Below are 70813 nucleotides of genomic sequence, written 5' to 3' on the forward strand. Positions count from 1 at the left end.
ACACTTATGAGCTGATGAAGCTACCAAAAGGAAAGAGAGCCTTGAAGAACAAATGGGTGTACAGGTTGAAGTATGAAGAGAAAAGCTCAAATCCAAGATATAAAGCTCGATTGGTTGTGAAAGGATTCAACCAAAAGAAAGGTATAGATTTTGAAGAAATATTCTCTCCAGTGGTGAAGATGTCCTCTATCCGAGTGGTTCTTGGTCTAGCAGCGGTTCTAGACTTGGAGATTGAACAACTCGATGTCAAGACGGCCTTTCTACATGGTGAACTCGAGGAGGAGATCTATATGGAGCAACCTGAAGGATTCAAGGTTCCAGGAAAAGAAGACTTGATGTGCCGATTAAAGAAGAGTCTTTACGGTCTCAAGGAAGCTCCAAGACAATGGTACAAGAAGTTTGACTCCTTCATGGTGGATCATAACTTCAAGAAAACCAAGAATGATCATTTCGTTTTCATAAAGAGGTACGAAAGCGGCGACTTTCTCATATTATTGGTCTATGTTGATGATATGTTAATTGTGGGTCAAGATCGCAACAAGATAGCCGCATTAAAGAAAGATTTGGGAAGGTGTTTTGCGATGAAAGATCTGGGGCAAGCGAGACAGATTCTTGGAATGAAGATTACTCGGGATAGGCCAAAGAAGCTTTTATGGTTGTCCCAAGAACGATATGTTGAAAGGGTGTTGGAGAGATTCAACATGCATAAAGCAAAGCCGGTGAGCACTCCACTTGGTGGACATTTCAAGCTAAGTTCGAAGCAAAGTCCAACAAGTGAGAAGGAGAAAGAGGAAATGAAGACTACCCCATATGCATCAGCAGTGGGCAGTCTCATGTATGCTATGGTGTGCACCAGACCCGACATTGCCTATGCTGTAGGAGTTGTGAGTCGCTTTCTAGCGAATCCAGGAAAGGAGCATTGGAAAGCAGTTAAGTGGATCCTACGCTATCTACGAGGCACAACGAAGAAGTGTCTATGTTTTGGCAATGAAAAATTAGAGCTGAACGGTTACACCGATGCAGATTGGGCTGGTGATAAAGATTCAAGGAAATCAATATCAGGCTTTGTTACTACCTTTGCAGGGGGAGCTGTTTCCTGGCAATCGAAACTACAAAAGTGTGTTGCCTTATCCACCACGGAAGCAGAATACATCGCAGCAACGGAAGCATGCAAGGAGATGCTATGGATGAAGAATTTCTTGCTTGAGTTAGGAGTAAAACAAGAAAAGTACAACATGCTATGTGACAACCAAAGTGCTATTCACCTAGCAAAGAATCCAACATTTCACTCTCGCTCGAAGCACATCGACATTCGGCATCATTGGATTCGAGAAGTTCTTGAAGAGAAGCTTCTACATCTCAACAAGGTACACACCGATGAAAACTGGTCAGACTTTATGACCAAGGTATTACCGATCAAGAAGTTTGAAGATTGCTGCAAAGGCACGGAGATGACAATGGTTTCGGGCTAAATCGGGAAGGGGGAGATTTGTTGGGTTTTCCCTCATTAGCCCAAGAATAATAACTAATCAAGTTATAACCCAAGAGCCCAAGAAGAAGAGATATGTAGAGAAAAATGGAGAAGGATGAAGAAGTGTGTAGAAGAAGAATTGTGTAGAAGAAGAGAGAAAGTTATGGAGTTAGATATTTTGAAATAAATAATAATTTAGAGAAATCTAGAGCTTGTTGGAGTGTGCTCCTCCACTTGTATAAATAGGGGTGTTTAGCACCATTTGTAATCATCCACATCAAGAAAACAAAAAGAGAAAACATTTGTAAGAGAGAGTTCTCAAAACAAAATCTTTGTAAACCCTTTCCAAAATTATAAAGAGTCTTCTTCTTAAATTTTTTAGTTGTCTAATCTCATATTCATCTCATCGATATTGGGTAATTTTCCCAACAATTATGATGTCGATTCGTCAGTGGATAAAGGTTTATTTAACTCTGAAAGTCAGGTAAGTGTAAACATGCATGAACGTGATTTTAAAGATGGATCAGGGATATTTCTGTAATAAATGAGGAACTTACTAAATGATGCCCATAAAAAAAGGTATTGTGTTTCTGTTTCTTTGTCAAGAAAGAAACATTAATGGTTCGGTATAGGTGGTATAAAACACTACCTCTCTACAGAGTCACATGATGCAGCTGGCGACACAAACTACACCACAATAAAAGTAGTAAGTAAATAACCATACAAAATAGTAATTATTATCCCTTTCATACTATAAACTGTTTTAGTTTAAAAATGAATATTTTTCTTCAAAAACTATTGCTAAATACATAAATAAATATAGTTAAACATGTTATAAAATTACAAAATAATAATTAGTTATACAATATTCAATAAATATAAAATTGTATAGAATACGAAAGCAATTTATATTTTAAATAAAATATATTTTCTAAACAATTTATATTGTCTGTAACTGGTTACTTCTAAAAATAATAGGATAAACAAATGAATAATTATTTATGTAATGAAAATAGAATAATGAATGATATCATAATAAAAAATTATTAATGGAATATTAGTTTCCAATCATTTGATTAGCTTTATAAGTTTAGGATGTGGAACAAAATGTTAAATTTTGTAAGAGATTTATTTTTATTTCATTTAGAAAAAGGAAAATGGTGAAACTGTTTATTAAAAAATCATTATTGTAACTGGTAAACATTTTATGAAATTCTAGGGAATAACACATTTCAAATAAATTTATCGCACTAAAAATCATTGATGAGTTGTAGCCATTATGAAACAGAGAATATATTGTGCTGTTACTAGTAAAATGTAGTAACCCATAAGGTGAGTGTAGACTGATATTTCAATAATTTATGTAATATCTGATTCAGAGATTAAATATCTAAGTTGTTTTTGGGTTTAAATATCTCACTTATTATGGAGATATTTGAATATCCATGATCTGATTCTTGGATTATTTGAGTATTTACCACACTGTCCTAGTTATTCCAACACACCCAATGATATACGTGATAAGAATAATATTCACATTATTTAACAAGCTAGCGGCCTTGCACACACTTGTGTCATAAAAAATATGCAGCTAAATTAAATAGTTTCTTCAAACACACATTAATAATCAAAGATCCAAGATCCAAACCTCATGCAAAAGAATCATCTCAAGAATTTCAAAATATCACAAAGATCCAACAAACAATGTATTATCTATCTCATCCATGACCCTGAAGGAGAAATCAAGAAACAGAACTTGTTTCTTGGGTTTTCAATTGTGTCTTACATCAAAAGTACATCGCTTGATGAAGATCGTCCAAAGATTCCAAAACCACTAAACGTTTTCTAACTTTAAAAGAATAAACGATCTTGAAGAAAACCAAATCAAGAAGATGCTTTGATATCCAGTAATCTCTGAAACCTCCAACTGTTATTATATGGCTGAAACTACGGTGACAATGTCGCTTTCTTGCGGCGGAGGAAGATTCAGATCTATCACACAACGACGGAGCTCCGGGAAATGTATCTTCTCCGGCTTCGTTTCTTCCGCTGCAAGAACATGTTTCTTCAGTTCAATCTCCCTCGTATCTCTCGATAGCATCATCAAACACATGGCCAAATCCTGTTCCGGAGAACCGTCGGAGACAGAACTCGCCGGTTCTTGAGACTCGTTCGAGTTAACATGACTCGTCTTCTGCTTCTTCCCCGACTCAAACACTCTCTTCTTACTCCTTTTCTTCGTCTTCTTCTTCTTGGAAACCTCTGCTCTGCTCCGTTTCCGAACTGGGTCCACAGACTCAGGTTCGGTCTCGGTCTCGCTGTTGTAAGCGGTGGAAGACTCAGGATCCGGGTTGAAGACCCGGAAACTCTTCCTCGGGTTCTCTCGCAACCGGTAGACTAGAGTTTTACCGTCTGAGGAGGAAGAAGAAGAGGAGTAAACCGAGTCACTGAGTTTCTTCCGAGTGGGCGTGTGTGATGAGACCAAGTGGGACTTCATGTGACCACCGAGTGCTCTGCCATTACAGAAACTCTTGGAACAGAGCTTGCATTTGTGCTTCTGCATCTTCCAAAGAAGCAAGAACAGAACAAAAAGAAACCTTAAGAAGACTTTTTAAGTTTTATTTGTCCCAGTTTTGCTTGAAGAGACTGTTGTAGAGAAGAGAGAGATTGAGAGATAGACGGAGAAGTTAATAAAGAGTAGGTAACAAGCATTCCTTTCTTTTTCACAAAACCCCAAAATTAACAATAATGACGCTTTGGTCCATACGATAACTACTATTAATGATAGGCAAATATAACTTTTTTTAGTTAGTTTTAGTAAAACATTTAAGAGAAAACCATACTACTTTTAATTCGACTGACAACGATAACCACTGAGTATAGAATCTTGAATTAATCCGAAATATTGAAATTTTAATACGAAGTTTGTATGTATCGTGACTGGAATTATTCATGTTCTTACAAAAAAACAACTAAAATGATTATTTGTTTTAGTAAAAAATTGTTGGGAAATCTGTTTTTTTAGAGCAAAAAAATGGTAACTATGTCCCTTTAGACTAAATTATACTATTTTATGTCCTATTAGACTAATTTTTTTTCAAAATGGCAGTAATGCCCTTAAAATTGTAATTTAAAAAAAAAAGATATATATTGAGTTCGACAAGGGGGATCGATCGATCCCACTTTACAAGTTATAGTGGATCGATCGATCCCGATCATTATTCAAAACAAAAAAAAATGCGAAATATATACTGATCGACCTGGTCTATTTCACTCGATCGGCGAAGGTCGATTTACACAGATCGACCGATCTGTAAGAATAGATCGATCGATCCCGTGCCGAGGAAAAAATCCCAAATCGATTTTTTTGGTTTTGTATGATTATATCCGGATTGATTCCCACTTGATTTGAACCGACCAAGCATGATTTCAACTCTTTAAACTCGATTTCTCTGGGATGAAAGTGAATATTCTCAAATATTCTCAAATATTTGAATTTCTAAAAATGGGAATTTGAATTTCTAAAAATAGGACACGCCTCTTCAAGAATGTTCCATCGACAACAACCAGTAGCACCCCTTTGAATTTGAATTTCTAAAAATAGGATATTTTTCTCTGGGATGAAAGTGAATATTCTCAAATCGATTTGTCGCTTTTTTTGTTCCTTTTTCGTTTTTTTTTTTAAATCGATTTTTTTAAAAAAATATAAGAGTGAATATTCTCAAATATTTTGTTTCCATATTTTTAGGAACTGATTTCTTATCCGTATAATATAACTAATATGTAGAAATCAGTTTCTACAGTTTTTTAGAATTATAGTAATGTTTAGAATTTGATTTCTACATGTTTTAGATTTATAGTAAATCTGTAGAAGTCGGTTTCTACATGTTTTAGAATTAGATTAATGTGTAGATTTTGATTTCTAAGAATTTTAGAATGGTAGGTTAAGCGCGGAATGTGTATTCTACATATTTGTAGAATACTCCTATTTACGTAGATCACGTATTCTAAACATTGTAGATTCAATGAAAAAAGTAGATTTCGTTTTCTACTTCGTAGAATGTCATTTCTACTTTTTAGAACATAATCTGAAATTTATAATTTTAACTTTTTTATAACTGGAAAATATACCATTAAGTTCATATAGGTATTTTAACAAATGTTACTATTTTTCCAAATTTTTTTTGTTTGTAAAACTATTTATTAAAATTATTTTCATAAATATTAAAGGGTATTATAGGAAAATATGACACAAAATATAGATTAGTCTAAAAGGACATAGTTACTATTTTTTTTGCTAAAAAAACAGTTTTCCCAAAATTGTTTAAAAGATAGAAGAAAGGTGACAAGAAAGCACAAAAAGAAAGTTGTTGCTTTGCCTTTTATTGACTAGACACTTCTGAATGCATAGACAAGTTTAGAACCTTAATAAAGGATTTGCAAAAATAAACAAAAAATTAAGATTAAAAAAACTTAACAAAGTATGTGTGATGTGAATCATGTTTGTTGGGTTAGTTGAAAGATTTGACGATTTGTAATGGCAGAGTCGGTTGAAGCGTCGAGGTTGATATGATACAAACGGTTGTATTATTTAACGTTGATTTAATTGGACTTTGAGATTTAAATGCTGACTGTTTAAACATTTAAATAGCTTGATCGCGATGAGCCGATGACTAATGAGTTTTAATACTAGTCAGAATCATTTAAACGAAACAAGCTAAATAAGCATCACGTCTATATAATTGTGAATAGATTGGTACCATCTAACATACGATGTTCGACCCAACGGTAAATGACTACACAATGATGATTGGAAAGGTCCACGTCTATTCTGAGCAATTCCACCTTAGTTTTTTTTTTTGTTGGTTTTCTGTATTGTTTTATTCTATGCTTTATTCTGATTTTTTTTCCAAAGGAAAATTAATACAAAACTTTTAGTTCAGATTCAGAGAAATATATGTTATAATAGATTTCGTATTATCGAATTGCGAAGCCTAATTGAAGTTTGTTTCTGAATCCGATTTCATTAGTTTTTTTTTTTTGAACGACAAACTTTCATTAGTTTATTTGACATGTTTTACATTTTTTTAAAAGATATGACATGTTTTGCATTCAATTCCAATTAGTCTAGCTGAAATGAGAATTACTGGCTGTCATTCTTTTGTTTGAGGCAGAGATTATTGATTATACTCATTACTCTCATTTCGAATGAAAGAATTAAGAGTATAAGACAAAACAACTTTGTCATGGGTTCAAGTATAATTAGTGGTGTCTTAATATTTTGAATTTTCGAACCGGGGATAGATATTGTTTTGTGACTGCAGTTTTAACTGATACCTCTTTTTCACTTTTTTAAGTAAATGGTTCATGTCTTCATGATAGATAGGCATTGTATTAGCATTGAATACTATAACAGAAAAGATGATTACCATTGGTTCGATGCTATAGTTTGGTTGGTTTCTTGGTTTTGTTTGGTTCTTAAAATCACAATTCTTATAACAAATGTGAGCGAATTTTTAATATACATCATCATGTTAGATTATAATGACAAAATGCTATCTGGTAACGATAGCTGCATCGGTGTATACGCTCGACCCTTCAAAATCACAATATAAATGACACTAGTTAATTTCGCTTCTCGTGTGTTCTCCAATTTATATAATTTGCGGATTCAAAATAGATGGTTTATAATTGTAACTTGTACTCGACTAGAAGATAACTATTTGTCGTAATGACTATAGTCACAGATTGTTTGTTCCATACACATCATTTGGATAAAAAGTAGTACTAAACAACATTAAGAGATCACAGACATCATGTACTTAAAAATTGAATACTGCATAGTCATCATACACTACACATACGCGCACAGGTATAGCAGGTAGACAAGAATGGACAAAATTGTTTACTATACGCATTGTAATCATGGTTTTATTAAAAAAATAAAGCTGATCAAAGAACATATATATCACATTACCAAGAATAGAAAAGGCAAAGATATTCTGTTGTTGGAACTTTATAAATAGTTGAGTAAAGAAAAGGCTTACACAATGGAATATATAGTGTGAACTACTTAGCTTTTGCTTCAATCTCAATTTTCACCCAATACATAACTCTTCAGTGCGGGAAAAGAAAAGAAAAACTCTGTGTGCTGTAATAAAAATAATATGTTAATCTCGTCCAAATTAATCTACCGGAAGAAAATGCTTACCAATATTTAGAGCACGATCGGCAGTATATTAACACAGGTTTCAAAAATGAAAAAGCTTAACATAATGAAAAGTTAAGAGAGAAGAAAGAGAAAGGTTCTAAACTAACAACTTTTGGATACGGTTTTCTGATTCATATACGCATGTGTTAGTACTTTTTTTTTTTCCCGAATTGAAATTCATTCATAATCGAAATACCAATATTCATACAAATGCTGGCAGCACAAACAAATAGCCCCAGAACCAAGAGCCCATAGGAAGCGGCTACTAGAACCCACACCGGAGTGACTTAAACCCACACCGGGGTGACTTGAGAAAATACACATGAAATCTAAAAGACAATAGAGACACATAACAAATTCATCTATGCATGAGCCAAAATAGAAAACCTACCAGGCTTTAGAACTAAGAAATGACCAATGATCGAGAATTACCGCTGCTGCCTATAGCCTGCCACCCGGTAATCTCCACTTCTGCATACCAGACTTATCGTTGCTGCCTCGCACGCCAACCGATAAGACCACACACCGGAGGCTTCATAACTCGACAAGGGGAACCGTTGCTCAGTCCACACATCTTGGATACATATACTTCTGAAAACCAAAGAAAGAAGCTCACCCAAACACCACAAATCTGAAGTCTTGCCAAACGAACTTCTCCAGAACCACTCACGAGAGAAGAACCAAATTGCAAGCAACCACTGGAAACCTTACCCTAGAAAAAAGACTGCTAAGTCACACTCACCAAGCACTTACTCCCTTGGCACAAAACGATCAAGACTCTCAAGCCCAAAGATACAAGAGCTCGACAACAATTTATATGACATAGACAAAGACACTGATAAGAAGTCAAACTGATACAGCAACATCAGGGAACATGACTGGGAAGCAACTAAGCGATTCGACTTGACATATAACCACATATCTGAACCCGCAAGCACATCCACTGCGAACCAAATCAAAGATCCGAGCCTGCATCAGTTACCCCAATCGAAACCCAACTCACCAGAGACTCAGATAAACCACATCCTAGACTAAACCTCGAACAAAGAAACCATCCAGAGACATTAGCTGCTACACTGAGGCTACGAAAAACAGAGATTCAACCCGGATCTTACCATCGAGCCTTAGCAACACTGAACGCCAAGGAGAACGCCTTTGAGCACCGAGAATGACGACAAGATCGGATCCAATTATAGAATCCCCCACTCAGATCTGACGATACCAAGCCGAAACCTTCAGAGGAGACATGAAAACGAGATACAACGCCGAAGACATAAATGAAACGGAGGGGCTGCTCCCGACGGCTGCGGCAGAGCCAACCGCCGGAGAGAAAGGGAACTAGGGTTTTGACTCTTTGTGATCACTTTGAGGTCATGTGTTAGTACTTTATTGGTCCTAATTTTTACAGAAAAATAAAAAGTAAATAAATTATTAAAATAATAATATTTTTTTTCTTTTTGCAACTTCTATCAGTTGTAACCGATGGAGATGCTCTTAAAGGAACCGACGGGAACAACAAAACCCTCATGTTTCCACTAACACAGAAAGCATGATCCAAGAAAAATGTTTACACACTATATAAATCTCGCTTTTAATCACAAACGAAAATATTGCTTTTATAAAAAAACTTTAGATTATGTATTCAAACATTTTATTTAAATGTTTTCAAATAAAGCAGCTTGTTTTATAATATATTTTAGACCTAAAGAAAGTTGTGACAACTATTCAAAATGATAGATTTTTAAACAAAACAATCGTTATCCCTAAGATAAATCATGATAAAGTGCATTCTATTCTAAATATGTATTTGGGAGTGAATTTCGTTCAGTAGGTATCCACGACTTAGTTCAGGACACTGAACCAATTATCCAAGTAGAGTTATTTCATGACAATCTTCTCGTTTACTATTATTGTCCATGAGCTGCATGTGCATTACCATTTACCTAACGTAGTATGGCGCTGTTTACGTGTCGCGCGACCTGTGACCTGCGACTAAGATTACATTTGTTTATGTGTCGCGCGACCTGCGACTAAACTTGCGACCTGCGACTAAAACTATGTTTGTTTACGTGTCGCGCGACCTGCAATCTGCGACCAGTCGCGCGATCAAAATTTTCTTAATTTTTAGTCGCTGTTTTTTCGGGCGACTTGAATGGAAACCCGTGACTGGTCGTGCGATCAGTCGCGCGACATCAAAACGAACAACAATCTGCGACTTGCGACATGCGACCAATCGCAGGTCGCATGTTACACGACAGCAGATCTGCGATCAATCGTAGGTCGCATGTTGTGCGATAGATAAACGAACAGGGCTTATAGCATAATGTGTATGCATCTAAAACCGTGTGGAAAACATCATTGTTCTGATTTGCTGAACTTGGCAGGCGCACTTATTTACGCCTACAACGAGTAGGAACGATGTCGTTAGGTGGCAATTGGATATGAAATTTAAAAACTTGAACCTGTAAAAAATAGACCATAATCAACAAATGTTCAAGAAAAAAAGACCATAAATAATTTTAATCAAGAAGAGGAGGGGAGAAGATAAATCAGCATACTTAGTTAAGAAAAATAGTATGCAAACTTTGGCTGTTCAACCCATATTACATGACAAATATATAAGTAAAGTGATAGTTCTGTTGTATATCTAAAATAAAATACATAATTCTATTCTATAAAGTAAAACTGATCTTACTTCTTCAAACATAACCAAACTAACATGAACATTAAGAAAACAAGACTTTAACGCAAGAGAGGCTTCTCAAGGTCAAACTCTGTTCTAACACTTTCTTCTTCATCTTCTTTTACTTCATCTCCTTCTCCACACTCCTCTTTCCCTTTAGCCCAGAGAACGAAGTAGAGTCCTCCAAACATCAAGGCCATTCCCGCAAAGCTAATTTCACAAAGACAATTACAAGATAGAAGAAAATGACTTCTTTTAAAGGAGAAAAGGTGCAAAAAAATACCTTCCGAGGTTGAAACTATCATCCATGGAGAAAGCAGAGACAATAACACACACCACAGTTGCAATTGGACTAAAGAGAGACACAACCACTGGTCCTTTTCTCTTAATCACCCATGCATTGAAACTTAAACCTCCTCCACTCACCAACCCTCCCTACAAAACAAATTCTTAAACATTTTTCGACACGTTCATATGGTGCACATCATAATTGAGGATAAAGGGATAATGATAATAATGTACAATTCCCATATCTTAGGGATTTAGGCTAATCTAAAGTTTCCTATTCCTAGCTAGGTTATGCCATTCCTATTTGTATATATACCCATCGTGTTTGATCAATACAAAGGGGGCTTTACATTATATTTTATGGTATCAGAGCTGAAGATCTCTAAGACCTAATTTCTCTACTATCTTTCACCGTCAACCATCAAAACGATGGCTACGGATCATTCTACTTCTACTTCTACTAATATCCCTAACCCTACTCCTACTTCTACGCTCACGGACCTGTCACCCTACTACCTTCATCCATCTGATAACCCTGGAGCGTTGATTACTTCGGTTCTACTTACTCATGAGAACTACACAGAATGGTCGACTGAACTTCAGAATTCCTTACAGGCAAAGCGAAAAACGGGGTTCATAGGTGGAATAATTGTCAAACCAGAAACAGAACCAGACCTGTCTCGATGGCTAGCTGCAAACTCCATGATTGTCGGATGGATCCGTACATCAATTGACCCGAAGGTACGATCAACGGTTACACATGTTCCTGAGGCATACAAGCTTTGGGAAACGTTACGCTTCAGATTCTCTGTCAAGAATGGTACTCGCTTGCATCAGCTACAAGATGAGATTACGAATTGCAAGCAAGATGGGAAATCGGTTCTTGATTACTACGGTCGTCTCACAAAGTTGTGGGAAGAACTACAGAACATAAAGACATCTCGTCCATGCACCTGTGATGCCGCTGCAGACATAGAGAATGAAAGAGAAGATGCAAGGGTGCACAAGTTTCTCTTTGGCCTAGATGACTCGAGATTTTCCTCGATATGATCTCGTATCACAGATGAGGAACCGCTACCAGACCTCAATATTGTCTACTCTCGGGTTATCCGTGAAGAGCAAAACATGGCGTCTACACGGGCCAAAGAACAACGCACCGACGCACTAGGTTTCTCGGTCAAAACGGAACCTCCAAAAGAATCTACTACAGTTGAGATTGTTCCACCTCGCTCTCGAGATCCAGCACGTACGTGCACACATTGTGGCCAAAGAGGGCATGACATCACCGAATGTTTTCTTGTTCACGGATATCTAGAGTGGTTTCATGAACAGCAGCGACAAAATGGCTCTTCATCAGGCTATAGAGGAGGTCATGGAGGACGCTCCAACAACAACCGAGGACGTGGTCGGGGACGAGCCAATGCTGCACAAAGCTCACAACCTATCAACTCCGATCAAATAGCCTCACTAATTTCACTGCTACAAAGTCAACAAATCAATCTATCTTCGGAAAGATTGTCTGGTAAAACTTCTCTTACTGATGTTATTATTGATACAGGAGCATCACACCATATGACGGGTGATCTCACTTTACTCCATGATGTCATCGACATCCCATTGTCCTCCGTAGTGTTTCCTAATGGACGTGACTCCCATGCAACGAAACAAGGGACTTTACGTCTCAACAAGGACTATTCATTACATGACGTTCTATTTGTTCCAGATTTTGATTGCACGCTCATATCAGTCTCAAAATTGTTGAAACAAACTGGATGTATTGCGATTTTTACTGATACATTGTGTGTTTTACAGGACCGTTTTTCGAAGACTCTGATTGGAGCAGGTGAAGAACGTGAGGGGGTGTACTACTTTACGGGTGTAAAAGTCGTGAGAGTTCATGGAGCATCAAAATCGACAACTTCTACTTCTACTCTATGGCATCGAAGACTTGGACATCCTTCCTACAAGACTTTATCTACATTACCGGTGTTTAAGAATTTTAAGATAGATTTTTCTGATTCTAGTCAATGCGATATATGTTTTCGTGCAAAGCAGACTCGCAAGGTGTTTCCTGGCAGTTTTAATAAAGCTACAATTCCTTTTGCTTTAATTCATTGTGATGTTTGGGGTCCTTATCGCACACCGTCGTCGTGTGGAGCAGTTTATTTTCTTACAATCGTTGATGACTACTCAAGAGCAGTCTGGACTTATTTGATGCTTGAGAAATCTGAAGTCTCCTCTTTACTACGAAATTTTTGCACAATGGCAGACATACAATTTGGAAAGAAAGTGCAAACAATACGTACAGACAATGGTACTGAATTCATGACATTGGCGACATATTTCCGTGAGCATGGTATTGCTCATCAGACTTCATGCACGTACACACCTCAACAAAACGGCAGAGTCGAACGTAAACATCGCCATATACTGAATGTTGCTTGCGCCTGTCTATTTCAGTCTCGGTTGCCGGTGGAATTCTGGGGAGAAAGCATACTAGCGGCAGCACATATGATTAACCGAACTCCTACACAAATCCTTGATGGGAAATCCCCATATGAGGTACTTCATGGGTCTCCTCCTCTATACGACCAGTTAAGAGTTTTTGGATGCCTTTGCTATGCACACACACGACCAAGAGATAGAGATAAATTCAGCACCCGCAGTCGCAAGTGTTTGTTTGTCGGTTACCCCTTTGGCAAGAAAGCTTGGAGACTGTACGATCTTGAGTCTAATGAGTTTATCACGAGTCGGGATGTTGTGTTTCTTGAAGATCAGTTTCCGGGGATTGAGAACTCAGTCTCTGTCTCACCGCCGATTGTACAGACCAATCTTCCCGTTGATGACTGGCTAATAACTCCAGAACAGCAAACGACACTACCGATAGTCCCCAATGATGTCACCGAGACTGATTCATCACCTATACCAAGTCCAGACACTACTACGATGGCAACAACTGATAATACCGCACCTAGTTCTTCTTCTACGCTACCTACTACGCCTCCAGTGACACCTCCATCGTCACCATCTCTGACAACTGCTCAATCTGAGACAGTATCTTCTCCGGGACTTCTAGAAGTTCTTGGTAGAGGCCATAGAACCAAGAAACCATCAGTTCTTCTCAAAAATTATTTGACTAATACTGCGACTACTACACACCCCCCTCACGCTTCTCACACTTCAACTGCACATAATCAGAGTTCTCCGATTACGGTCTCAGGTAAGACACTGTATCCCATCTCCGATTACTCATCTACGACTGCTTTTAGTGTCAAACATCAGGCATTCTTGGCGGCAATAACAACAGACTATGTTTCTAAAATGTATCAAGAAGCAGTCAAAGACCCGAGGTTTAACGGAGCAATGAAAGCAGAGGTCACGGCGCTGGAGGACAATCATACATGGGATGTGACATCTCTTCCACCTGGAAAATGGGCTATCACTTGCCAATGGATTTACTCGATGAAATATAAAGCTGACGGCACAGTCGAAAGACCTAAAGCTCGTCTTGTAGCTTGCGGCAATCGCCAAAAAGAAGGGCTCGATTACAAAGAAACTTTCTCCCCGGTGGCAAAAATGAATACGGTCCATTTTCTTCTTAAAGTTTCAGCAGCGCAGAGATGAGAAGTTCATCAAATGGACGTCCATAACGCGTTTCTACATGGGGATCTTGAGGAAGAAATTTACATGAAACTACCTCTTGGTTTTAACACAGCGGATCCTACAAAGGTGTGTAGACTTCGAAAATCGCTGTATGGCCTAAAGCAATCTCCTCGCTGCTGGTTTGCTAAGCTGAGCAAGGCTCTTCTCTCCTTCGGTTTTAAGCATAGCTATGAAGACTACTCTTTGTTTTCGTTTGTGCAAGATAACATATGCCTTCACATCTTGGTGTATGTTGATGACTTTATCATCGCAGGGAATGATATCTCTACTATCCAACGATTCAAGAACTATCTACATAATTAGTGTTTCAAGATGAAAGACTTGGGAAAACTAAAGTATTTTCTTGGTTTGGAGATTGCAAGAGGACCTGAAGGTATCTTTGTGTCTCAGAGAAAATATGCACTTGATATAATTGCTGAGTGTGGTCTACTTGGAGCTAAACCATCTCCGGTCCCTACAGAACTCAACCATAAGCTGGCCCTTGTCAAGGGAGGGCCACTCCTGGATCCAAGCAAATATCGTCGGCTTATAGGCAGACTTATCTATCTGACCTTTACTCGTCCGAAGCTCAGCTATATCGTCCATATCCTCTCGCAATTCATGCAAAAACCACAGGAGGATCATTGGATAACAGCATTGCGAGTGGTACGGTATCTGAAAGGGTGTCCTGATCAGGGCATTATGCTTACGTCCAATAGCAACTTGAGCTTGACGGCATATTCTGATTCTGATTGGCCTGCATGTCCAATCACTCGTCGATCTCTGAGTGCGTATGTTGTTCTGCTTGGTGACTCTATTGTCTCGTGGAAAACCAAGAAGCAACACACAGTTTCAAGATCATCCGCTGAAGCTGAATATAGGTCTATGGCAGACACGACCTGTGAATTGAAATGGCTCAAGCGACTCCTACTACAGCTCGGTTTTACTCACCATCATCCTATGCGCCTGTTTTGTGACAGTCAGGCAGCACTACATATAGCAAAGAATCATGTATTCCATGAACGTACGAAGCACGTTGAGAATGACTGTCACACGGTTCGTGATGCAGTTCAAGCTAAGCTTCTCACCACCGAGCACATTACTACAAAGAATCAACCTGCAGACCTACTTACTAAAGCTTTACCGGCTCCAGCATTTCAGTTCTTGTTATCCAAGTTGGGAATTCGTGATATGTCATTACCAACTTGAGGGGGGTAAAGGGATAATGATAATAATGTACAATTCCCATATCTTAGGGATTTAGGCTAATCTAAAGTTTCCTATTCCTAGCTAGGTTATGCCATTCCTATTTGTATATATACCCATCGTGTTTGATCAATACAAGGGGGGCTTTACATTATATTTTAGAGGAATATATGTACCAGCACTGCGTATCCCACAAGGTTCTTGAGACCGATTACTGATGCACTTCCCATATCCATACTCCCCTTAACAACATACTGCAAAGCTACCGTGGTGAACCCACCGATCAAAGTCACCACTGAAAACATAGAGACAGGCGCCGGGAACTCGACCAGTATGGATGCCTAATTAGGACGATCAAATAGATTAGAATCAACTGTGAATAATATATACAATGTGTCTTGTGCTAAGAAGGAGGCATGAGGCCAAACCTGGAGGACAAGACTTGAGGACAAACAGCAGATGGAAAGGAAGAGACAGAGGCAACCTAAGATCTTCTCTTTGTCCAAAGCGACGTCGTCAGGGACAATAGGCAGAGCCTTGAGCGAGCTAGAGGTGGCTTTAGTACTGTGCATTAAGCTCATAATGAGAGCTCCCATCACACATAACACGGTCCCTCCCATCTTAACTCTACTGTACATACAACTTAGCTTCACTTTCTCCATCCTTAACAATGTCAAATTCAAAACCCATAAATTAAAACTCTAATTTATATATATATATATATATATATATTATATATATTTAACAGAACAAATGAACAGAAAATTAAAAGGGTTTTACCCAGTAGCCCAAGCGATGACGAAAATGAAAGCAGGAGCGAGATTAGGCATAGCTGTAGCCATTGATGCAGAGGTGTGTTTCATTCCTTCAAAGAATAACCACTGGAACAGAGTTACTCTGTTTCAAACAGATATTCTCTCTTAATTAATCACATGTTATGATCATAAGTAAGCAATCAAAAACATGCAGGAATCAAAAGGACGCTACCCAACAAGAGAAACCAAAACCAGTTTTGTCTTCAACTTGAAACTTAGACTTCTGGGCCACACTTCCCTGCAGATACCAACCACCACAAAAAAAAACACTTTTAAAAATCCACAATTAAAAAAATGAAACAGAAATAAAATTTGAAACTTTTGTTTTAGTTGAATTAAAGAGTAGCGATAAAAAAGTTACCTTTCAAGGAGAAAAGAAAGAGGACTGATGAGAAGAAATGATGCAAAGGTGCAGAAGATAGCAACAAGAAGTGGATCAACTCCAAGAGACAAGACCTGGCTCAGTACCTCCGAGTTTCCAGCGTAAATCACCTGAGCTCCGACCAACCCTCCGACTATTCCAACTTCTTTTAACGTCTCTCTCTTCATCATTTGTCACCAAAAAAACACAGAAATTTTGAGAAAACAAAAGGAACAATACAGCGGAATCAGTTAGAACACAACACGAGTTTTCGATTTTCGTGGAGGAACTGAAAAAAGCAGAGAGACACTTTATCTCTTCGGTGCTTTTATTCCTTATGGGAATGCGTTTACTTGAAGTTGAAACTTGCTCTCTATAAAATCTCACTTCTTCCCTTTCGAAGACATGTGTACATGCACTGCATTGGTTTTATGTAGTATAACTCTTTGGGAAATGCATATTTTTATTTATCTATAGACTTTTAAGTTTTAACTCTTACTAGTAGTATTATTTTAATACAAGAGTCCTCAAATTTTGGTGTAACGGGATGAATATTTTTGTTTGACATGTGAAATAAGACGCTCAAAATCCGGTAGAGGGTTAATCTGTCAATAAATTTGACTTTTTGTTTTGAAAAAAATGAATTTTATCATGAAAATTCATCTCATATGATCAGACGTTGATTTGAGAGTTTTGAGAATATGTGGCCTATATTCTGTTATTTATCACGCCAGACATATATATATATAGTGTAGTGATTTGTATTTGTATTACTAACTAAATTCAAAATTTCATATTGCACGTTGATATTTATTGGATATTTCTCAAATATATAAGAAAAAGACTAAAAGTGCAATAAGCCAAACCGACTAAGATTCGGTAAATTCAAACTTTAACACGATTTTGTGTGTGTGTTTAAAATATGATAAACCAGTATAATCTAAATGAAACATCATTTTTTTTTGTAACTGGAAACATCATATTTTTGATGAACAATTATGCATAAAAATATTTAAATTTAATTTTGTTTACAATATGGATACGTGTAATTATTAATGTGCTGTAAGATTTTCACTAAAAAGTAAAGTCGTATTATGCTGGATCATGAATCTCCGTCACACATATTCATGTAATAGATGAAATTATTTCGTGACAAAAAAAGATGAAATTATTTTGCCATTACGTAATGAGTTATTTTTGGGTTCGTCCCCTAGGGTGAACCTTTAAGTTCACCAACCAATAGAAAATTGTCATTTTAAATCTAGTATTTTTTAATTAAGGAAACCAAATAACTTGGCAAATTATATTATATTTTCAAAATAAAATTTAAAAATAAATAAAAATAATATATAAAAAACGAATTAAAAAAAAATAATGTTGTCAACAAAACACTAAACCCTAAACTCTAATACTAAACCCTAAACTCAAATTCTAAACCCTAAATCCTTGGGTAAACCCTAAACCCTTGGAAAAACCCCTAAACCCTTGGAAAAATACTAAACATGTTGTCAACAAAACACTAAACCCTAAACTCTAATCCTAAACCCTAAACCCTTGGGAAAACCTTAAACCCTTGGGTAAACTTTAAACCCTTAGGTAAACCCTAAACCCTTGGAAAAACACTAAACATTTGGATAAACTCTAAATTATAAATCGTAAACACTAAACTCTAAATCTTAAAAATAAATATTTTTTTTAAAAATAATCTTTTTTTAGAACTATTGTTATTTTTATTTATTTAATTTTTAATTTTTTATTTTAAAAACATAATATAATTTGGCAAGTTATTTTGTTTCTTTAATTAAAAGATACTAGATCTAAAACTTTCTATTGGTTGGTGAACCTTTAGATTCACCTAGGGGGTGAACCCAAGAAAAGGTCTTATGTAATTGTACTATTTTCAAAGCAAAATTTAAAACATGGCGAACAAGAAAGGAAAGATACAGTTTACAAAAAAAAAAAAAAAAAAAGAAAGGAAAGATACAACCGGGAAAAGAAGTAAAAAGACATGCAATGAGCTCCGTCAGATACGGGGAACCTCAGGACTGTGTTAGGTAGTGTTGTTTGTATTGTTATTTTGGGATAAACCAAACGACAGCGTACCACCACCTATTCTATTTTTCGTTTTATGTCAACATCTGTTCACTATAATTTGTCTTTGTTTTGGTGTGGCATGCAACCTCTTTCTTTCTTCTTTTCCGTTTTGCTATAGGATCAATGGATGTACCTGTTTTTCTTGTGATAGTACTGTTGATCATAAAGTAAAGATGAGTAAACTTAATAATGTAAATTGTAGTAAATGTAAAATGAGGTTGTTTGGTGAGTGGAGTATTATGCCCACATATCATGCACTATCATTTCTTTATTTAGTTAGTGTATCGGAGCCTCTCTTTAGTGCAAGAGAGCCTCATTTAGTGCATGAGAGCCTCTTTGTTTTTGGCTCCCCATTTGATGTATATATAGGCACTCTTGATACATGAAACATTAATGCAATTCAATTTCTCCTTTCTCATTATCTTTCAAGAAAGTCTCTCATTATTTTTTATGTTCTTCATTTAATTTCTCTTATCTTTCTTAATTCTCATAAAATCTCATGGTATCAGAGCGACAAGCTCTTGAACCCTAAGTCTTCCGCAATCTTTCAATCTTTCACTCTGTTTCTATTTACTTAAAAAAAAAAAAATTGTTCTTCTCATTGTGCTTGAACTGTTCTTAATGGATTCTGGAGGAAATTCAAAGATGGTTGTGATTCCAGTTACTCTCAAGGGAGCTAACTACTTACTTTGGGCAAGGTTAACTAAGACAGCTCTTGGAGGCAGAGGTCTCTGGGAAATTGTTGAAGAAGGCAGAGGCCTTAAGAAGAAGACTATCCTAGGAGAGAATGGTAAGGAGATAGTGGTGGCTGAAGCTGGTGATAAGAAAAGAGTTCAAGAAGATCTCATGGTGTTATCTATCATCCACAACAGTCTTGAACCCTCAATCTTGGAAGCTTACTCCTACTGTGAAACTTCTAAAGATCTGTGGGATACACTTCAAAAGGTGTTTGGAAATGTCTCCAACATCAGTAGAGTGTTTGAAGTCAAGAGGGCTATCAACAACTTGTGTCAAGAGGATACTGAGTTTGATAGACACTTTGGAAAGTTTAGGTCTTTGTGGGCTGAACTAGAGATGTTGAGGCCAAGTACTTTGGATCCTGAAGTACTGAACCAGAGAAGAGAGCAAGATAAGGTCTTTGCGCTTCTCTTCACCCTCAACCCTGGGTATAATGACTTGATCAAACACATCCTAAGAGGACAGGAGCTCCCATCTCTAGATGAAGTGTGCTCTCAGATCCAAAAGGAGCAAGGATCAGTTGGGCTCTTTGGGAGAAAGGGAGAGCTCATCATGGTAAATCAAGCTGAAGGGGCAGAGACCAAACCAGAAGGCGTAGCTAACAAGGGGTACTACAAACCAGAAGATAAGAAGATTTGGGTGTGTGATCACTGTAAGAAGAAGGGTCATGGCAAAGACAAATGTTGGATCCTCCATCCACACCTTAAACCTCAGAAATTCCGGACTCCATATGCAGATGCAAGTGCAAACTTCTCTGGTGAAGTAGGAGAGCCATCTACTCCTAAGCGCACTAATGGTGCTAGTGAAGGAAAAACAATGTCTTTCAGCGGCTGCTCAGCTGTGAGAACTACACAAGATGAATCTATCAAGAAGTCAGACCTAGAGGCTCTCATCAAAGCTCTAAAAGAGTCTGGTAACACACTTGGTATTTCCCTTAGTGCATCATATAAACCGCCTAGAGTTCTGGTTACTTCTCTACATGCATCTCATTCATCTAGTGGTATTAAGCCTTTAGTCATAGACTCAGGAGCCTCTCACCACATGATTAGTGATGCTAGGTTGATTAGTAATGTAGAACCGGTATTAGGTAATGTAATGATTGCAAATGGAGACAAAATACCAATTAAAGGTGTAGGAACTCTTAAGCTATTTGAAAAAGATACAAAAGCATTTTACATGCCATCTTTTGCATCAAATTTATTATCTGTCAAAAGAGCTACCACTGATTTAAATTGTAATGTGATTTTCAGTCCTAATGAGGTTGTTTTTCAGGATATTGAGACTCTTAAGTTGATTGGAAAAGGTGTTACAAAGGATGACTTGTACCTACTTGAAGACACCAAGACTGTTTCAAATTTATCTTCAGCTTTTAGTTCAATTCCTGCTTTAGATAAAAGTGTTTTATGGCATGCTAGGCTAGGTCATCCCCATTCTCGTGCACTAAACCTGCTGCTTCCTGATATTTCCTTTAAAAATGATGACTGTGAAGCATGTATCCTAGGCAAACATTGCAAGACTGTGTTTCCTAAGTCATCTACTATCTATGAAAACTGCTGTGATCTTGTACACTCTGATGTTTGGACTGCACCATGCATATCTAGGGAGAATCATAGATATTTTGTCACTTTTATTGATCAAAAATCAAAATATACTTGGCTAACTATGATTCAAACTAAAGATAGAGTGCTAGATGCTTTTATTAATTTCCAGAACCACATAACTAACCAATTTAATGTTGAGATCAAAGTATTCAGGTCAGATAATGGGGGGGGAGTATACAAGCAATGCTTTCAAAAATTACCTAGCCAAGAATGGGATCATACACCAAACCAGTTGTCCATACACACCACAACAAAATAGTGTAGCGGAGAGGAAGAACAGACACCTCATGGAAGTGGCAAGATCTATGATGTTCCAGACTAATGTACCTAAGCAGTTCTGGAGTGATGCGGTCATGACAGCATTGTACCTCATCAACAGAACACCAACAAGGGTGCTAGATGATCTCACGCCATATGAGGTACTAAACAATAGAAAACCATCTATTGATCACTTTCGTGTGTTTGGTTGCTTGTGTTATGTTTTGCAGCCACTGGAGCAAAGAAATAAGCTTGAGGCTAGAAGTACTAAGGCTGTGTTCCTTGGTTACTCTTCAACCCAAAAAGGCTACAAGTGCTATGACCCAGACATGAGAAGGGTATTGGTCTCGAGAGATGTAAAGTTTGTGGAATCAAGGGGATATTATGAAGAGAAAAGTTGGGATAAGCTCAAGGACATCTCTCAATCATCTTATGATAGGGCAAACAATCTGAGGCGTATAATGGAGAGTCTTGGCATCAATATGGCTCAACCATCAGAGACTGGAACTGATCAAGAGGATACACAGGTTCCAAGGACTGTGATTGAAGTGGTTGATCACACTGGAGACAATCCCCATCCTGATCCTGATGGGGGGAGACAAGATGATACACATACTGGTCAGGATCATGATCAGGATGAGAGACAACAAGAAGAGACAGTGGAGGAGCCGCACACCGAGGTCACTGACGTACATTCAGGTGGAGATGAACATGAGCAGCATGTTACTGAAGAAGTCCAGTCACTTAGGAGAAGTACAAGGGAGAGAAATCCTGCCTCAAACTGGATCAACAAAAAATTTTACTTCAACAGCCAAGCAATAGCTCATCCTATACAAGCAGTATGTTCTCTTGCTCACTATCCCACAGAGCATCAAGCTTTCATCGCCAACATAGATCAAGAGTACATTCCAAGGTCTTATGAAGAAGCAATGGTAGATGATGAATGAAGAGCATCCGTCGAAGATGAGGTCAATGCCATGATCAGAAATGACACTTGGTATGAAACTGAACTCCCCAAAGGCAAGAGAGCAGTGACAAGCCGCATGATACACACTATCAAGTACTTAGCAAATGGAAAACCAGAAAGAAAGAAGACAAGGCTAGTAGCAAGGGGATATACTCAGGTGTATGGAGATGATTATTTGGATACTTTTGCACCAGTAGCCAAGCTTCACACCATAAGGATCATTCTCTCATTGGCTGTCAACCTAGAGTGAGACTTATGGCAGATGGATGTGAAGAATGCCTTTCTTCAAGGAGAATTGGAGGATGAAGTCTACATGAGACCACCACTAGGGCTTGAAAACCTTGTCAAACCAGGGAATGTGCTGAGGCTAAAGAAAGCAATCTATGGGTTAAAGCAATCACCAAGAGCATGGTACCACAAGCTGAGTACAACTCTTAATGGAAGAGGATTCATCAAGTCTGAAGCTGATCACACTCTATTCACCCTCACATCTCAGCGTGGGATTGTAGTCATATTGATCTATGTGGATGACATTATCATTACCGGAAGTGATAAGGAAGGTATCATCTTAACTAAAGCTTTTCTTAAATCCTCTTTTGATATTAAAGATTTGGGTGAGCTAAAGTACTTTCTAGGGATTGAGATATGCCGATCTAAAGAGGGGTTATTCCTATCTCAAGAAAGTACACACTTGATTTGTTGAGTGAGGCAGGTGATCTTGGAGAAAAGAAAGCAAAGATCCCATTGGAAGATGGTTACAAAGTGTTGCGACAGGGGGAGTTTGAAAATAAGCCCTTTGGAGATGAGAAGCAGTACAGAAGAATGGTGGGAAAGCTCATCTACCTCACAATTACAAGACCTGATATTTGCTTTGCTGTGAACCAAGTAAGCCAATAGATGCAGGCGCCAAAGATTCACCATTGGAACATGGTGGAAAGGATATTAGGGTACCTAAGAGAGGCACCAGGCCAAAGAGTTTGGATGAGATGCAACAAGAGTACTAAAATAGTGGGATATTGTGATGCTGATTGGACAGGAGATAGAGTTGATAGGAGATCAACCACTGGATATTGCACATTTATTGGTGGCAACCTTGTGACTTGGAAGAGCAAGAAGCAAAAAGTAGTGTCATGTTCAAGTGCTGAAGCAGAATATAGAGCTATGAGAAATCTCACAAGTGAACTGATATGGATCAAGGGGCTGCTTAAAGACCTGGGGATTGAGACTACAACACCAATCACTATGCACTGTGATAATCAGGCTGCCATACACATCGCTAGTAACTCAGTCTTTCATGAGAGGACTAAACACATTGAAGTAGATTGTCACAAGGTGAGACAAGCTGTGGAACAGAAAATCATCCTCCCTTGTTACACAAGAAGTGAAGATCAGCTGGCTGACATCTTTACCAAGGCTGCAAGCACTTGCCATGGTGGCGAAGGAAACATTCCGAGATCGAGCAAGGAACATGCCGGATCGATACTTGGGATGATTTCAAGAAAGAGTTGAAGCGGCAGTTCTACCCGGAGAACGTCGTATATGAGGCCCGCAAGAAGTTGAGGGAACTTCGACAGCGTGGCTCGATCCGGGACTATGTGAAGGAATTCACAACGCTCATGCTTCAGATTCTGAACATGACCGCGGAGGATCTTGTGTTCTACTTCACCGATGGACTGCAATCTTGGGTTAAGCAAGAGTTGCAGCGTCGGGGAGTCAAGACGGTGAGCCATCGCGGTGGCCGAGTCGCTGACTGACTTCCGTACCTCTGGTCTGTCTGAATCCTCGAAGAAGAAGGAGCAGGGCGTGGCCAAAGGTGGGGGAGCAAGACGGGATACTGCCCGACCATCCAACTCAAGGAGTTTTGAGAAGGGTGCTCGTCGGGAAGACTTCGAGGCAAGGAAAAAGTCCTTCGTTCCGAAGGGAGGATGCTTTGTGTGCAAGGGGCCACATGCAATGAAGGACTGCCCGAAGATAGGGTCTTTATCGGCTATCATGGAGAGTCGGGACACCGAGACTCCAGAAGAGGAACCAGGAAAGATGGGGTCGTTGCAACTTCTCAACGCCTTGAAGGCTAACCCGGTAGTGAAGCCGACAAGCAAAGGGCTCATGTACGTGGAAGCTCGGATCAACGATAAGCCGACCCGAGTGATGGTGGACACGGGCGCCACTCACAACTTCATGACGATAGACGAAGCTGTGAGACTTGGTGTCAAGTGGTCCAAGAAGGACGGTTGGATGAAGGCGGTGAACGCAAGGGCTCAACCCGTCAATGGTATAGCTCGAGGGGTCGGGATGAAGCTGGGAAGCTGGAGCGGTCTGGTGAACTTCTCAGTTATTCCCTTGGACGATTTCAAGGTAGTCTTGGGTATGAACTTCATGAGACAAGTCTCAACCATACCCATGCATGCGTTGAGCTCGGTATGCATTCTCGAGAAGGGATCACCGTGCATGATTCCGGCCTTGGAAGAAAAAACCGATGGGACGAGGCAACTATCGGCGATGCAGCTCACCAAGGGGGTGCAGAAGGGTTTTTGGCCCTGATGAAGGTGGAGGATGAGCCCAATAGCGTGGAGTACATCCCTCAAATCATCGAAATGGTCCTTGAGGAGAACAAGGACGTTATGCCGGCAAAGTTGCCCGAGAAGCTACCACAGAGGAGGGCAGTGGACCACCAGATCGAGTTTGAGCTAGGAGCCAAACCACCATCTATGGCACCTTATAGAATGGCTCCATCCGAGCTGGAGGAGTTACGAAAACAACTCGATGAGTTGTTATTGACGGGGAAGCTAAGGCCGTCGAAGGCACCTTACGGGGCCCCGGTTCTGTTCCAAAAGAAGCATGATGGCTCATTAAGGATGTGCGTGGACTACCGGGTCCTTAACAAGGTAACGATCAAGAACCGTTATCCCATTCCGCTGATTGCTGACCTATTCGATAGACTTGGTGGGGCAAAAGTCTATACGAAGATGGACTTGCAAAAGGGTTACTATCAAGTCCGGATAGCGGAAGGGGATGAACCGAAGACTGCGTGCATAACGCGGTATGGGTCGTTCGAGTGGCTGGTAATGCCATTCGGTCTTACGAACGCCCCAGCCACGTTTTTCACCCTGATGAACCAGATCCTACAGCCCTACTTGGATCGGTTCGTGGTGGCATACTTGAACGATATCGTTATCTACAGCAACTCGATGGAGGAGCATGTGGAGCACTTGCGGACCGTATTCCGGGTTCTCCGCGAGAATGAGTTGTTTGTGAAGTGAGAGAAGTGTACTTTTGCCACCGAGGAAGTTCAGTTCCTTGGCCATGTTATCAACCATGGAAAGCTGAAGATGGATGAACCGAAGGTTAAAGCAATTATGGAGTGGGAGGCCCCGACCAAGGTAACGGAGTTGCGATCTTTCCTTGGTCTGGTCAACTACTATCGTTAGTTCATCGAGGGATATTCAAGGAAGGCAGCGCCACTGATAGGCCTTCTCAAGAAAGGGAAGACATTGGACTGGTCCGGACATTGCGAAGAAGCCTTCGAGGAACTGAAGACTGTAGTAAGCCAGGAACCCGTCCTTGCCTTACCTGACTTCAGTCTCCCTTTCGAGTTACACACAGATGCCTCCGACTTTGCCATCGGGGGAGTGCTGATGCAAAATGGACATCCAATTGCCTTTAAAAGCCGCAAGCTCAATGAGACTGAACGGCGGTACACGGTTCAAGAGAAGGAGATGACCGCGATAGTCCATTGCTTGTGAGTTTGGAGACACTATCTTCTTGGGGCGTATTTCTCGGTCAAGACGGACAACGTGGCGACGAGTTACTTCCAGACCCAGAAGAAGCTGTCCCCGAAACAGGCAAGATGGCAAGACTTCCTGGCTGAGTTCGATTACACTTTGGAATACAAGCCAGGAAAGGTGAATGTGGTGGCCGATGCACTGTCGGAAGGCGGAGCTGGCAGCAATGAACCAAGTCGAGGGGACTATTATGGCTTGAATCCGAGAGGGGCTGGAATGTGATCCAGTCGCTAAGGAGCTGGTGAAGCTATCCAATGAGGGGAAGGTGCATCGATTTTGGGTAGAAGACGGGTTACTCTACACCAAAGGTCGAAGACTTTATGTGCCTAAGTGGGAAAGTCTTCGACAAGATATCATTCGGGAGTGCCACGATACGCGATGGGCGGACCATCCGGGACAGAAAAGAACGATGGCACTTGTCGAAGCTGGATACTATTGGCCACGGATGAGTGATACCGTGGAGCTTTATGTGAAAACTTGTCTAGTCTGCCAACAAGACAAGTCGGAAAACAAGCAGTCTGCGGGATTTTTACAGCCACTACCCATCCCGGATCGACCATGGGACTCGGTCTCGCTTGATTTCATCAGTGCGTTACCTAAGTCCGAAGGGTTTGGATCCATCCTGGTGATTGTGGATCGATTCTCTAAATATGGGACGTTTGTGGCTTGTGACCGGGACTGCACTGCGGAAGAGGCAGCAAGGGCGTTCTTCAAGAACGTGGTAAAGCTTTGGGGACTGCCTCAGAACATTGTAAGTGACTGGGATCCCCGGTTCACTGGGCGTTTATGGACAGAGTTGTTCAAAATGCTTGGGACAGAACCGAGTTTCTCAACAAGCTTTCACCCGCAATCTGATGGACAGACCGAGAGGGTGAATGCCTTGCTTGAAAGTTATCTCCGTCACTTTGTAAGCGCCAACCAATGGGACTGGGCGAAGTTGTTGGACATAGCCCAGTTCTCATACAATCTTCAACGCAGCGAGGCAACATGACGGAGTCCGTTCGAGCTCGCAACGGGACAACAACCATTGACTCCGCATACCTTGGCCACACCAAGGACTGAAGGGAAGAGTCCATGGGCGTTCATAATGGCTAAGCAGTGGGAAGAACATGCTGACCTTACCCGAGCATGTTTGGAAAAGTCTTGAAAGCGGATGAAGAAATGGGCAGATGAAAAGAGACGGCCTTCGGAGTACTCATTGGGCGACCTTGTACTTGTAAAATTACTTCCACAACAGTTCAAGGCATTCTGGAGCCTACACAAAGGCTTGATCCGGAGGTACGAAGGACCGTTCGAGATAGTTGGGAAGGTGGGAAAGGTTTCCTACCGACTTGACCTACCGGATACACTTAAGATCCATCCGGTCTTTCATGTGAGCATGTTGAAGCCGAACCATGCTGATGAGGACGACCAAACCCGAAGAGTTTCGACTCGAGCACCACCCGTGGTGACTAGGTCTTATGACAAAGAGATCGAAGAGGTGCTGGCGTCCAAGGAAGTGAGGAAGCGGGGAGTCCCGAGACAGACCCATTTTCTCATCAAGTGGAAGGGACTGCCGGAAGCAGAAGCAACATGCGAACCGGAAGAGGACTTGTGGCAATTCCGGGACGCACTGAAGGCATACACGGCGACGAGGGCGTCACCGGCTTAGGTGGGGGAGGATGTCACGGCCGTTTTGGAAGCCCAAAAACGTCCATGAAAACAGCCATAAATCGGATCGGGCCGAAACAAGACCCAAGCCCGCTTTACTTAGTATTTTCTTAAGCTTTAATTCTTTGTAAAATATCTAAGCATAAAATAATATAAGAAGTATGTAGAATACTTTGGAAGGAAGTAGCTTAAGGTGGAAGTACTTCATGGTGAAGTTACTTCATAGGATGGAAACAATCTGAGCCGTTAGATCGGTTTAATATGAGCCGTCCGTTGAGGAGGTGATTTTGTTTATAAGGGGGTAAAGCCTCATTGTAAAATTTATTCACCAAGTTTTAATAAGAAAACACTTCCATAAACTCTGACCTCTCTTTAGCAAACCACAAGGGTGAAAGTTTCTAAGGTCGCACGTCCAGATTGCTGTGACGAAATCAGTCGGTGACAGTGTGCTCGTCTTTCTTTTGGCCGGTTGTCTTGTCCCCCCCCCCCATCAAATGAAACTGATTAAGATTATCTGATCCACGGATTAGTATTCAAACTATATTGATAAGATGATCCGGAACCGATTGACTCTCTTAGAGAGAGACTGGGAAGGGAAAATATGCTAAAGCGACGGGTGTATGGTTCGCTATTAGATTATGGGTCTCAAAAACCTTAGTTTGATGTATCAAACTCAAATAGCCACATTCTTTGTAAAACTGTATTTTTATTCTAATAAATTTAACATTTATTCAAAAAAAAAAAACAAGTTTTGGGTTTATATACTAAACATATTTTCAGCGTTGACAAAAAAAAAAACATATTTTCAGCAAATTCTGTGGAAAATGTTTTGGGTTTATATATCACTAACATATTTTGAGCAAATTCTATGGTTTAGCAAGCTTAGTTCATAGTATTGATTTAAAAGATGGATGATAAGCAGAATCACGTTTGATAACTTAAAATACTTTCACTCCACAAAATCTTTGGCCCTTGTAGTTTAGTTGAGTCTAACGTCTATCAGAGCCACAAAATTCTTACACAAAAGGATTCGAAATGGAATGTTTTTTGAATGAATGTAAAATTTATACTCATCAAAAAAAAAAATTTTTACATCAAATGCAGCAGGTAGTCAAAATTTGATACCACTATACATACTCTACAAAATTATTTATCTACTACCAAACCAAAAGATCAAAATACTTAGTTTTTTAACTCCGTTCTTGGTCATGAAACTCATTTTATTTCTAACATTCTATTATGCAGTTCTCTGTAGAACTTAGCATGCATACGTGAATCACCGTACCTTCTCTTAGTTCTTTTTCTCCACACTGCATATATCGCTTTCTTGCAAAACATATCATATACAAAATACTTTCCCCACCCCATAACTATATAATGTTACTAAATCCTTAACTACATAGATATATATATAAATATATATAGAGAAAATGACTAGGATAGCACTAAAAACGTTTTTGTCACAAATATAGCATTTAAGAATAAAAATGACCAAAATAACACTTAATATTTTATCAAAAGAGATAAATATACACTTATATCCCAATAGTAAATTAATTTAGACATTAGGGTTTAGAGTTAAGGGGTAGAGTTTAGGATTTAGGGTTTAGAGTTTAGGGTTTAGAGTTTAGAGTTTAGAGTTTAGGGGTGGGGTTTAGGGTTTAGAGTTAAGGGGTGGGGTTTAGGATTTAGGGTTTAGGGTTTAGAGTTTAGGGGTGGGGTTTAAGGTTTATGGTTTAGAGTTAAGGGGTAGGGTTTAGGATTTAGGGTTTAGGGTTTATGATTTAGGGTTTAGGGTTTAGAGATTAGGTTTTAGGGTTTAGAGTTGGGGAGTGGGGTTTTGGGATAAGATTTCAAATTTTGAAAAATAAAAAAAATTTAAATTTTTCAGAAGTTAAAATGCTCTTTTGGTCATTTTAGTTTTTGAGGGCTATTTTTGTGACATAAACTTAGAAATGTGCTATTTTAGAGATTTGTCCTCTATTAATTTTATAGATATAATGGCAGATTACTAAATAAAAGAATTTCTTCTCAGAAAATGACAACATAAGTTTTCAACAAATTTAATTGAAGTGTATATGGATAAGTTTCTAAGAAATTTCTTAGAAAAATTTAACCCACAATATGTTCAATTAAACTTGACACTTTCTTAGTTTATATCAATTCCAAAATATTGGCTACCTTTAAATTAAGGAACTAGTTATGAAGATCTATAACTCCTCTTTTTATTTTCTCAAAATATGTTTAGTGAGATATAAACATGTAAAGATGTTATTATTAGAGAAAAAAAACTCTGGTGAAGAGATATTCTACCTCAAGTAAAAAACTCTAAAGGAAGAAGGGGTGTGATCATATTAGGGTTTCTTAAAGGATCACAGGTTAAGAGCCTTCTTGAGCTTACTTGGTGAGTGAATCTATTGATACGTCATGTTAATTATTTAGTTAATGAATAGGGCACACATGACCCTAGCTTCGTAAACAATTATGACTTCAACTTTGGTATTTTTACTCCGGATGATCAGGAATTAGGGTTTTGTTGAATGATGGACAGAGTTAATCATTTACCTGGAGATTTGCTCTTGAAGATACACCAGTTTTTCCTACAATAGAAGTCCTGATTACAAGTGTTTTGTTGAAACTTGTCGTTCTCTTGTGGATGTTTGTGCCAAAACTGGATAATTGTTGTCGCTATTAATTATGATACTAAGAAATAAAAATGTTTTCCCACTTTGTTAGCACATATGTTTTACTACACAACACTCCATTTCTGGAAAGTTTTCACCTAAGTTTTGATGGAATACCTTATAATACCGATAATGCGTTGTGCCTTTAACTCAAGTCCCTAAACATGATTCTATAAACCTCAACACTCATGTATTAACCTTTTTTTTCTTGTCAAAATACATGCATTAAGTCTGAAATTCATTTATAGACGGAAACAATTGTTTGAACATAAAAACATAATTATGAAAATATATTACATCATTCAGATTCATCTTTCAAAGTTATCATCACTACACTGATCATCACTTTCATAAAATTGTCTTCATTTACTTCATCTATCATATCGTCAAGAAGATTTCCATATTGACAGTTATCTGGATCAAACTCGAATTTGTTGTATCTTCGTCCCAAATTGACATCAACAAGTCCAAATTTATTAAACCGAACACCTCTGTTGAGGAGGGGTCAAACCATTCACATTTGAACATGACTTATTTCAACTTCACTAATCCAGGGAATTACACTTCAATAATCTCTTGCAAGAACCCGTATAAATATGTTTAACATTTCACACAGATTCTGTAATTACTTATTGCTAGAAGTCTTACATACACCTACTATTTCAGCTTATCCGTACGTTCGTCGTTAAAGAATTGTAACACTTCCCTCGTAAAACGGTTGTTATTTTACAACTGTTTTACGAGAAATCTTCTCTTACATCGTACAATCGTTGTAAAGTTACAAGTATTTTACGAGAAAATATTTTTTTCGTAAATTTACTTCCGAGTTTACAACGATTCCTTTTCCCTTGTAATACCATTGTAACCTCTTCGTCAATTTAGGATACCCCATATCCTTGAAAATATTCCTTGTTATAGACGTGTTTTCTTGTAGTGCTTACTTTATAATGCTCTTTGTCTTAGATTTTAATTTTCAATGTTTTACTTCATAGGCTGGACCTTACCAGATACAAAATCTAACATGAATTTGGTCAGAGCTTTTTGCCTATCCACTCGTGATGAATATACATGCAATAGCCTTGAGCAAGGCAGACACATACGTTGATTATTTCAGAGTACGTCGTTGTAAGTCTTTCTGAACTTGTGGTTTACATTAATTACTGACCTACCTAGCTAGTGTTGTTATTTCATTTTTTTGTTTGTTTGCAGGTTTACATCTGGGCCGCAAAATTGAACTACGACTGGTATGTTCGATTTGCAAGGACAACAATGTACCCTGAATATTGTTTAAGGTCCTGTTTGTTGCCTCCTTTTGGATTTCTTGAACTTCTGTAAACACCCATGTTATTGCTGAATAGTGTTTTTTTCTTCTTTCTTTTGAACTACTAATGCTAAAGATAGTTGACGTTTTGAAGAAAAGCATAATAAGAAAGAATATGTTTTGCTTTGATCTCCTTAATGGTGTTGAGATGATAAAAGGTAAAATGAAGAATAAAAAGTAACAACATGCAGATGGAAACATAATCATCACATGCAGGTTCAGACGAGTAACCAAACTCAAGTTCTAATACGCTTCATGAAAGGTTATAAAACCATTGGGAAAACCAAAATTTAGAAAACATTCAACCTCTCGTGTCTGATCATATTACAATAATAATGAAATTGTTTAAACCCTTGGCCAAAAATGTATTTTTTCGTTCTGCTGGATTGCCCTTCGATATCTTCCATAAAAGCTCGTCACTTTTCTACCTACGCTTATATCTGCATGAGAATTATTTTACCTTAAAATTCATGATTATATATGATTAAGAATGAATCTGAGAATTGGCGAATGAAAGTGAGGATTACTTACCGGCCTTTGCTCTTGAAAGAGTTCTTCGACTTCCCGCGAGGTTTCGCTGAAGCCCCAGCTCCGACACTGCCTTGTTTCTTGTCGCTCATATCACTCTTGAACAGATCTTTCATCTCTTCATTTCGAGGCTGCGTTTTTGGTTTAGTCCGGTTTAGGTTTTGTTTCTTGTTCGGCGTTGGTCTATCCATCTTACCCGAATCAATTGCTCTCTGTTTTGCTTTTACCGCCTTTGCTCGTCTGTAACCAAGATCCACGAGTGTCAATCCTTTCTTCTCTGGTTCGTTCTTCTTCTTCTTGTTCCCCTGAAACACAAACACGTTCATAATCAATACAATGTTTGTTCCTATCACAGAGACACTGTAAGATACTTACTCTTGATCTTCCTCGTTTTTCATCTTCTCCTTCTTCTTCCTCTTCGTCTTCTTCTTCGTTATCCTCTAGCATCTCTCTGGCAGCTTCAAGCTTTCTACGTTTTTTCCTTGGAAGATTCTTCTGTACTTGCATGATCAAGCGAATTGTAAGTTCTCTAGAAAGAAGATAACGAGAATCCAACCCTAAACAGAAAAAAGATTATGCAACTGAAAAGTGAAGACGAACCTCGCGTTCGCGTTTTCTCTTCTCCTTCATCTTGAGGTCCTCTGCTATATCAGCACTAACTAGTTCGTTTCCAGAAGGGTTTCCAGCAGAATCCTGTTCAGAGAGTGTACCCAGAGTGATTCAGACAACAACCTCAGAAAGTTTATGTTAAAGTTCTGACGAATGAGAGTGAATTAATTAAAAGGACACCTTTTCAGTTTTCGCCACGAGCTTCTTCTCCTTCTCTGTCATGAACCAAGTCCTTTTTGGGCGTGCGAATATTTCATCTCTGTGTTCAATCATGTTCTCCGCCTGCAGAAATAAAACCATAATCACCTATGAGATATTAAGCTAGTGACACAACTTATCAAATTCAATAACCAGAGTTCCCTACTTTTGCAAATTCCATTTCAGCTTTCCTTAGAGCTCGCTCTTCCCTGAAAGAACCTCAAAACTTAAGTATGCAGATCAATGAACAGCGTAATTATTTGATTGGTGTGAAATGGAACCTCTCTAGTCGAATAACAGCAGAGTATTGATCTTCCATTTCATCGATTATCTGAGACCACTTAACGATTGACTGCTCTGGGATGATTCTGCTTTTCAACTTTGAACCCACCTTCTTGGCCTTGTAACCGAAAAACAAATTCAATTAAATTGTCAAAACTAAAGCGGTAATGAAAACGGGCGGGCAATAGCAAGATCAATTTATATCTGAAGAATCGCTTACAATGACTTTCAAAAGGGATCGGTCATTGTCAGTCACAAAGGTTACAGCATAACCTTCTCTTCCAGCCCTAGCTGTTCTACCAACTCTGTGAACATAACTGCAAAATAAAAGGAAAAATGTTATCCTCACATCAGTAAAGAATAAAGCTGAGAGCTTTCTAATTCAATCATATGACTCATATCTATCATACAGAGAATATCTCGTAGTTACCTGTCTATTTCCCGAGGACAGGCATAATTTATAACAGTTTGGACACCAATAATATCAAGCCCCTAGAATGTTCAAACAAGAGTGTTAGTGAAATAAGCAGAGCAACTGTGAGATCATCTGGAAAATAGGTTATTTGCTTCTTATGCTTACTCGAGCAGCCACATCGGTGGCAATGAGGAAATCAACCTCTTGCTTTCTGAAAAGTTCCAGAGACTACAAAACGATACCAATAAGGTCTTGCAAAGAGCGAAACTGAGGTATTCATGAGCAAAAAAAAAGAAAAGAGGATGAGTCCAAGTTTCTTACATCAAGACGTTGTGCTTGAGTTAGGTTTCCATGAAGCTCAGCTGCTTTGAGGCCAGCTAGTCCGAATAAAATTTTCAGCCTATGTGCAGCCTGTTTTGTTCCACTGGCACAAGAAGAAAAAACAAATCTGTAAGGGAAAATGCAAAAAGGCAAACTTTGCAAACACTGTGTGGAACTTAGATTAGAAAATTTATAGTGAAGTCTAACCTAAAGATGATAACTTTTGATTTGAAAGTTCTTGTGCATAATGAAAGAAGAACAGCTTCCTGATTTGCCTCACGCGTCCTGCGTATTCTTACCACCCTACAGTTAAAAGAACGAGTTAGTTGCAACTCATATGTGATGATGTATATTAAAGATCATAAGCTGATGAGTAGAAGCTGACATACTCCTCAGTCAGGCCTGGAGGCCTTCTAGCTGATGGATCAGCTGAGAGACGCAGTGGTTTGTTCAAGGAAAGTTTGACAAGCTCTTTAACTTCTTCAGTCATTGTGGCTGAGAAGAGCATTGTTTGCCTTCTCTTGGGACATAAGCGAACCTGTAAGTAGACATGGGCTCATATTTAAAATCAAACGAGGAATACCTAACATAAACTGTCTAGTCAAGTCTGCTGAGTAGAAACTAGCAAAAGACAAGACAAATTCACAAGTGTTCAATATCATATGCTCACAGGAACCGAACCTATAAACAAAAAAAAATGTAATGAAATAGGATATATACCAGCTCTTGTATTTCAGTGGCAAACCCAGTCTGTAGAAGACGATCTGCTTCATCGAGAATCAAAACCGCGAGATCATCCAAATCGACAGACATCGAATTACGCAAATGATCTATCATACGTCCAGGAGTAGCGACAACAATATCTGGCATAGACCTCAAAACAACCTCTTGCTCCTAACACAAGAAACATGAAGGATTAAGCAAGCTTTCTAGTTGATACTATTCCAATTTTTGAATTGTAAGAGACATTTATTAGAGAGGATTTAAGATTGCTCTCAAACATCAAATAATGTAAAATGAGATCTGTAAATCTCAAACATTTAAACACAAACGGTTACAACAAACTTGAAACCTAAGAGACAGATAGGATTCATACCCTTACAGACAGCCCTCCTACAATCAATCCACATTTGATATCAGTAAACTGTGCAAGCTTCTGAATCATACTGTGAATCCTGCAACACATTCAAAAAATTCAAATCATCTTTACAGCAACATGAATTAAAAAAAAAAAACTTAAAAAGGTTTAGCGAGGGGCCGAAGTAATGCTACTTACTGGACAGCCAGCTCCCTGGTTGGAGTGAGAATAAGAACCCTAGTAGCAAAGACCCGCTTAGGACGAAACAGCAACCTCTCAAGAGTAGGTAAAGCGAACGCAGCAGTCTATCACAAGAAAGAAAACTAAAATCAGCATAATAAAAAACTCCACATTTTTAACAGAACCCTCGAGTTATTATTACTGCTCGCACCTTCCCTGATCCAGTGATTGCACTGGCGCAAAGATCACGCCCTGTAAGTGCTAAAGGTATACACGCTGCCTGCATTTGCAACATTCAACATTCAGAACAACCTCTCTTAATAGTAAGAGAAACTAAAACTCAGTACTGAACCTGAATCGGGGTAGGTTTCTTGTATCCAAGAGTTTCACAAGCTCGAAGCAATGGGCGAGAGAGGTTGAGCTCCATGAAAGAATTAGCATGAAACGAAACTCCATCCACGGTAGAGAAGAACGGCTTGGCTGCAACATTGTCTGCTTTCGAATCAGCTGCCTCTTCGTCTTCCGAAAGATACTCCTCCTTCAAAGAGAGTTCAAATTTCTCAAGAAAACAAAATGATTCAATCAATTCAGTATAAAGATTCAGTGTTTATACTTGTTTGTCAGGTTCAGCCTCGGAGACATCTTCTTCTTCTTCTTCTTCTTCTTCTTCTTCCTCAGTGGAGATAGGAAGAGGACGATGCTTGATAGCTTTTGAGATCTTCTCATCGATAGAGGTTGTGTGACGGCGGGCGTGTTCTTCCCCGACGGAGCTTGAATACGACGCGAAATCCCAAGGAGATTGAGCATCGGTGCTTCCTTTCCTTGTAGGTTTCTCATCTTCTTCTTCTACGTCATCATCGTCGTCGTCCTCATCCTCAACTTCGCTATCTTCTTCGTCTTCTCCACCTTCTGCTCGAGCTTTACGCTCTTCAGCTACATCTTCGTCGCTGCTCTCGTCTTCGTGGTTTAGGAATTCGAGATCGTCGTCGCTAGCGGCGTCGTAGAAGAAGGCCCCGGACATTGCTAGGGTTTATGAGGTGTTTCACAACTTTCAGAGAGAGGCGATGAACGGATTATAAGCGATTACTAAATAGGTCTGGGGGAAAACGAACCGAACCGAACCGAGTCAATTTATATAGTTTTGAAAACCGATTTGGTTCGATTTGAAACCAACTTGGTTTCTTCCTTCCATTCTAAATTTCGAGTCATCAATCTTCCGCATCTTGGGCTGGGTTGATAGAGTTAGATCTAATGGGCTTATTCTGTTATCTTCTTTTCTTTACCAATGATTTTTTATTTCTAATGGGCTTATATAAAATTTAGCCTCTTGAAGTTTTTTTGATTTGGTTCGGATATAATACATCACAAACCTGTTTGAATCAATATTAAATCCGGGTTTGATTCTAACTTAGGTTTTGAACTTTTGATGATCCAATTACTATTCGTGACTTGAAATACATAATTTAGTTTATAAACTTGGTTAGTTTAAATAAGATAAATTATTGGGTTCACCTCTAGATTCACCAACCAATAGTGTTTGAATATTTAATATCTGATATCTTTTAAAAAAGGAAACAAAATTGAATTTCCAAATAAGATTATATTTTTAAAATAAAACAATAAAAATTCATAAAAATAGTTACAAAAAATAAATAAATAAATATTGTTAAACCATTAGCAAAATACTAAATCCTATACCCTAAACCCTAAATTATAAACCTTAAATCTTGGATAAACCGTAAACCATTGGAACATTTTAAACCCTAAATCATACATTAAAAACTAAATCTTAATAACACTAAACCCTAAACCCTTGGATAAACCATGAACCCTCGGATAAATCATAAACTCTAAATCAAAAATATTTAAAATTAAACCCTAGAGTTTATGATTTATCCAAGGGTTCAGAGTTTACCCAAGGGTTTAGGGTTTAGTGATTAGGATTTAGGGTTTAGTGTTATTAAAATTTAGTTTTTAATGTATGATTTAGGGTTTAAGATTTTCCAACGGTTTAGAGTTTATCCAAAGTTTAAGGTTTAACGTTTAGGGTTTAGGATTTAGGGTATAGGGTTTAGTATTTTACCGAAGACTTAACAATATTAATTAATTTATTTTTTGTAACTATTTTTATGTATTTTTATTATTTTATTTTTAAAATATAATCTAATTTGGATATTCAATTCTATTTCTTTTTTTAAAAGATATCAAATATCAAATACTCAAATACTATTGGATGGTGAACCTAGAGAGGTTCACCTAGGGGTGAACCCAAAAATTTCTCTTTAAATAATTTGCACTAACAAAAGTTTGGTAGCATCTAGGTGATTGTTAAAGAAGAGAAAAACATAAATAAATTTAAGATAGCAATTACCAATTCTAAAAAGTAGAAAGCATTTAAACCTCGAAATAAAGCAATATTGTTTAAATTTTAGAAAAAAATATCATAAATAAATTTCAAAAGCAATTATCAAAACATAAAACACCAATATTTGACCAAATACAAAAATATACATTAGAAAGAGTATTTAAATTAATTATTCATGTTATATATACCTATTCAAGTAATTATGGAGATCTTTTAATGTTTTGGATACATATTCGAGATTGAGTTTTATGTGTCTTTTTGGGTTTTCTGAAGTTTTTTTATTTTTTCTGGATATTTGTTCGGTTTACATGTTCCGTTCCGTAAAACCCAAAATATTGTGGAGTAAGATCCATTTTAGGTTTCTATTTCAGATTTATTCTTTTTGGATTCGGTTATCTGAATCAATTCGAATTTTCGGTTTCATTTTATGTCTTGCCAAAAGGCCCAAACCTTAATTGCTCTTTAACTGTGATCATGGGCACATAGTGGAAATCTGAAAGTCAGTATATTCATGATTCACCATATTCCAATCAAATAATTGTGTTTGCGCCCATTTTAATCCGAAAAATTTTAGGATCGAAAATCCGGATAGTCATAATTTTTTATACATTGACGGATTATTTGATTTAGTAATTTATTTATATTAAAATAAATATAAAAAAATAAATATAACTGTAAAAATTAAATACATATGCCATCATACATCATAGTAAAGGTATATAAAATGATTAAACTAACAAACTAAGAAATCATAAAGCAAACACAAACAATTTAATATTAGCGAGCCTAATAAAAAACTCATATTCTAAAATTAGGTTAATCACATAAATCAAATTAGATCTGGAATATCCAAAAATATATATTTAAAACACACAATTAAAAATGGACCAAAATTGTACATATGAATATGACATATACATAATTACATTATACATCTATATACGTACACAAATCAAGATTGGATATTCTACTTTTTCTAAATAATATTTGTGATTTGTTTTGGGTTTTAAGATATTACATTTTAATATGATTCAAAATTTACGGATATTCAAATTTATTAGTTGAATCAAATCTAACGAATAATATCTTAGTCTATTAAGAGGTTGATTGAAAAGAGTTGTAAGTACTTAATTTGGACAATCATATTATAAAACATGTTTATAAAGAAATCATGTTTTAGCTTTGAAAGTAAATCTACAGGACAAAAATAGAAAGAAAATATATTATCTCTGGAAAATATTTTTTTTGCAACTTTTATTTATTGTTTTAAATATATTTGAAAATAATTCTTTAGCAAAAAAAAAATCAAAAACATAGCAAAAAAACTCACCATCTTTTTTTCCTATTTAAATTTCATTAGCAAACCAAGATGAACAAGAAAAAATACAGACATTAAGCATATAGAAACATAAATATCCCCCGAGTCTAAGTCCACATATGGAAAACAAGGTAAACAAAATGATTAAATTACAGAACAAAGCAGCTAGTTAGAGAAACATCATCTTTTAAACAAAACATAAGATTAGAATGCTGAAGTCCAATGGAGCAGAAGGTTTCGACAACGAAGCATCTCACTCAGCAGATGTCACAAAAGCATACCACCAACGAAGGCAAGATGCTCTTTCTTAATCCGGCGAAGCTACAACACTAATCAACACAAACTCGAACATCTCTGAGAGAGAACAAATTAAAGACTCACCCTTAGGAAAATAGAGATATCTCAGAACTCGCAACCTCCAAACCCTCAACCGGCTAACGCAGAGAGAGACCCTGGCAAACGCAGAGAGAGACCCACGAAGATAAATGGGAGAAGGATAAATGGAGAAGGTACCGACGACAAGAGAAGGAAAACAAAATAGCTTTTCGAAGAGCGTATCCATTCCAAAGTACTATTTTTCATAGGCAAGAGGAACGAAAACAACATATACCATCATTCCAAAGAGCAGCCGAAACTAATCTGACAACCATATCTAAAACCAGCAGAAGCAACGACCACCGAAAACTACCGCTGCAACCAGGCACAAACCGACAATAAAAAGAAGATGATCCCTAACCCATCATCAATAAAGGAAAGTGGAGACAACCCGAATCAACCAAAAACATAACTAGTCCACTTAGATGATGTCGTTGATGGGCCTCGTTACCCGAAGACGAAACAGTGCATAGCCGTTTAAAAAAAAAGCAAATCACAAAGGGCTGTCTCAAACTCTAAAGAGATCCTGTTTAAAAAAAAATAAGACCATTTTTACTAACCTGAAATAATTTATGACAAAATATTGTTATAATATACTAGATTTTTTAACCACGCTACGCGCAAATAAGATATTATATGTACTAGGTGTATAGTCCCCGCGCAAGCGCGGGGTCGACTACATTATAGGTGTATTGTATAGTTTTGTTTACAGGATTTTATTGTTTTTTGTCTATAATGTGATTGATGGGACTTTGGATATTACATAGGTTGATGAGTTTGATATAAGAATGAACGAGGAAGTCATATGTTGATATTTTTATATCTTATATGTTCAAAGTTGAGGGTGATGGAACTTGTTAGTGTTTACTTAGGTAGTTGTTTGTATATAAATCAAATAATGCATGGAAAAATATAATAAATTTGGATTTAAAATGTTAGGGTTTCAAAATAACTAGGCCTTGAATCTTTGGTTTAGTCTAATACTGAAAAAACTGTTAGGACTTCAACTCATTTTTTTCTCTATGTCGGGAATGTGGGCACTAATTTCCCGATTCATGTAGGTAAAATTGTTTCTTAGTTTGTGAGATTGAAAAGCGTAGATTGATTTTAAGCATGATTGATGAGAGCTTTACTTGCATCAGCTTCGTCTGCCGTGGGTGTTGAGTTTCGTCGGCGCCAGATGTTAGACATGCAAGAGAGAAGATCTGAATATGTTAATTTCGTGTTTTGTTTTTTCTTCTCTCGTGTTTTGTGGGTTCCACTCTTTGCTCAGGCTGTACAAAAGATGAAGTTTGGCTAGGCTGTCTCACTTCTCTGAAGTATTCCCTTGATTAACTTCTCCCACCAACATCTATCTTCTGATTCTGTCTTGAAGTCGAGGAGCTTCCAGAAAAATTAGCTTCCATCTGCTGTTCCGCTTGGAATGGAGAGTTCTGAAATGTCGCATAAAAAACATATTGGCAAATAACTAATGATTGTCAACAACTATCACTATACTAAATAGAAAATAAATCAAGGTTTTTTGTTCTGCACAAACTAAAATTTTACAACAGGGTTGTCACGGTCTTTTTTCAGGAGCAAGATCTTTTTCTTCCCAGAAACCATAGTCAATGCAATTCTTGGGAGAGAGCTATTCATGACAGAGGCTAAAGTTGCGTAGATGAAAAATAGATCAGAAACACAGTAGATTTTTTCAGATAAGAAAGATATGGGATAAGTTGTTGACTAATTACCAATTTCAGTTGTTGGTATGTCATTCCACTTGAATTTGCCTGATTGTAATCTTGCTTGGAGCTGCCAAATATGCTATGTTTACCAATTTCTAGGTTTGTGTTCGCAATCACTTGGAGCACCTAGCAACCTCAAAACGATCGACTTTCACAATGAAATTTGCTTTCAAAGATGGCATGTAATGATTAGCACGTCCGACGGGAGTAAACCCATGAATCACGGAATCTGCAAATAGTATTATCCAACAAAGAATCAGGAAATAAATTAAAACAATTATGTTAAATAAGTGTGATAGATCGAAGATTAACTTACCTTTTCATCGAGGAAAAGAACCGTGATTCCCACAAACTCCATGTCTTTCTTGAAGTTCAGGGAATCCCATAAGCGGAGGAAGCCAGAGGCTATGCTCTGACTACTAAGTCCAAGACGGAGAGACTTAAAGGTTGAGTGACGGACGCCGGGACGCCGGTTTGACGAACTGGAGAGGCAGAGAGAAACATTTTCTAGAAGATGGTTAAAGCTAAGAGGAATCAATGAGTTTTGTGGAGATGCAGATTGAGTTCATCAAAGATGAGAATCATATATATATGGTTTACAGAGGGGCTACAAATCAGGAATATTTATGATCAAGCGATTTAAGATGGGGACATGAAGAGTTCACCGGTGAAAAAATAGATTACGAACATACACACGACACAACTCTGTAACTCCGACTTGTTTGAGACAATGATGAAAAGAACTCATATTAAACTACAACAGTTTACAATCTAGGAAAACCATAATTGTTGCAAACTTAAGTTTTTTTTCATATAACGTGATGAATCCCATTTAAAAATGAAACCCATAACACACTTGTAGGACCGACCCACAAAGGAAGCCGAAGAAGCAAGGGCTTCCGACCTTCATAAATATATATTAGGTTCGGCCATCAATGTACAAAGCTATCAGTTAGCTTAGTGGTATAAATGTTGGTGTTTATATCTCAATAACCCGGGTTCGAGCCATGGACTTGACACTTTCTTACACTTTTTAAAAGTGGGGCCCACAAAACGATGACGTGGCGCGCTGAGGAGTGAGCAAAAACTGATCTATTATAATATAGATTTCTCAATTCTAAAAAAATAATATATAATATTGTATTACATTATTTAAAGAATATAAAATAAGACTACATAACATAAATATATTTTTTTAATTTTTCTTTGTGGAAATCATTTTGTTGTTTGATTGTTGTACTTGATTCACATATTTGCATAGATATTTGTGATAGATTAATAACTATATTTTTAGTATCAATAAATAATATATATTTATTATATAATATAAGAAAAATAAAATTATTTACTTTTTAAACAAACTTGTCTCATGTTGGGGACTCGGTTATAGACATATCATATTCGAAGAAGACATTTTTACAGTTATCAATCTTCTTAACAGCCAAGAAACAAATCTGAATATCAAAACAATATCTTATACGATCTCTTTGTGGAATAACTGTTATGAAGAAATTGAATTTAGGCATCAAAAAGGACTGTAAATGGATGTGCAGATGTGTTATCTAAGTCAGCTTTATAAAGTACTATTCATAGTTCATATATCATTTATGTCCATCTATTTTTTTTGTCCATCATTTCTTAAACATCTTGAAATAACTGATGCTAATTAATAATAAACTTTTGGCTCACAAAAAAATCAAATTTGTCTAATTATCGCTTAAATTTTTTATTAATATTGTCTAAGAAGCTTTCAAGTGATATCATAGTTTAATTTTCATTAGTTTTTTTTGTTAATTTTTAGAGTTTTTTGTATTTAAGATTTTTTTCCATATTAAAGTTCTATTTCTTTCACAGAATTGATATATATATATATATATATATATATATATATATGTTATAAAAATTACCATCAAATCAGTTTTACTTATTTATTATTTTATTTTTAATGAAAATACAATTTTTAAATAATTTAATTTAAAATAAAATTATATATTAATTTGTTGTATTCTAACAATTTGATTGATTTAATTAATTTGCTTTGGTGGATAACTTCAAAAGTTTTCATATAAATCGGGGAAAGCAAGCTTATGTTGTTATATTATATTTATTTGTGTATATAGAATCTATATATAATGCTAGTGTAATAAAGAAAGAACATTATTTTTTTGTAACTTCAAAAAGATACATTATTACAATTTGAAATTAATCAAAATTGAATAAAATGGTTATTAAATATTTGTAAATCTAATTGTTTTTTATCCTGTTTAGTTGGATTCTCATGAAAAGAAATCGATAGGTTAAACAAATGTTTCAAAATTTGTTGTGTTATTTTTTTTGTCTATAAATTACAAAATTTATTGAATTGATATATTTAATTTTTGCTTCCTTAAATAATATTTTATTAAGACATTAGAGAACTATGTTTTGAGTTGTTTTGTCAAAATTGTACAAAAATCTATGTTTTTTCATATTTGTCACGAAAATCTATATGTTAAACTTACTTTTACAGAATTATTAACTTTGTCACGAAAACAAAAATCTATGTTTTTTTCATATTTGCCAATGTTCTCAGACTTTCAAAGAATATATTAGCTTAGTCACTTACTTATTTTTTTTTTACAAAACAGAGTATTGGAGTCTTGAAAGTAGAATTCATATTATTGTAACTGTACATAAGAGTTTGTGATTACATACTTAGTGATTCTTGTATATGTGTCCAAGAAAGTTTCAATGGCTTAGTGGTAACTGCCAAATATTTATGTCATACTAACCCGGGTTCGATCATTTCATTCGCATTGTTTTTTCATTTTTACAAAAAAAAAATTGAGATGACGTGGCAACTTCGGACTCTCTGATTGGTTGATTTTTCTATACTATGTGGACACAAGAGTTTGTGATTACATACTTAGTGATTCTTGTATATGTGCCCAAGAAAGTTTCAATGGCTTAGTGGTAATTGCCAAATATTTATGTCATACTAACCTGAGTTCGATCATTTCCTTCGCATTGTTTTTTCATTTTTACAAAAAAATAAATGAGATGACGTGGCAACTTCGGACTCTCTGATTGGTTGATTTTTCTATACTATGTGGACACCCTCCCCATAGCTTATATTTGCCTTTTAGTATTGTATATTATTAACTTCGTCACGAAAACAAAAATCTATGTTTTTTCACATTTGCCAATGTTCTTAGACTTTCAAAGAATATATTAGTTTAGTCACTTACTTATTTTTTTTTTACAAAACAGAGTATTGAAGTCTTGAAAGTTGAATTCATATTATTGTAACTGTACATAAGAGTTTGTGATTACATACTTAGTGATTCTTGTATATGTGTACAAGAAAGTTTCAATGGCTTAGTGGTAACTTCCAAATATTTATGTCATACTAACCCGGGTTCGATCATTTCCTTCGCATTGTTTTTTCATTTATACAAAAAAATAAATGAGATGACGTGACAACTTCAGACTCTCTGATTGGTTGATTTTTCTATACTATGTGGATACCCTCCCCATAGCTTATATTTGACTTTTAGTATTGTATATTGATTTTACTAACATCTTTTGGTTTTATAATTAAAACCTTATGAAAACAACTCTTTGAGACTATGAATATTTCAGTTTCCTTTTTCTTTTGATTTTTTATATATTCACAACCATGAGTTATAATCTATAAGAAAACTAATAGAGCAATAGAACATGGATAGTGGTTAGACCAAAAGCCGTGGACTCTTGATTTGATTAAACAAGAAGTTGGAGACTCCTCTTTTTGCTTCTCGATAGAGCTTATACTAGTCATTCTTCTTTGTCTTTACTATTTTTTGTAAAAGTTGCTAAAAATTATATATTTCTCTCATTATTTATAATAACTAATTAATAATACTTTCCTAAATATAATCAAATTATAATATTAACTTTCTAAATTTACATTGAATATTAAATCAAACACTAACAACTATTTTTTACTTTCCAAAATATATTAATTGATATAAATGTTAATTTTTTCCTCACTTATTACATTTTTGTTGGTTATGTAAACAAAATCAAATTTGTAATTTATATTTATTGGTTAATAAATACGAAAATTAAATTTAAATATAGCTATCTGATTTTTAATAAATATATGATTTTAAATTTATAACTATTACTAAAATAAAAAAAAATATGGGCCCTCTAAAATTTTGGACCCTGTTCGACCGCTCTATTTGCACGTGCTAAAAGACGGTCCTGGAACGGAGCCACCATAGTTGATCAAAACTCAACTTGTTTGTTAGATCTGGTATTTTTGGAGAGAAAATATGGGCCCTCTAAAATTTTGGACTCTATTCGACCGCTCCACTTGTACGTGATAAAAGACGGCCCTGGAACGGAACAACCGGAGTTGATCAAAACTCAACTTGTTTGTTAGATCTGGTAGTTTTAGAGAGAGAAGAGAGAGAGAGTGTATGTTAAAAAAAAATAAAACTACAGCACCATTTCTTAACAGTTGACTATTTGTTGTTATAAAAAGTACATTTGACTTTCCTTTGGCAGTGATTGTATGCCACCAATATTCTGACAAAAGAATTATATTGCTAACTTAATTAATCATTGCGCTACATAACGTGACCATATTAATTAAGCTACATATCAGGAAGTTGATCAGTGGTCCTATCATGCAACTAAATAAAACCAGCTTGATATACTAAAAAAGACCTAGTTGGTGTTGAAATCGGTTAAATATCTAAGTTTTAATTCGGTACATAAGAGTAATTTTCAATTTGGTTTGGTCTGGTTATCGTGTGATCATAACTTGCCGGTGGGTTTGCGACTGACCCGTGGGTTGATACTGAGTATCACGTGATCTCATTACAACTACCTTTAAATTCACTACTGAAATTTCCAGAATCTCATGTACATCTGTGCTTTCTTCTTCTTCAATCTATTTTTGTTATGTTTCCAAAAAGCCATGAATGAAAAAAACATTACTATTTGACCAAAAACGAAAGAAAGAAACATTACTATTTTTTTCTTTATTGTTTCTATAAAAGATAAAAGTCTTAATTCCATTTCAGAAGATATGTTTTTTGTTTCAAATTAAATCACATTTTTATATCTAATGTAAAATTGGTCTATTTCGTATTTTTTGTTGTTGTGCACCAATTGGTCTATTTTGTAAGTTATATGAATTTGAATTTTATAATTTATTTTGTTATTAGGTTAAACGTTCGTTTTTTGAAAATATAAAATAGGTATTTTAAATTTTATGTAGAATGCTAAAAATCAAATATGAGAAAAGTTAATGTAATCATATACAGTAGCCAGTAGGTGTTGAGTTGTGTGGTTCAACTTAACCAACAAGCATTTTAAAGCAAACTTAACTAGTAAAGTGGAGTATAAACCGGTTTAATCTATAACATCTTACAGGGTCAATATCACTTTCGGCGTGATTGTGATTTGGTTATCGTGAGTTGTAGTTAACTAATTTAATTAATTCAGGTGATTAATAATTTTCTCAAGAATAAATACTTTGCTCGGTCTCTGAAAAAAAAAACAAATACTTTGCTCGGACAAAAAGGCTACTACGCCTGCACGCACTGTCTCTTCACCATCTCTAAAAATCTCAATCCTTTCACATACTTTACTGGCTTTCCTCAAAACCCTAATCCTCCGATCTGTATAACCTCCGATCAGGAACATTGGTGGATTCCCCGATTCTTGGGATGGCATTTCAGTAATAATGAAAGTGGTGGTGAGAAGTCATTTGAATCAATGGGCGTAGGCGTAGCTCAGCTCAACAAGAGCGGGGGGTTATGGAAGTGGAGATCTTTCTCGGGCCAGCCCAAGAGGACCGTAATGTGGAAATGGGTTTGCGGTTTCATGCTTTTCTCCTTGGGTGTCATCTCTCTCTTCACCGGCCACGTTGTCTCCCACCTCGAGTGGGCTCAGCAGCTAAGCAAACGGAGCTTACTGGTATACCCTTTCTTTAGTCAGTCAGTCAGTCACTCTTCTGTTTCTGATTATTGAGATTGGATGTGTTCAGGATATGAGCCGTAAGGAACCTATTGATGTGTGGAAGTCGAAGTATTCCAACTTCTTCTATGGATGCACTGAGAGAGGAAACAGCTTCCCACGTAAGTGTTAGATCTTCTCTCGAAAGTGAAATGTTATGTCTTTTTTCGAATTGATTTTGGATTCTAGTTCTGAGACTTTATTGATCTACTTGCGAATTTGGCTCTGCCCTTTTTGAGTTTGGTTTAACAAAGCACAACTTGCTAATTTGGTAATTTGTTTTCTCATCATGCAGCTGCTGTTCAGGAGCATAAGTCTAATGGGTATTTGCTGATTGCAGCCAGTGGAGGTCTCAACCAGCAAAGAACAGGAGTAAGTGACGTTTATATCTCAAAAGATTAAATGTGCCATGATATGCCCAATACATGAGTGTACATGTTTGTATTCCTCATTGTCTTTTTGAAACTGAATGCTTTCTTTATGATCAGATAACAGATGCAGTCGTTGTTGCACGGATTCTTAATGCCACTTTAGTTGTACCCGAGTTGGATCACCACTCTTATTGGAAAGATGACAGGTAACAAGTTTTGGCAAATGAACATGTTGAATTGCCTTGTCAGTTTTCTATGTGAATTCATCATCTTTATTTGTTTTGGAACTTAAAAGGTTGATTTGTTTATTGTGCAGTGACTTCAATGACATTTTTGACGTTAACTGGTTCATCTCTTCCCTCACAAACGATGTAACTATAGTAAAGAGAGTTCCCGACAGAGTCATGCGGTCCATGGAGAAACCTCCTTACACCATGCGTGTGCCTCGGAAGTCTACCCCTGAGTATTATCTCGACCAAGTATTGCCAATTCTCTCGAGGAGACATGTAAGACTGCTTCACATAAGAATCAAACTGTCTTTAATATGATCACTCGATGTCTATACACTCAAAAGTTATATTTGTTTCTATAGTTACTCAAAAGTTATATTTGTTTCAGTTTTGTGGAGCTTATTCATGTTTCTTGCAGGTTTTACAATTGACAAAGTTTGACTACAGACTAGCAAATGATCTGGACGAAGACATGCAAAAGCTGCGCTGCAGGGTCAACTATAACGCTTTAAGATTCACAAAGCGGATACAATCAGTTGGAATGAAAGTGGTCAAGAGGATGAGAAAGATGGCCAAACGTTTTATAGCTGTCCACTTGAGGTTCTCCCATTTTAGATTTGTTCCTCTTATTTCTTCTTAGTGGTCTTTCCTTCATGTGATATAAGCATGACGTCTGTATCTTCATGTTATGTACATAACCTTACATACGTATATTGCAGGTTTGAGCCTGACATGCTAGCCTTCTCTGGTTGTGACTTTGGGGGCGGTGAAAAAGAGCGAGCTGAGCTAGCAGAGATAAGAAAACGATGGGACACATTGCCTGTGAGTTCACCAATCTCTTCTGCATAACTTTCTTACAATCCCAAATCCTTTTCTTCTGTAAACATCTCACTAAGCAAATCACTGCAGGATCTGGACCCTCTAGAGGAAAGGAAGCGTGGGAAATGCCCACTTACCCCTCATGAAGTGGGCTTAATGCTGCGTGCTCTTGGTTTTGCTAATAACACATACATCTATGTTGCTTCTGGAGAGATCTATGGCGGTGAAAAGACACTGAGACCACTCAGAGAGCTGTTTCCAAACTTTTACACAAAGGAAATGCTTGCCAGTGATGAGCTCAAGCCTATGCTTCCCTTCTCTTCACGCCTTGCTGCCATTGACTACACAGTCAGTGACGAAAGTGATGTCTTTATTACTAATAATAATGGAAATATGGCCAAGATTCTTGCAGGCCGAAGGTAACAAACCTCCCTACTTGTTCCCCATTAGAGCTCTCTCGTGTTAACACATACTCAGTTCCAGTAAAATAGATGTTTTAGAAAGAAAAAAATTGTTTCACAAAGATAGAACTTTTTGGTGTTTTGTAAACTTCAAGAAAAATAATTAACTAAAAGTTATTGAAAATTGGAAAAATACGGAAAACAATACAGTATAACCTCTATAAATTAATACTCTATAAATTAATATACATTAAAAATCTCTATAAAATAATATAATTTTATAGTCTTAAATTGAGTTTTTGGTTCAATTAGTATATCGATAAATTAATATCTCTATAAATTAATAAAAAAATTATAGTTTTGGTGTAGTCCCAACATTATTAATTATAGAGGTTTCACTGTATATTGATCATAGTATGTGTTTTTTTTTAATGTGTGTGAATGCACTAAAAAAATTTATTTTTGTGAGACGGAGGGAGTATATTTTATTAAATCCATCTGACATGAGAATAATCACTTTTGAGTATGTGATTGCAGGAGGTACATGGGGCATAAGAGGACCATAAGGCCAAATGCGAAGAAGCTTAGTGCATTGTTCATGGACCGGGAAAAGATGGAGTGGCAAACATTCGCCAAGAAAGTGAAATCTTGTCAGCGAGGGTTCATGGGTGATCCTGATGAGTTCAAACCAGGACGCGGTGAGTTCCACGAGTACCCGCAAGCTTGCATTTGCCAGAGACCCTTCTCTTACGACAAAACCTCAACGGATGATGAAGAAAAAGACATACCAGGAGAGTTCCACAACAGCACCAGCTCTGGACATGGACATTTGTCTTCAGCAGATAATGAGCGCGACGAAGTCTTCCCCGACTAGTAGATTGGTTCGTTGGCTTTTACTGTAACATACTACCATTAGAATCCAGATGGTTTTAACTACAAGTGTTATGTTGTTTCAGCAGAGTTGATCAACAACACATGTAGAGGAGAGAGGTATAGGAGCTTCCTACTTAGCTGCTTGTTTACTTCAAAGTGTTTATAGATACTTCTATCGAATAGGCATACATAACTCACCTCTCTCTTTGTTTCTTTCTGGTTTTGAGAACACCACCTAAACTATCTCGTCTTGTATTTTGTACCTCAAATCTAGTTTTTTTGTTTGTCTTAAACCAATTGTTTTTTTTTTGTATTTCCTAGATTCCTGAAGTGTAAAATCAAGTTTTTCTCTCTGATCACTAACTTTTTTTTGTTTGTATTTTTCTTGGATTAGTCAATTCAAGTTTGATTATTTTATTTTGGTCCGATATCAAGAGTCTTTGCGAGCACTGTGATATGGTTTGTTTCAAGCTTATATAAACTCAAATGAGAGCACTGTGATATGGTTTGTTTCAAGCTTGTATAAGCTCAAATGAGACACATACTAACCGAGAAACTACTTGATAAAATCATATTCTCACATTCCAAGTTCCAATAGTTTTTCCTCAAGCCGTTCCTACCACTGAATCAACGGAGTGTACAGAGGATGAGATATGGTCCAACCAAAGATGAAGTTTGTAATTATAGCTGAAGAGAAAATACAGCACGGAGGAGACAAGTGAACAAGGTAGTTGGGACAGAGAAGAAAGCAGAATGGTCACTCTCCTCCAGTGTATACAACTGAGATGGTGGCCACTTCTCTACCATACGGTCCTGGAGTATAGGGTCACATAGGTTATCTTTAGCAGTCTTGATGTAAACTCGAGGAACTTTCTCTGCTTCAGGGTTCGGAGGCAGCTTATCAATACCTCGCAAAGCCCTTACAGGACAAGGTCGCAACAGCTTAGACGCCAAAATTACATCCTACCAACAAGGCAACAACCATATATATATCTGATCACCTCATTGTAATTAATTACTGAAACATTTTGAGAGAAGTAAGAGGGTAACCTCAAGAGGGCTTTGGCTATAGAAGTAATGCCGTCTATATTCCTCTTTCATTTGGGCACTAGTAGGTGGCTTATCAGTGCCTTCACCGTATGTAAACTCCCATATGTTTTCTTCTTCTTCTCCCACATACATCTTTAAGATATTCACAAGATTTCAATACATATAGCAATACTATGTCACTATCAAAACCACTGTTATAAAATAGGGTGTAAGCCATCCAATGGCTTACTCTATTTATTTCCTTAAAAAAGAGTAACTATATAATAGATTTGAGTTAATACTCCAGTGATAATATAATTTAGAGAGGAAAATAAAGTAATGAACAAAAAAAATAGAGTATTATTGGAGCATGTTTATTCTAAACTCTATTTTAGAGCGAAAAAACAAAACCAATTTTCTAAACCGAGTTCTTTTTTACAAATCGATCTAGACCGCACCTAGACACTTATCCCTACAAAACGGTAACTACCGCCAAACCAGTTTTTGAACAGTGATTGAAACCAATTAGGACTCAAGGCAAATGTTTTTTTTAATGATTATGTGTATACCCTCTTGAATTAATTTTAACCATGATAAGTCAAGAAAAGAGTCACTCACGATTGAATGAGGAGAAGACGTGGATCCGGGTTGAACCATGTCAGCTACGAGGTAAACGGCCATGGAGATTTTGTCTGTGAACTTGCAGAGAGCTTCGGTGACACTTGCTCCGCCTATGCTATGTCCCACGAGTATGATCTTGTAGTGATGAGGGATATCGGAGAGGAGAGAGAAGAGAGGACGGTTATAATGGTCGAACTCGAAGACGGTGTTAGCGTCGGTGAGGTTGATGCCGGCACTGGTGAGGTCGACGGTGGTGGCTTTGAATCCGTCGGAGACAAGAAGAGTTGTGAGTTTATACCAACACCAAGCACCGTGGCTGGCTCCATGAACGAGTACAAAGTGAATTATGGGCTCATCACCACCGTCTCCTCCCATTGCAGTTTTTCACTCTTTATACGTTTGAAGTTAAGTTTAGTCCACTTAATTTGAACACCAAAAGTGAACGTGGTTTGGTTCACACATTGGAGATAACGATTACAAATTTACAACCCCCATCATGTTTCTCCTATTCGTGGGACCAAACGAAATCGTTTCTCCTATAAAAAAAATTTTGTCAAAGAAAAAAGAGAAATTTGCTAATTTGGAACCAAAAACACATAACTATTGTCCCCTTGCAATTGTTTTTGAGAATGTTGTCCCCTTAGAACTATTAGTTAGTGTTAATACGAAAACCTCCCTTATAATTATCTAACTAGAAACCTTAAGATAAAATAATTCTAATTAATATTCTTCTTCACACTGTAACCTATGGTAAAAACAACAAAGGTAAAAAATAGAAGAAACTAAACCATTTTCTTCTTCACACCGTAACCTATGGCGATCTTGGTCGTCATCTTCTCCCCGGCCTCTTGCTCTCTGGCATGAAATCTTAAGCGCCGGCGAACCCTTCTCTGTTTCCTTTTCACTCTTCTCTGTTTCTTCTTCCCTCTCAGCTCGCTATCCTTGCGGTTTCACAAAAGCACTGACCTTGTTCTCTCCGTCGATGAAAAACGCGACGACGGCGCCGGAATAAGATAATCATTCGCCTTTGTGACCAATAGCTCTACTCCTTTTGTTCTTCCTCAAACACCATTCATCCTTTCGTAATTGAAGGTTAGGGTTTTGAGATCCCCAATTTTTTTTTTGATTTTGTTTATGTTCATGCTTTAGAAATAGAAAATAGGTTTGATTAGAACATATATTCGATGTAAGAAACTGATTTAAGTTCTTCAATGATCTAACCTTATTGCACCTTTGTGTGATTATGTTTTGCGCATGATGTGGAGAAATGTAACCGTGTGCTTTTGTGGTTAGCAAGAATGGAAATTGAGCTTCCAAAATGCATAGCTGAAGCAGGGGCTGAGTATCATGTTGATAAGATTAACAACACTTGTAGGTTGACAGTTCCGGGGCTACTGAAGAAGCAACTTGAGGATGAGTACAATGAAGTTTTGAGAGACCCTGTATTTGGTCCGATTTTGGCTATTAACGAGCATGAACTCGAATACTCAGGGAATGTTATTCACAGCTTCATATGCAAAATGCTAGACATTTCAAAGCGTCACGAGTTATGGTTTAGCTTTGCTAGGAAGCCTCTTCGGTTTTCTATGCAAGAGTTCTACGCTGTGATAGGTCTCAGACGTGAAGCAGACAAAGACACTGAATTTGAAGCTTGGAGAAATGATAAGGGGTTTGGGGGCACTTTGCTGAAGCAAAATGGAGAAGTAGACATGAAGACAATTAGGCTGAAGCATCTTACGGAGTGCAAGGACTGGTCGCGTGTGGACATGGTCAGACTAGTATACCTTTGTGTTATTTGTTTTCTGATGGCTAAGGATGAGAAGATCAATATCCCTCATGCATACATAAGATTAGTGATGGATTTTGATAAACTGAGGAAGTATCCGTGGGGTCTTCATGCTTACAATCTGCTTCTGGATTCCATAAAGAAAGCAAGGTTCAAGTTGAAGAAGAACAATTATGTATTAGATGGATTCTCCTATGCCCTACAGATTTGGTTTATGGAGGCGATTCCAGACATTGGGACTTTGCTGGGTCAAAAGTACAAGGAAGGCATAACCAGTGTGAGATGTCAGAACTGGTATGGAAATGGAAAGGTTTCTTATCATGATATCACTGCTCTAGAGACTGCACTTGGAAAGGTGAACATAAACATCAAATTTATTTACTTGTTCATAACTTATAAATACTGATGTTCTTTGTTTTTGTATTTACAGAAAGCAGTTGTGTTTCCATTCATATCTGATACCGGAAACAATGATGTCGTGCTAGTGTGAGATTCAAAAGGGATGATGAGAAGAAAGATGAACGAGTTGACAAAATTATTTCCTTGATCAATGCAAAATTTGATTGGAGCAAATTCGTTTGGCAAGTTGAGGAAGATATGCGGACTCAAGATCAGCTACATGAGAAGGTTGATGTTGCTGTGGAAGCTAGTCAAGATCAGATAGATGGGAAAGATGAGGTTGCCGTGGAAGGTGAACTAGAAGTATCTGAAAAAGAAGAACAGGTTGAGCCTGTAGCTAAAAGAAGGGTCACGAGGAAGGCAAAGGATCCCGGTTGTGAGTCTAGGAAGAGACAACTACTTTGCCAACGTGCGGCAGAACAGAACACTTGTCTCAATGATCAAACGAAGATTTTTATCACGGGATTATTCAACACCTCCTTCAACTCAATGAAGGAAGAGGTTAAGAAGCATGTGGATCATCGCTATGACAAGCTTGACAGTGAGATTGCACAGCTCATGCAAACAGTGGCAGCAGCTATAGTTTCAAGAAATGATGTCCCTGCATCCGAGAGGCCCCAACCTTTGGCAATGCCTAGCCCTCGTCCTAAAAGAAAGGTAAACAAGAAATGAAGTTCCGTTTGTAATGTTGCGTAACATGTTGTAATATTTTAGCTAAGTGAATACCTTTCTCAAACAAAAGTTTGTAATATTTTGTGCCGCTTTGATTGTATGATATTCACGGTCGTGTATTAATTTTGTTTTGGGTTGTTTTATTAACAGGATGAAAAATTAGACGATGTAGAAATGTCTGATTTTCATGGGAATTTGCATAATGTATCTGTCTCCCAATCGTCTAACATTGATCTAGAGATGGGTACACAAGATTATTTATGGAAGACAATGGGAAATCTTACACAAGATTCATATGTGAAAGGATTTGATCCATCCCAAAAAGCAAAGGTTGATGACCCAATGGAATGGTTAACCCTACCGACTTCATTGAAGCCCAAGGAAACCCCACTGATTTCATTCAAGCCCAAGGAAACCTCACTGCCATTTTTACGGGATAGAGATTTGCCTGACGATCGTGTAAAAGATAAGGATTAATCTTTGGTTTTCGTCCCCGAAGAATCTTGAGCCAAACTCGTTGAGTGGTCCTTAACTTCCATGTGAGTTTTTCCCTTTTCCCTTATTTTTAAAAAAATTTAATAGCAAAGCAGCTGATATCTTCGGGATATTAATCACAGGGAACTTCAGATTGGACCTTCAATGTTTACAAAAGATATGTCAGCACGTATAGTTGGACCTACAGAGTGGTTAGAGAACTATGTAAGAAAATATAACTCTGTACTTTATATTTTTTTCGTTTAGGTCGTGTGTAGAAGGTAATAAGATTTTTTCAGGAAATTGATGCCATGTTATTCTTATTCCGGGAGAGGACAACATTGGGAAGATGGAAGGCAAACATGGTCGCTTTCATGAGCCGCGTTTTCAGTAACCAAATGAAGTGTTCATACGCCACTTTTCAAAAGGACAAGACTAAGTTTAAAGTAGAAGGGTTGCTACACGACTACGGGACAGGTCAACTTCCTCCTCATGGAAGAACGGGACTTGTGTGGGATGTGGACGTCAGCCGTATGTATGTTCCTGTTTTTGTCCACGGTAACCACTGGATCTCTATGTGCGTTAATTTCGTTACTCGAACGATTGAAGTCTTTGATTGTGCCGGATAGAAACACCATAAAGATGTGGAGCCTTTTGCGAATCTTATCCCTCGGATTGTAAAAGCTGTCCAGTCAGCTGAGAACAAGAAGCATCTCAACGTCGTTAAATATAAAGTCGTGTATGTGCCAGTGCCATTCATAAACAAGAGTAGTAATGACTGTGGAGTTTATGCACTGAAATTCATCGAGTGTCACGCTCTAGGCTTGGATTTCACACTGGTGAACGACGACAACATTTGTGAAGTCAGACAGAAGATTGCATATGATCTTTGGGAAGCTGCAAACGATCCCGAGCTGATGTTGCGAATGTCAAAGTACACACCTCCAAAGACAATAACTTCTGATGTTGTGGAGCTTGTTTAGATTATGTACTCTTTTATGATTTTATTGGATATTATTGGATGTTATTGGACAGTATCTATACCCTAAGTAGACCCTAAACCTAAGTAGACCCTAAACCTATGACTCCAAATGTAAGTGGATATAAATTTGAGTTTCCATCCAAAGCAGTAGCAACTAGTAAAACACCTTTGAATTTGCTCTTCAAATGGCTCTGTAAAAACCTCGGACACACTGACCAAAATGAGATGAAAAGGAATCGGAATCTCCCATCCTTGTCAGTTTCGTAAGATGTATGTGACCCAGGATTAGCTTCCTTCATCATGTACAAGTATTTGGGAATCTTCGCATAACCTGTTTCTGGAATGCCTCTCACTGTGTTGATAGCATACTCACGCGCATCCCACGCTAAAGACTTGGACACCTCGATCCCATGCTCACCACGCATAAGCTCAATGATATCATTACATTTTGGCCCCGCCTTCACACCATCATACTTATGCATAATCAGATTACCAATTGTTTTTGCTGAAGCTGTCCTTACAGATTTGTTCCTTGCTGATGGAGCACATGAATGTTCAGCAACATATTTTCTGATAATGAGATATGAAGAACCTTTTAACCCTTCTGCACGAACTCGCCAGCTGCAATCTTCATCTGCATACCGAATATACCAAATTTTGGTATCCGATCTGACGACTTTATAGTTGAAATTATGTTTCATTGCACAGATTTCGAATGTCGCCTTTAGTAACATTTTACTGCTAAAATATTGACACTTCTTCACAATATCCAACAAAGCAAATCGTACATTATGTCCCTTGCTTCCCTTTATGTCACACAACTTTTCATCATCACTTTCATCCCGCTCAATGTCTTGTTCGTCGAAATTGGTTTCACCAGAATTCACATCTGAATTTTCATTCGTATGTCCCTCCATTATGGCCGCACCAGATGCTTGGTTATTCAAGTTTACACGTGCCTTCCTATTGAGATTCTCATCCTTTGACTGAAGACACACACACAAGCGCGTGGAAGGTTTGGTCCTCACATAGGTTAGAAATTTTTTAACTTGCCGGTCGTTGCTGATGATAACCGGAGGAGACTCAAGAGTATTAATCAACTCATAAGGTAAGTAGCTTAACTCGAGATTGACCAGGGTTAGATCGATTCCAAAGTCATCAGAAACCATTAACTTTAGCTTCTCAATGGTTGATCTTCCATCCAAATTCAGTAACCTACCTCCTTTTGCTTTATCAGCAAGAAAACTCCATCCCTTTCTAACTGATGAGTTCCACAAACCACAAGAAGAATAGATATGCATCTTAGTAAACTAGATTGACAAAACAGAAAGGAGAAGAAACATAGAAGAGATCGTTGAGGAAGAAGACTTCCAAAAACGATTTGCAGTCAATATTTGGTAAAAAAAAAATTAAAAAAGTAAAGAAAATACTTTCAAGATCCTTCAAATATCTACTAACCGTTTTTGACCTTAATTTTTGGAATTTTGAAACAAATTTGGCAGAAACGGGATTCTACCAGTGGAAAGATATAGAAGACAACGTAGAGCAAACATTCTACTGACAATAGTTAAAAGCGAAATTAGCATAATGTAGAAACTACATGTAGTAGAAGAAAGACTAAGAAGAAGACCGCCGGATCTGCTATTTTTTAGAAAGTAGTAGGAATAGTAGATTGTTTTTCTACTATGGTAGATGGATGAAAATTTGGCAAGTTACGTTTTCTAACTCCAGTAGATTGTAGTTTTCTTAGCAGATTCTACCATCTATTTCACCGTAAATGGAAGATCAGATCTTCTACAAGTTTTAGGGAGTTATTAAAATTCCTCTATCAAACATAATTTTTCACCAATATATTTTTCATAAGTACTCATGTATGTTAAGATCATGTTCTGTATTTTTATTTATTTTTTTTTGCTTCTCAATTAATTTATATGAATTTTTACAAAGTGTAAGGGTAGTCATAGTCAAAAACTGTCAAAAGTTGATTTTTTTCTAAGGGGACAATAGCTAAGATAAATTATTCCAAATTAGTAAATTTCCCAAGAAAAAAAGACCGTTGAATATGGAAACTGAAAGATAAGAGTATTTCCTTGAAAGATTTTATGGATTTTTTTTATATCAAAACACTTTATGTAAAAAAGACTTCATCACAATAGTGGTGATTGGCTGAACGGTAAGCGTAAAAATATTTATGTAGAATTTAATCTTCAGTATTTTAAGGGGAAAGTTATTGGCAAATGAATTCTGGTGAACTTTGAAAATTTTGGGATTTCTTTGTTATTTGTTTATTGATTTTAACAATTTTTATAAAATCCCTTGTTATTATTGGTTTGGAAATTTCAAAATCTATTAAAATCTCTTGTTATTCAAAAAAAATTAGTTATTTTTTATTCTCTATTTCTAAATAAGTATATTGTTATTGGAAGATGAATTCTCTCAATTTTTACTCATAAAACATGACTTTCAAAATATCATGTGTATCTATGAGATTTATAAAATCTATGTGATAGAAAAGTCTAGAAAACAAAATAATCATTCTCGCTAAATATCTTTTGCTCGTTCAACTCAAATTATAATCCATTACATTTTATATAATTACTTTTTTTGAATCTATAATTATATTTTATTGTTTTATCACTAAATTAAAAAAAATTGTATATTTTTCTAATTATACGTTTTGAATTCAAACTTTTTATATATTTTTGAATATTTTTTCAATTTTTACAACTTTTTCAAAATTTTATTTCTATTTTGAAATTCTAAATTCTTTTTAAAACTATTCTTAAAATTTTTATTTTTAAATTTTAAGTATTTGTTTATTTTTAAAATTTATTTTAAATTCTATAATTTCTTAACCATATATTTAATTTACAAAATGAATGATAGAAAACAAATAACATAAATTCATGAAGTAGCTCTCTCTCTTCTCCCTAGATAGAGAGAGAATTCTCTCTTATCTTCCCTTCCCTCTTAACACACACCAATCTTTCAGAGGGAGGAAGAAATTAGCTTGTTTGTTTTTGTTGTAAGATATTTCTTCAACCGAAAGGTTGAATCATGTTTTTGCTCGGCAAATTTTCTTTTTCGTTTTGAATATTTTGTTGTGTTTTCGATCTTATTTCAAAGTTGTTCTTCACTCTTATCTTTCTTTGATTTGAGATCGAGTTTCCCTCTTCAAGTTCCGTGAACTACTTTAAATCCCGGTTGATTTCAAAACTGATTCTTTTGTTGCTGGTTCATGCCTATTCCTCTTTAATCAATCATAAATCTTACTCTTTTTGGATTTACTAAGTCGTTAAAAGTGGAGTTAAGTGGGTTGATTGAAGGGTGAATAGTTTGTTGATTCAAGTTGATCAATTTGCTGTCGGGTTAAGTAGAGTTGGGGCTTCTATGAAGCGTCCTGTCAAGAATCCGTTCATTGATTGATTCAACTTTCATCTTGAGTTTATATCCAGTAATCACTGAATCGGTTTGGAGACAGATGGAGCTTGGAATTCGACGAATTTGGGAGGCAGCCATACTTTCACAAAGGCTCAAACCTGAAGAAGATCAACTCAAGATGATAGCACGGCGGAGGAACAGAGGCACGGCGGTGTAAAGCTGCGGAGATGACGATGCCTGCATAAAGTCTCTGTTATTGACACGTGTCTCGTAGAGCTTCTTGGTTTGGACGCGTGTATTGTTGTGTGTTTGAGTTACTTTTAAAATTCATCAACTTTTAAAATTTATAAACTCTACATAAATTTATCTCTCAATAATTCTCCAAGATGTAAATGTATCTTCTGTAACTGTAAAAATTAAATAAAAATAAAATGTGACTGAATGGTTGAACTATAGCTGTAGATTTTTTACTGTAAAATTTATGTGTAGCAATATTAGTTGTACCTCTAGAATTTATATTTAGCTATTTTAAAATTAAAACATCAATGGTCAATAGTTATTTATTTGATAAGAAAAAAAAAATACAATTTACTATATTTATAGAAGAAAATGTAAGTTATGTATCATAACTATATATTTTGATTTAAAATTTATGAATTATAATCTGAATATTTTACCTTTATATATGTAATATATTATAATATTTATATAATCAAACATCTATAATTTAAAAATCTTTTTAAAAAATTAAGCTTTTACTCAATGATATTTAAATGATATATTAATGACAAAATTTAACAAAGTTTATATAGGAAAGAAAGGAAAAGATAAATAATTAATTTGCTACAGCCTTCCTAAAGCATCTAAATCAAGACTTTAAAAAATAACGCAGCTACAGCCAATAATTCATATTTTCGTAACTAACGGAAGCTTATTTCATAAACTTCCCTTTCTTATTATTTGCAGAGCATTAATAAAAAATAACCTTACCTTCATGTGATTAACCAAAGTACCATTGCTTAGATTGCTTAGATGTCACAACTAGAATCATTCGCATGACCTTACATTAAAAATACTCATTTTACTAGAATAATTACATGTAATACCACTCCTTATTATATATAATTAGCTCAACATCTATAGTATATGGCCACATCGTAAAATTATAATGACAGTGATTTCTTTTGTCTTAATCAAATTTTAATATAAACTAGATTTTGACCCGCGCTTCGAAAGCGCGGATTTCGTTTGGTTATAAAAAAGTTTGATATGAATTAATATTCTATGATTTTTATATTATTATGTTATAAAGTCGTATTATATCAAATAAGGAAATTTGTTAAAAATTAAATAATTTATGAATTAGTTGATGTGAGATTTTGTATGTACACTCTTATAAACTTTCTCTTAGGCATAGGCATTTTTCTCGGATCCAAAAAGCTGAATCGAAACCAACACAAAAAATACATGTTCGGGTCCAAAATCGAGTAAAGTACATATTGGTTTTTTTTGGACCCGCAAGTCTCTATTCGAGTCGGGTACCCAAAGTACTTGAATATTTTGTGTATATTATGTATATTTGGGTATTTCAGATAGTTTTGAGTATAATATAAATTTTTAAGTTTTTGATTCAGATTTTCGGTTATAGTTTCGGGTTTGGGTAAAATCTCAAAATGATATTTCGGGTATTCAAATAAAACTTTGAATATTTTTTCGTTCTTCAGATAAAAGTTTGGATTTTAGGTATTTTGAATATTCTTAGGTATTTGAATAGTTTCAGGTATTTGTTTAGATTTTCGTGTTTTGGCTTTTTCAGGATTTCAGGTACTTTGAGTCTTTTCTAATCCCAAATACCTGAACTGTTCCGAACCTATTTTGTACCAAAATTACATATATTATATAGATATTTTAATTATAGACTCGAGCCAAACCGGATCAAAAAGAACAGATCCAACCCCCAATATAGACTTACATTATTGCATAACAACCATAATGTTAAGTGATAAAATATTTTAGAGAAGAAGTGTATCACACGAAATATTTTACAAAATTTAATTTATTGTTATCTTTAAATATTATTTTATTTTTATAAGCGTTAATCTATATAAAATTTATCTATTTTCTTTTAATTTAGATTCGAAGTTAATTTTATAATAATATTTATTTATTTGTAGCCAAAGTCCTAGTTTGTATAAAATTATTCAAATAGTTTTGAGAAGAAGCTATGGTGTTCGTTGGTTGAATTTTTAATTTTGAGATTTGAAGACTATGTCTTTTTTCTGTAACTCGATTTGAAGACTATGTTCTAAGTTGCTTATTGCTGTTTATTAATGACATAGGTCAAAGAAGAAAAACCATAAGTTATAAAGCGTGGCTGGGAATATAAGTCATTGCTATCATATATAGAAATGGTATTTATTTGATGTGTAATACTATTAAATGTATATAATCTTCATGGAAATATAAGTGATTGCTACGGTCATTAATATACTTAAAATGTAATTATTTAATATGTTATACTATTAAATGCATATGAATCGATAACAGCTTTAATACTACCATATAGTTAGAGCTTTAATACTACCGTATAGTTAGAAATAATTAGGGAAATATTACGTGAGACCAAAAATATTGTTAGTTAATGAAAAGGTGCAGTAACATTTTATAGGTAGATTTTTCAAGACTTCTTCTCCTTTAATAGTATAGATTTGACATATCAATTCCAGCGACCACAACGAACGTGTTACAAATATTATTTCTAACAATCACTATCATGAACAAGTGATCTTCCTAATTGTCACGTTCGTGAGAAAATATTCTAATAAGCCACAGTCATAACAATTTTTGATCACATATGAATTAAGATATATATATATATATATATATATATATTGATAGTTTCACATTAGCAAGACTATTTTACGAACCTAAACATTTCAAGTTCAGTATGACAACTTGAATTTGTTAATTATATTGCTTAGACCAAATTCAAGTCCATACTCCATACCTACAGCCACATAACATTCATTGGGTCTTATTAGTTGTACGAACTTGGAGTAGTGTTCAAGTCGATTTCTAAATAAGTGTACATTAAATTAATTTTGATTTCCATCAATTCTTTTGCTGCATCAGTGGGTGAATAGAAGGCAAGTATATACGCAATGTTGTTGATTACAGCCATGTATTTATTACAGCGATATATATTATATATGCATTTGTAGCAAGTGTATTGATTATATTGTGTTTTAAGGAAAGTATTTACATAATTTGTGTCCCGCGTATTGGTTATATTGTGTGTAATGGAAAATATTTATGTAATATTTAGCGCAAATTTTGGGATACTAATTTTTGAATATGCATGCATTAGTGGGATTTCAATACGGGAAAATAATAAATATGATTTGATATGATTTCAAAATTTAACCCTATACCCTAATTACTCAGTATATAAATAAGATTTTTTTGAACACATCTACTCATTTCAATCAATCCCCCTAAACAATTATATACAAAGAAAGTTCGATCGTTTTTATTGTATTATCACGTACAAAGTGATGAAGATAATCACCAACCTTGCCTTCCACACACCAAAATCCCCAAAAAGTATTAGTCTAAGGCATGGTTTATTACATGTTTTCCTATAGTTTAGGTGCTTAGAATAATAATATAGTTTTAACTTTATGTATGTAGTTTACTCTGTCATTTCAGACGCACCAGAGGTTACTATAATGGTGTTCTGTTTTGCGCTGAATGAGAGGCCTTTGCTCATCAATGGTACTATACTGAATGTTTGTTGTTTTATGTCTGTGTTACAAAGGGATCCCAAATATTATTGGGAGGGTCGTTGTAGGAAGTTGATCCAAGTGATTTAACCCCAGCTAAACGTAGAGGAGGCCCCGTTGTGAATTTGGAGTAAGAGTTTTTTTTTTATCATAACCCGGTTACGAAAACAAGTATTTCTACTCGAATCAAGAAGGAAAAGTTTGACAAAAATGGTTTGGAAGTTCTGAATTGAGGACTTTTTAGAGGATTCACTTTCGCTTAGCTTTGTTCTGATTTACTCTTTTCAGCTTCTGTTTTTTTAACTATTTTGGATTTGTTTTTTTTTCTATTGTTTCAATTTTGTTAAATTGTTTTAATCCACCATGCATGTCCGTTACGAATTCTGTAAATTTGAATCTTTTTGTTGTTAGCTAAAACATGTATTTAATCATTTTGAATACATAAGATTGTGAAAAAAAATTATATTGGTGGTCATGCAAAAAATTGTCACCATAAGTTATTTTTCATAACTAAATATCAACATTTCTGACATTGAAAAAGATCCCATTTAGGAATGAAAATTATCTTAATCATCATTTGGTCCATTTTCTATTACGTCATATAATATACAACTAGGTGTTTTTCTACACCATGTGCAGTAATAAAAAAATAAAGTTAAATTATATTTTAAAATAAAATTTATTAGTTTCCATATTTCATGATTTTCTTATTAGTATTTTAATTAAAAATAAAATCAAAATAAAATAAGTAATTTTGTTAACCTTAAATTATATTGAAGAATAAATATGCATATATTTAAAATTATAATCTTAGATAGATTTTTTTAATTTGTTTATTTTGGATAAAATATATTAAATTAACTTGTATAAAATTAACATAAATTTGATGTAAAATTTATATAATTATCGAAAATAAAACTAAACAGTGTTTCTAAAATTCGTAGATATATAAAAGAAACTAATAATATTACCATTAATAATTATAATTTTCTTTTAAATTTCAAAAACAATTGAAAATATTTTTAGTTATAAACTGTATAATTATTTCAAATAAAGAAATATTTAATCTTCGAAAATTTTAAAATATATTTTTTTATTATTTAATGACATATTTTAATAGATTTATATTAATGATAGTGTATAATTTATTATCATACTCTAAAGAGTTTACCAAAAGCATTAAATATAATTTTCCATGTCACTTTTAAACATAATTCATGTCATCATTTTAGCATGCCATGTCCATTAATTTGGTGAAAATGATTGTAAAAAATACATGTGTTAAAATCACTTTGCAAATAATGTATTAGGAATACTAATCTTCGCAATATTCCTTTTATATTATTTGAAGAGCACTTTTAAAAATAAATCTTAACCTCATGTATGATTAACAATTTTGCCATTTCTTAGGTGTCAACACTACAATGCACCTCACATCCTTTATTGAATAACCCTCTTTTGTCTAGAGTAATTACATATTATGCCATTGCCAAATAAACCTACAAAGTCATTGTAGTATATATTTCATTTTATATGCATAGTATAAATCATAATTTATTGATATTACTTCAACCATTACATTATATAATTTTTGGTGTAATATTGTATTTTTCATCTCCAACTATAATTCTAAATTCATACACCAATATTATATAGTATTTCATTGTAAGCTTTTTTACATTTAATTATATATTGTTTGTTAAATTTGTAAAATTTTATTCTTTACATAGTCATTAGTCACAATTTTTTTAATATTAAAATGTGTATATCAATGTAATGATATATTTTTTTAACACTGAAGTAATATAACTCTAATATAATAATATATTTCTTAATGTATTTTAGAATATATTTGTTCTAATAATATATATATATTTTTAATATTAAATGAGAATATAAATGCAATTAAATATGTTTAACCGAAATAAAGATGGTTGTTGATTTCTATAATACATTACAAATCATATTCATGTCATTATGTTAATGGCAATCACAGCTATAAATCGTAATCATGTAATTACTTGCGCGATATTAACTCAAACGGATTGATTTTACGTCTATCAATCATAATTTATTGATATTATTCCAGCCATGACATTAAATAATTGTTTGGTGTAATAATATATTTTTCATCTCCAACTATAATTCTAAAATCATACAACAATATTATATAGTATTTAATTGTAAGTTTTTTATATTTAGTTATATTATTACATTTGATTTTTGTATTGTTTGTTAAATTTGTAAAATTTTATTCTTTACAAAAGTCATTAGTTACAATTTTTTTCAATATCAAAAAATGTGTATATCAATGTAATGATATATTTGTTTAACACTGAAGTAATATAACTTTAATGTAATAATATATTTTTTAAATATATTTTATAATACATTTGTTCTAATGTAAAATATATATTTTTTAATATTAAATATATATATATATATATCAATGCAATTCAATATGTTTGACCAAAATAAAGACTGTTATTGTTTCTTATAATACATTACAAATCATAATCATGTCATTATGATAATGACAATCATCGCTATAAATGATAATCATGTCATTACCTTCTCAATATTAATTCAAACAGATTGATATTACGAAGTACATAAATTCAAACTCATTGATATTGCCCTTATAAATCATAATTTATTGATATTACTCCAACCATGACATCAAATATTGTTTTGGGGTAGTATTATATTTTTCATCTCCAGCTATAATTTTAAATTCATTCAACAATATTATATATTATTTAATTGTAAGTTTTTTTACATTTAGTTATATTATTACATTTTATTTTTATATTGTTTGTTAAATTTCTAAAATTTTATTCTTTACAAAACTCGTTCGTTACAATTTTTTAATATTAAAAATGTGTATATCAATGTAATAATATAATTTTGAATATATTTTAAAATATATTTGTTCCAATGTAATAATATATTTTATTAATATTAAAAATGTGTATATCAATGTCATTATGATTTATCATCCGTGAAAAAAGATCCATGCATTGTTGTCATTACTTGCGCAATATTAATTCAAACAAATTGATATTACGAAGTACATAAATTCAAATGGATTGATATTGCGCTTATAAATCATAATTTATTGATATTACAAAGTACATAAAATTCAAAAGGAAAATTCATAATAAATTGATGCAATCACTTAACTAAGCACCAAGACCTTGAATTTAGAATTTTTAATATACTTTAATAGACTTACTAGGATAAGATCCGCGCCTTGCGCGGAATTAAGTTATTATTTTTGTTATATTTTGGAGAATGAAACAATAGTTTGGCTTCATTTGGATTAGGGGTGTTCAATCCAGATATCGGGTTGGTTTCGATTCGGTTCGGTTTTTTTTGGTTAGTAAAATATAACTACTATTCTAAATCCATATTTACTTTGACTTTAGTCTTTCACATACTTTTGAAAGATTTCAACTGGACAACTAAATTGATCAGCCAATCTTGTTGCTTTAAATCTTTAGTATATATATATATATATATTATTTAGTTTGAATATTTATTAAATAAAAATTCATATGCGTTATATTTTATGATCATTTGTAACTTATTATAACAAAAAAAATAATCTATTGATCACAAAATTTTCAGAGTGAGAATCTTCAAATTTCTAATAATATATAGACGTTTTGAAAAATTCAAAATATAACATATAAGAAAAAATATAAATGTTTTTATTATATATTTAATGTGATTTTTTAATATCTTTTAATAATATAAAATTAAAAAAAGAACAAAGATACCAAAATTGTTATCAAATATTTATTATTCATAATAATTAATTTTCATATATACGTTAATCATATTAGGTAATTTCGTAGCTTCTAATTAAGGAAAGTGCAAAAACAATATTTGGTAGATTATTTATCAATTCGAATATTCGATAGTTAGTTTAATAAAAAATATAATGTAAGTTAAGATGAACCAACCTATTTTTTTAAGAATAGTATATTTTATATAGTCATTTATTAAATGAAAATTTATAATCATACACTTCTATGATCATTCATATCGTTTTATAACTGAATATTTAAATCATCGATAACAAAATTTTCAATGTGAAATCTTTAATAAGTTTATAATTTATAAATGTTTTTGAAAATTCATTGAAAGTTTTAATATTAAAATATTTATGTAATCTTATGGTATATAGTTTAATATATATATATATATGTTTTATTATTAAATGATATTTGTTACTCATATGGTTTTAAAATCATGTGTATCTTCTTATAATATTAAATAAAAGTTCATATTAATATAATTTTATGATTATTTGTAACTTATTATGACAAAAAAATAATCTATTGATCACAAAATTTTAAGAGTGGTGATCTTCAAATTTCTAATAATTTATAGACGTTTTAAAAAATTCAAAATATAACATATAAAAAAATATAAATATTTTTTATTATATATTTAATGTGATTTTTAATATCTTTTAATAATATAAAATTTTTAAAAAGAACTAAGATACAAAAATTGTTATCAAATATTTATTATTCATAATAATTAATTTTCACATATATGTTAATCATATTAGGTAATTTCCTAGCTTTTATTTAAGGAAAGTGCAAAACATTTTTTGGTACGTTATTTATCAATTCGATAGTTAGTTTAATAAAAAGTGTAATATAAGTTAAGATGTACCAACCTATTTTTCTAAGAATAGTATATTTTATATAGTTATTTATTAAATAAGAATTTATAATCATACGGTTCTATGATCATTCATATCATTTTATAACAAAATATTTAAATCATCGATAACAAAATTTTCAATTTTCAATCTTTAATAAGTTTATAATTTATAAATGTTCTTGAAAATTCATTGAAACTTTTAATATTAAAATATTTATGTAATCCTATGGTATATAGTGTTTAATCTATATATATATATATATTTATTTTATTATTAAATGATATTTTTTACTCATATGGTTTTAAAATCATGTGTATCTTCTTATAATAAAAATGTTAAACCATTGATCATTAATTTTTAACATAATAATTTTAATAGTTTTAGTCATTTATTGTCTTTTTAAAAATTCAAAATATAACATATACGAAAAAATCTAAATTTTACTTTTATAGCTAATTTGATTGTTTAATTTATTTTAATAATATAAAATTAAACAAAAAATGATGGAGGAGATATAAATTGTTATCAAATCTTTATTATTAAAATCATTAATTGTCATATATATATTAGTCATTTATGGTAATTCTGTAGGTTTGATTTAAGGAAAGAAAATAACAGATCATATCATTATATCATATAGTTTGACCAACTTATGTATCTAACAACATATAAAAATCGAATGTGGACCTACTTATTTTTCAATTGAATGTAATTGACTACCTAATTGAGTGCCACCTATGCATTGGGGTCTATTTTAATTAATACAAAATTGAGGTTACATCTTTTCAAATGTTACTCGATTAATATACAGGTGATTATTCATCAGTTTGCATATGCAATATCTGGTTCGTGTGATGTTTAATGTCGATTTCCTTCCAATATACATATATTACGAAGATATTGATGACATGATTGTTTATGGGAAGTCAAATGTTTTTATTTCCGATTTTAAAATTAACAATAGTTTTTGTTAACAATTTTGTTATAACAATAATACAATTTTGATACGTTTGTTGATTAGCTTTTGTTAACAATTTACTAATCAAGTGGATCACAAATGTTTATGGTGTAATATTGGAGTTGTATTCTTTTTAATCTTTAGATCAACTAGGGATTGTATACGTGATTTATGGTGTTACTATTTTAAAAAACTTTAAAACTTACTTTATTTACATATCCACAATTTCGTTGAATTCCTTAACATGAATAATATGTAATATTTGTGTCTACGGTTTTTATCTTTCTAATATCTATATATTTAAAATTATAATTTCTTTAAATTCATTTGTTATCACCTAGTTAGTTTGTTATTTTTGTTACAATTTCACAATATTGTTAAAAAAGTATAGAGTTTTATGGAATAACCACATATAATCTTCAAGTGTACATATATTCATATTATAAGATCTATTTGTGAATTGGGTTTGGCAAACAAGAAGATAAAATCTAAAACTGAACTAACGCTGAAACATTAACGCAAGCAAATATAAAGGTATTCGTTTAAAACCATAATCCGAAGGCAATTGTATAGTCTCCAAAATTTGCAAAAAAAAAAAGTCATCACGCAATAGATAAAACAACACCAACAAGATGAAACATAGACGAAGATGACGATAGCAAAAGAGCAATCAGCGGTAACGACGAAGGGAAAGAGAATTGTTTTTCTTCCAGGTTGCTCTGCGAGACGGGCGGTTCTTGTGGTTGTTGTGACCTTTTCCGCGCAGTCCTCTGTTCTTCTTTCCCTCAGACGTAAGTCCTCTGAGCTCACGGTGTTTGTGCACCGGGTTGCATATCCAGTTGATTCTCGGGTCGTTACGCACTGCGTTGTGTGCCGGGTCAACCAAGATGATCTCGTAGTACTTGTAGGTCGAATCCTCGTTGAGCCAGTAGGAGTTGACGACTCTGAGGCCGCCCAGTTTCCTTCCAGCACGCTCCTCAGCAACGGAACGTTTGCTCCTCTGGAACTTGAGTTGGGTGACTCCCTGGTTTGTGGGCTTACCATACACAATACCCTTTGGCACTGGCCTCTTGCGTCCACCACGTCTCACTCGGACACGGTACACCACAAATCCCTGTCATACATTAAAATCCCAACACGATTAGTAACAGAATTCAAGGTACCAGCTACATTTTCAGACAAGTGTAAATCCAGCGAGTGAGTAAGAATAAATGTTTGTTTAAAAAAACACAATAAACATCAATGCATCAATATCTCCCAACTAACAACGCAACTTCACAGCAATATCAAACAAGTTGTAATTATCTACACTCCAAGATCTCATCCTTTTACCAATAAAGTCATGTTTTATAGAAAAAAAAACATTTTGTGGAAGCAGAACTAAAATCACCTGTTTGGCTTTGTAACCCAAACGACGAGCCTTGTCGGGACGAGTAGGCCTGACGAGACGGACGATCGAAGGCTGCTGTCTGTACTCCCAGCACCTAACCCTCTGCACGAACCTCATGACGTCGGACTGCTTCTTCCTCCATAGCTCAGACACATACTTGTAAGCACCTAGTGTTCACCAAAATCCATCTAAATTATTATATTAGTTCGTAATTACAGATCCATAACACAAACATCAGTTGAAACGCTAAATCCATCTAAAGGGCAAGGAGAAAGGATCTAAAAGAAGAGATGAGAAGAAGGATTTACCCATTTTCCAAGTTTTCGCAGAGCCGCACAACAAAGAGTTTCTCCCTGGCTTTAAAGAAAAGGACTAGGGTTTTAAAGAAACTGGGCTTACTGATTATATATAAAAGCCCATTGTGTATGGGCTTGAAAGTTTGGATTAAACCTTATAAAAAGCAAGAACTAGCATGGTTTATTTGATGGTTCGGTTCCCTCGTGATAGATATTTATTTACGTTTTTAGCTAAATGACACTGATTAGAATAATCTGTGTCTTGGTGTTCCATCTTTTTTTTCTTGGAATATTTATTCGGCGTTCTTTCTCTTGTTTCCTTGGATCCATTCTCCAATGCACTTTTGATTTTGGGAGATCTTGGTGTTGCAAACTATAGTTTTTTGCCAGCATTTTTTTCAAGACTCTATTCTGCTGAGTTTCGGTTTCCAGTGTTTTTATATTGTTGTGGGATTATTATGGCAACAACAACGGAGAGAATAGCTATAATGAACGATCATTTATATATT

The 70813-nt window shown here is 35.2% G+C and overlaps 7 protein-coding genes and 2 long non-coding RNA genes across 12 annotated transcripts; 2 read left to right on the forward strand and 7 right to left on the reverse strand.

Annotated features, from left to right (window-relative positions):
- Positions 1-3120: 3120 nt before the first annotated feature.
- On the reverse strand, positions 3121-4176 carry LOC125591622 (zinc finger protein ZAT9-like). The gene has a single exon (XM_048766129.1). The coding sequence runs from the start codon at positions 4032-4034 to the stop codon at positions 3405-3407; it is 630 nt and encodes a 209-aa protein (XP_048622086.1). The 5' UTR covers positions 4035-4176; the 3' UTR covers positions 3121-3404.
- A 6040-nt stretch (positions 4177-10216) lies between these two features.
- Positions 10217-17350, reverse strand: LOC111212941 (WAT1-related protein At4g16620-like). The gene is made up of 7 exons (XM_022714579.2): positions 16678-17350; positions 16489-16554; positions 16282-16398; positions 15930-16164; positions 15678-15842; positions 10649-10800; positions 10217-10575 (listed from the first exon to the last, which is right to left on the reverse strand). The coding sequence occupies exons 1-7, from the start codon at positions 16866-16868 to the stop codon at positions 10425-10427; spliced, it is 1077 nt and encodes a 358-aa protein (XP_022570300.1). The 5' UTR covers positions 16869-17350; the 3' UTR covers positions 10217-10424.
- A 14526-nt stretch (positions 17351-31876) lies between these two features.
- LOC106401562 (DEAD-box ATP-dependent RNA helicase 28) lies at positions 31877-36451 on the reverse strand. The gene is made up of 19 exons (XM_013842101.3): positions 35997-36451; positions 35736-35921; positions 35595-35663; positions 35402-35508; positions 35222-35300; positions 34846-35019; positions 34515-34663; positions 34333-34428; positions 34126-34228; positions 33970-34032; positions 33820-33881; positions 33610-33706; positions 33389-33507; positions 33274-33316; positions 33090-33191; positions 32901-32993; positions 32676-32795; positions 32304-32605; positions 31877-32212 (listed from the first exon to the last, which is right to left on the reverse strand). Exons 1-19 carry the CDS (start codon positions 36402-36404, stop codon positions 32197-32199), a joined length of 2388 nt encoding a protein of 795 aa, XP_013697555.2. The 5' UTR covers positions 36405-36451; the 3' UTR covers positions 31877-32196.
- Positions 36452-39104: 2653 nt separating this feature from the next.
- Positions 39105-41318, reverse strand: LOC111209116. Its single transcript, XR_002660867.2, has 2 exons — positions 39677-41318; positions 39105-39518 (listed from the first exon to the last, which is right to left on the reverse strand). It is a non-coding gene; the product is annotated as an uncharacterized LOC111209116 (long non-coding RNA).
- A 5368-nt stretch (positions 41319-46686) lies between these two features.
- On the forward strand, positions 46687-50209 carry BNAC08G47910D (O-fucosyltransferase 29). Of its 3 annotated transcripts, none has more exons than XM_013841240.3 (10): positions 46687-47120; positions 47191-47281; positions 47455-47531; positions 47648-47736; positions 47847-48036; positions 48179-48360; positions 48480-48582; positions 48670-48998; positions 49518-49861; positions 49937-50146. In XM_013841240.3, the coding sequence occupies exons 1-9, from the start codon at positions 46920-46922 to the stop codon at positions 49852-49854; spliced, it is 1599 nt and encodes a 532-aa protein (XP_013696694.1). In that variant the 5' UTR covers positions 46687-46919; the 3' UTR covers positions 49855-49861; positions 49937-50146. The 3 variants fall into 3 exon arrangements, with proteins under 3 accessions (XP_013696694.1, XP_013696693.1, XP_013696692.1); XM_013841239.3 differs by having other exon boundaries at positions 49940-50146; XM_013841238.3 differs by having other exon boundaries at positions 49518-50209.
- A 189-nt stretch (positions 50210-50398) lies between these two features.
- On the reverse strand, positions 50399-52011 carry LOC106400850 (pheophorbidase). The gene is made up of 3 exons (XM_013841242.3): positions 51501-52011; positions 50904-51035; positions 50399-50816 (listed from the first exon to the last, which is right to left on the reverse strand). Exons 1-3 carry the CDS (start codon positions 51876-51878, stop codon positions 50535-50537), a joined length of 792 nt encoding a protein of 263 aa, XP_013696696.1. The 5' UTR covers positions 51879-52011; the 3' UTR covers positions 50399-50534.
- Positions 52012-55896: 3885 nt separating this feature from the next.
- On the reverse strand, positions 55897-57117 carry LOC106398333. The gene has a single exon (XM_013838910.2). The coding sequence runs from the start codon at positions 57115-57117 to the stop codon at positions 55897-55899; it is 1221 nt and encodes a 406-aa protein (XP_013694364.2).
- Positions 57118-58639: 1522 nt separating this feature from the next.
- Positions 58640-59650, forward strand: LOC125591623. Of its 2 annotated transcripts, none has more exons than XR_007327728.1 (2): positions 58640-58865; positions 59298-59650. It is a non-coding gene; the product is annotated as an uncharacterized LOC125591623 (long non-coding RNA). The 2 variants fall into 2 exon arrangements; XR_007327729.1 differs by having other exon boundaries at positions 58640-58841.
- A 9495-nt stretch (positions 59651-69145) lies between these two features.
- LOC106401725 (60S ribosomal protein L15-1) lies at positions 69146-70768 on the reverse strand. The gene is made up of 3 exons (XM_013842290.3): positions 70317-70768; positions 70009-70175; positions 69146-69732 (listed from the first exon to the last, which is right to left on the reverse strand). Exons 1-3 carry the CDS (start codon positions 70318-70320, stop codon positions 69289-69291), a joined length of 615 nt encoding a protein of 204 aa, XP_013697744.2. The 5' UTR covers positions 70321-70768; the 3' UTR covers positions 69146-69288.
- Between the last annotated feature and the right edge of the window lie 45 nt (positions 70769-70813).

Source organism: Brassica napus, chromosome C8 (genome assembly GCF_020379485.1).
Source record: "Brassica napus cultivar Da-Ae chromosome C8, Da-Ae, whole genome shotgun sequence".
NCBI lineage: Eukaryota > Viridiplantae > Streptophyta > Magnoliopsida > Brassicales > Brassicaceae > Brassica > Brassica napus.

What these genes read in the sequence shown, in the direction of transcription:
- LOC125591622 (XM_048766129.1), bottom strand. Translation starts at nt 4,034, where the DNA reads ATGCAGAAGCACAAATGCAAGCTCTGTTCCAAGAGTTTCTGTAATGGC.
- LOC111212941 (XM_022714579.2), bottom strand. Translation starts at nt 16,868, where the DNA reads ATGATGAAGAGAGAGACGTTAAAAGAAGTTGGAATAGTCGGAGGGTTG. An exon ending in CCTCAAGTCTTGTCCTCCAG is followed by an intron (nt 15,843 to 15,929) that starts GTTTGGCCTCAT and finishes CGTCCTAATTAG; the next exon opens with GCATCCATACTGGTCGAGTT. An exon ending in TTGTGGGATACGCAGTGCTG is followed by an intron (nt 10,801 to 15,677) that starts GTACATATATTC and finishes TTTGTTTTGTAG; the next exon opens with GGAGGGTTGGTGAGTGGAGG.
- LOC106401562 (XM_013842101.3), bottom strand. Translation starts at nt 36,404, where the DNA reads ATGTCCGGGGCCTTCTTCTACGACGCCGCTAGCGACGACGATCTCGAA. An exon ending in AGAAACCTACCCCGATTCAG is followed by an intron (nt 35,664 to 35,735) that starts GTTCAGTACTGA and finishes TTGCAAATGCAG; the next exon opens with GCAGCGTGTATACCTTTAGC. An exon ending in TCGTGGCGAAAACTGAAAAG is followed by an intron (nt 32,994 to 33,089) that starts GTGTCCTTTTAA and finishes CTCTCTGAACAG; the next exon opens with GATTCTGCTGGAAACCCTTC.
- BNAC08G47910D (XM_013841238.3), top strand. Translation starts at nt 46,920, where the DNA reads ATGGGCGTAGGCGTAGCTCAGCTCAACAAGAGCGGGGGGTTATGGAAG. An exon ending in TCAACCAGCAAAGAACAGGA is followed by an intron (nt 47,532 to 47,647) that starts GTAAGTGACGTT and finishes CTTTATGATCAG; the next exon opens with ATAACAGATGCAGTCGTTGT. An exon ending in TTTATAGCTGTCCACTTGAG is followed by an intron (nt 48,361 to 48,479) that starts GTTCTCCCATTT and finishes CGTATATTGCAG; the next exon opens with GTTTGAGCCTGACATGCTAG.
- LOC106400850 (XM_013841242.3), bottom strand. Translation starts at nt 51,878, where the DNA reads ATGGGAGGAGACGGTGGTGATGAGCCCATAATTCACTTTGTACTCGTT. An exon ending in CGTCTTCTCCTCATTCAATC is followed by an intron (nt 51,036 to 51,500) that starts GTGAGTGACTCT and finishes AATATCTTAAAG; the next exon opens with ATGTATGTGGGAGAAGAAGA. An exon ending in ATAGCCAAAGCCCTCTTGAG is followed by an intron (nt 50,817 to 50,903) that starts GTTACCCTCTTA and finishes CCTTGTTGGTAG; the next exon opens with GATGTAATTTTGGCGTCTAA.
- LOC106398333 (XM_013838910.2), bottom strand. Translation starts at nt 57,117, where the DNA reads ATGCATATCTATTCTTCTTGTGGTTTGTGGAACTCATCAGTTAGAAAG.
- LOC106401725 (XM_013842290.3), bottom strand. An exon ending in TGGGTTACAAAGCCAAACAG is followed by an intron (nt 69,733 to 70,008) that starts GTGATTTTAGTT and finishes AATGTATGACAG; the next exon opens with GGATTTGTGGTGTACCGTGT.